General features: G+C 40.7%; 1 long non-coding RNA gene across 2 annotated transcripts; it reads right to left on the bottom strand.

The window, feature by feature from the left end:
* Nucleotides 1-14,332: 14,332 nt before the first annotated feature.
* On the bottom strand, nucleotides 14,333-54,040 carry LOC122710133. Of its 2 annotated transcripts, none has more exons than XR_006345826.1 (4): nucleotides 53,978-54,040; nucleotides 34,232-34,319; nucleotides 31,289-31,371; nucleotides 14,333-14,772 (listed from the first exon to the last, which is right to left on the bottom strand). It is a non-coding gene; the product is annotated as an uncharacterized LOC122710133 (long non-coding RNA). The 2 variants fall into 2 exon arrangements; XR_006345825.1 differs by lacking the exon at nucleotides 53,978-54,040 and adding an exon at nucleotides 46,683-46,788.
* Between the last annotated feature and the right edge of the window lie 16,661 nt (nucleotides 54,041-70,701).

Raw genomic sequence — 70,701 nt, 5'->3', positions numbered from 1 at the left:
ACACTATCTAGCACATTGATTAAATGAATGTGTGATGATGGTGGCGACTATTTTAAAGAATCTGAAGGAGGAAGCTTCCATTAACTGGTTCTTTGCTTTGAGTGGTAGAACTTTCTATTGGTCATGCATTCATTAGACAAACATTTGCTGAAAACCTTCTATGAGACCAAGCATAACTTTTGGCTCAGTTTAATGAAGAGCTACCAACCTGACCAAAAACTACCAGTACTCTAGCACTGAGAACTCCAAATATAGTGCACAAAGGGGGAAGCTAAGACTTGGTGGAGGGTCCTGGAGGAGGGCCTCTTGAGAGCAGAGTTTTGGCATTTGGGGTAGGTTGTAAACATGGTGCAAATGACCGGGAACAGTGCTGCATTCAGATAAGGATAGATAGCAATAGCAAATAGATGCAAATATAGTGGCCAAAACAAGATAGAAGCTTATTTCTCTCTTACTCAAGGACTGGGTAGGCAATCCAGAACTGCAGGGGTGAACTGATGGCTTTAGGGAGCCAGGCTCCTTCCCTCTTGTTATTCTGCCTTCTCCTAGGGTGTTAATCTGGTCCATTTGGCTCCCTGACATGATGATGGCTTCACATTCCAGCTAGCAGGAAGAAGAAAAGAGAAGACAAAGCCACTGCCTTTAAGAACATGACCTGGAAATTACACATATCCCGAGCATAACTTAGTCATGTGATCACAAATAGCAAGGGAGACTGGGAAATGTAGTCCTAATGCTACGTTGCCATGTGACCAGCTAAAATATGGGGGTTCTATTACTACAAGAAGGAGAGGATAGCAATACAGTAAACCACAAAGTGGATGAACATTTTTGCCAAATAAAGGAGAGTAGGTCGTGAGAAGGCAGAAGCAATGGCTGCTGGCAGAGGGGGTGGGGTGGGAGGAGGGGGGCAGTGGGTAACTGAACCACAGACCATTGAGGACCCTGTGGACTGTGTGGTTGTAAAGAAGGCAGCGTGGGAGAAGGTGGAGTGTTAGTGATGGGCACACTGACCATGTGGAATTCCAGAAGAAAGGACGACTTGAGACTTGCCCATCATCACTTAAATGCCTTTTCTGGGACAGCCTGATTATGTTTGGGATTTTTCTCTGCTACTTGAGTTATTTGCTTGTTCATTATGGAGTTACTTCATGACTTTTCACTCAAGTTTTTACTTTCTTATATGAGCTCTATCCACTAATCACTACTGCCTATGGTAATGGTTGTATATAACGGCATCAACAAGGAAAGAGGTAGGATTAGACTAAGGACTTTCTGAAGTGGTTCAGATGCTATCTTACCTGGAATGAGAAGGATGGAGGTGATCCCTTTCATGATCGTCTCCAAATTTATGATCCTGAGATGTTTAGTTGAGCTGCTGAAAACTCAGTCTAAGAAGTCAGACAGATTTGAACTTGTATTCAACAATGTAGGAAAGGCATATCAGTGTACATGATTTTAATTTTAAAGTCCTCGTCTCTGCCCTCATTTTTGACAGCACGGTAGCACCAAGCTAAAAGTGATCCTTATAAACATACACTTCTTGTGGCTTGGATTTTTGTGCCAAAGATACCTATGACAGTGCTGCCATTCTTTCAAGCTAAATGCATGTGAACACATGTTCTTACATTTTCGTCTGTTTCTCTGTGGAGAAGGCATGTACTGAACCAAATAGCACATTCAGAACAGCATCTCATGACTTTAAAAGCCTCTGTCAAGAGCCACCAAACAGGCATCTATGGTGGGTAATCTGTGCTCTCAGCTTAGAAACGTGGTTCCTCAACTCAGACATGGATGGTGTGCCCAGGCTACCCAGAGGGTTGCTAGAGCCTCTGAGACTTGGAGAAAGAGAAACATGCTAAATGCGTCTCAGCAAACTTCACTTGTATCTGCCAAGAAGCAATATAGCTCATTGAATTCTAAGAGAATGTGGGCCTATCATATTGATCCACAGGCACTGACTTTTCAAAAAATCTCCAGGAGTGATGGATGTGAAGTCACCTGGGTTCTGGTCTTGTCACTCCAAAAACTCTGGTAGTTCATTATAGCTCCAAGTGCCAGACCCTTGTCTGTTGGTGAGAATAAAGGGCTGGATATGATAGACCTGTAAACACATAAATATGACATGCTGTGTGAATTGTAGATTGAAGTCTGTAGGGCTATAGTCAAATTAGGGCACCAAAGGTAGGATTTGGTGCCCAAGAGCAAAGCTGTCTACATTCTGACATTTCAGGATACAAAAGAAAAAAGGCAGGCTCCTCTCACTCAAAAGTGAATCTGCTGATCAAAGCATGTACATGGCACTTGAAATTGATATTGACAATGGAAACATAACAAATAACAGGGATTGAGATGATAGAGGGACAAGAAAGAAGTGGAAAGACTTGGAGGTAGGTGGGCTGATGACTTCATCTTACAAAGCAGGGAGACAAGAGATTTTCATCTTTAATTGATGGAAAAAAGAAATAATTGTATTTAAAAATACAAATAATAAAAAAACCCTGAAATAACAATGTACCTTTATTAACTGGAGGAAGGAAGAAGTGGAAGAGGGGCTCAAGTGAGCTGAAGTCAATAGATGGAGTTTAAATGGATAAATAGAGAAAGAAAAATAGAAACATTATTCATAATTGTAGAAGTTACCACTTAAAAGTGTACCTCTGGGGAGCTCAGGTGGGGCTGAGGAAGCGTTAGGATGTATCACTTGCTTTTCTTTTCTTTTTTTTTTTTCACTTGCTTTTCTTTATAAGCCTTTCTGTCCTGTTTGATTTTTAAGTCTTGTCATGTTTATTAGAATTAGTTTTAGTTTCAGGTGACAGAGTGTAAAAGACAAAAAGACTCTGCTCCATGGAGTCTTCAGGACCACAGACTTCATCCAACTCATGTCTCCATAATGCCATCCCCAGATGCAGTCCTTAGATTCATGATCCATGCAGTGAAATGTAAGTAATGATGAATGAGAGGGCACACTGGGCGTAGAGACTGCCCCTTAAAGGTCCTGGAAACTGTCACATGACACTTTGTATTATATTTTATTGGTCAGAACTTAGCCATGTGGTTACTCCTAGCTGCAAAGGAGATTAGGAAACATAATCTTTGTGTTAAATTTTCATAAACATATTTTAAATTTCTATTAAATGAGAAAAGGGAGTATGTTAATATACTGTGGGACATTTTGCTGACACATCTACACTTACCTTGATATAAATAACAACAAAAATCACAAGCATTTAACCAAAAAAGCTATGTTTTCATTTTAAAATTCTGGAAATAAAAATAGAATGGATTGATGAAAGGAGAGAGGAATGGGTAGATAGATTGATGTGTGATAAAGCAGATACAGCAGAATGATCATTCTAAAATCTAGGTAGTAGGTGTGTTCACCATATACATTTCAATTTCTCTATATATTTGAAATCTTTTGAAACAAAATGTTGGGAAAAGTAGGGTTAGGGAATACAAAAAAACAATTTTTTTTAAACTATTTTTGAAATTCACGGTACAGCTGACCTGAGAATTTCACTTCTCCCATCCCTCCACCGGAGAAGGCAATGGCAACCCACTCCAGTACGCTTACCTGGAAAATCCCATGGATGGAGGAGCCTGTTAGGCTACAGTCTATGGGGTCGCAAAGAGTTGGACACGACTGAGCAACTTCATTTTCACTTTTCACTTTCATGCATTGGAGAAGGAAATGGCAACCCACTCTAGTATTCTTGCCTGGAGAATCCCAGAGATGGGAGCCTGGTGGGCTGCCATCTATGGGGTCGCACAGAGTCGGACACGACTGACCTGACTTAGCAGCAGCAGCAGCATCCCTCCACTCAATTCCAGATGCTTTATACAGAAACCCTCTAATTCTTCATATTGTAACTTATTGCCCCTTACCTCCAACCCCTTTCTTCCCCCATCTGTCATTTCTTTACTTTCTGTTTTTCTCTAGGTCTGTGCCTTTGTCTTAATATATGGCTTCTGGTGTCTCGGGCTTGAATTGCTGGCTTGGGCCTCTTGCCATAGGCTCTGGTCTGATCTGATTATAAACAAGAGATAGTCCTGATCCCTCATGGACCAACTCACTAGACTGACTACTGGGGTGGGCTCCCCAACCCCTTCCTTACCGTGGGGAATTGAACCCAATATTTTGTTTAATGACTTGAAAAAAATCCCCCCCACCTTTCCTTCTTTTTTTATTTTGTGCCAATTTCCATATAGCTGTTATATTATAGCTTAGAGAATGATGAAAGAAGACAGTTTAATTTCTAAGATATATACTTTCTAGAACAATCAGCATAAGTGAGAACATGAGACTAAATGTAGGTCACAGTTGAGGTTGTGGTCACTCATTCATTCATTCAATAAACATTAAAGGCCTACTGTGAGCCAGACACCATATGGCTCTGGTCAGTGATTCATCCTAAACACCAGTCATTTGGGAAACAGCTTAGCTTCCAAACGAAAGCAGTAATAGGGCCTTGCTGTTACACCATCCTTGAGGTTGCACCACAGCTGACCTTTGAGAAGAGGCTGCCCGATCAGGAGTCATTTTGGTAATTCAGTAACGAGGCACCTTGGACAGGGGCCAGGAGAGCCTGTGCTGGAAGCCCTCTCCCCTGTGTGATTTATACTGAAAGCGGCTTACCATTACCACCTGCCCCGACCCACCGCACAAGCCCCACACGATTTGACCTTGCAGGTGTGTTTCATGCTTGGCAAAATCTGAAGCAAGTAAACTGCACAGACTTTTCCCAGTGTGTCTTTCTTCTCAGCTGGACGCATAAATAGCTCATTTATTTATTCCATGTCAACAATCGTCTTTTGCTTCTTCCTACTCTCTGTTACATGATGCGGATAACATGTCACTGCCCAGATGGGCCTTTCATTCTGTTGAGACTCACTTGCCCTGCTAACGTTTCCTTTATATTTGGCCTTTGAATGCATCAGTTATGAATATATTTAGTGTGAGTCCTTTGTGCAATGTTTTCTGTCTACTTCTTCATTTCTGTAGAATTTGGCAAGGAGTGAAGAAGATAGATAATAAGGAATGAAAGGGTCAAACAAAGCCAATTGTTCAGCTGCAAAACAAAACGTCCTGCAATCTCCTTAGCTAATTCAACCCATTGGGAACAAAATATTTTAACTTGTTCATGTTGTTTTGACTTTCCGGATTATAGTGGGTAAACGTGGTGAGTGCCCTCTGGCAAGCTTACTCCATATTTCTGCCCTCTGTTCAGCCTAAGCGGCAAGGTCCTCTTTCTGCCTAACAAATGTTATAATCAGGAAAACTTAATGTGAGTCAGGATGGATTCATTCACCTGCTGTCTCTTTGTAGTTAAAAAAAAAAAAGGACAGAATTCATCATCATCATCATCATCATCATAATTGTGGGCTTCCTTTGTGGCTAAGACAGTAGAGAATCTGCCTCCAACGCAGGAGACCCAGGTTCGATCCCTGGGTCAGGAAGATCCCCTGGAGAAGGGAATGGCTACCCACTCCAATATTCTTGCCTGGAGAACTCCATGGACAGAGGAGTCTGTGAGACTACAGTCCACAGGGTCTCAAAGAGTCAGACCCGACTGAGCGACTAACACACACAATAATAATTCCAGTTAATTTTCCCCCGGTTTCTTGAGAACTCATCTGTTTGGGAGCGCCAAGGGGATAACCCCTCCTTCCTCCACCCAGAGTAAGAGAGCTGGGTTGTGGCCCTTCTGTTAATGCCTTTGGTACCAACCAGTGAGATATATGAGAAGGAGCCCCTTTAAATGCATGCAGGTGGCTTCTTGCCTCGGGTAACAAGTCTCATTGTCCCTTTGTGTCCTCACATTCAGTAAGTCTCTCACAAAGCAATAAGTGACACTGTAGAAAAGGCAGGAGGACAAATAGGGATCCCTAAACAAAGAAGGTAGTTCGGGAGGAGGAAAAAATGAAGAAAGAAAGAAAATCCCTTAAAACATCTTAAAAGCAGCCAAGTCTAAGCATGATCATATGAAAGAGACATTCTTTCTCTTTCATTTCACAAGGTCGAGTTGAATTTACTTTTGGGCTTTTTTTAAAGAAAAAAAAGATTCTGTGGCACAGATGAAGTTCTTCCAGAAGCCAAGACAATGGGCACTTCCAATGACCCACTGAAAGGAATAATCCAATTCAAACAGACATTTCAGACTATATTTGAGTAATACAGGCTATATAATAAAAGCAAGAAGAGTAGTAGTCAAACAATGCTTTGGGTGGAAAAGCACCTTTCTTTCACGGTGATTTATGTGCTGTTAATTCAGGGGCAAGCACCTTGTTCAGCTGACCAAATAAGCAGCAATGACCGCCCTTCTGTGCGGGTGGGGAAACCAAGGACCCAAGTGATGCCCTCAAGCACTTTGTCCTGAATGTACAGGGGTGTTAAAGGCCAGGCTGATCTTGCTCAGGCTTCACACAAGCTGAGGGGGCCACAGCATCACTGTCCAGCTGCTGGCCAGTGCCCCATGCAGGCCACCACCCCTGGCAGGAGCAGGTTAGGGTTAGAGTCTGTTGCCCCTAATCATCCTCCATTTCTCAACTCCATATGCATGCATGCATGCTCAGTCGCTTCAGTCATATGCAACTCTTTGTGACCCTGTGGAGTGTAGCCCGCTGGGCTCCTCTGTCCGTAGGATTCTCCAGGCAAGAATACTTGAGTGGGTTGCCATGCTCTCCTCCAAGGGAGCTTCCTGACCCTGGAATTGAACCCACGTCTCCTGTGTTTGCTGCATTGCAAGTGGATTCTTTACCCACTGAGTCACCTGGGAAGCCCTTCTCAACTCCACAGTTGCCGCCAAATCTAGCTTTGTGACTTCACCTTGTTAACTAATCTCCTGAAACCCTGGTTTTTAAATTATTAAACTGGAGCAATAAGGTACACTTCTCAAGATGATTATAAGAACTTGAAAAAAAAATATGTAAAGCACATAGCACTGTGTCTCCCATATAGGAGATGCAAGGAAAATGTTGACTTTATATATTTTTAAAATTTTATTGCTAGGTAGAATTCGTGCTCTGCTGCTTTGCAAACATCACACAAACTTCCCTTTGAGAGAAGTTTTAATGATTACCTTTAATGTAAGTTTAAGCTGATTTTACCTAATAAGGGAAAAATGTGATTATACCTTACTCCCTTAACACACGTGCATGTGGACTAAGTCACTTCAGTCGTGTCCGACTCTTTGCGAGCCTATGGACTGCAGACTGCCAGGCTCCTCTGTCCATGGGATTCTCCAGGCAAGAATACTGGAGTGGGTTGCCGTGCCCTCCTCCAGGGGATCTTCCTGACCCAGGGATTGAACCCGCATCTCCTGCAACTCTTGCATTAGAGGCATATTCTTTACCGCTGAGCCACTAAGGAAGCCCCCACACACATACATACACAGACATCAAATCTCTCCAAGGAGAGCTTGGATACACTTTTTGCAATTTGTACTAAGTCCAACCATTAATAAAGAAGAAGAAGATGCTCTATATAGCAACTCACAAATTTTAGCAGTAATGTGGTTACAACTTCATGAAGGAAGCTGGCAAGCCCCGGTTCACTTCTGAATAGAAAAGGTTTCAGCCTGAATCTCTCCCAACAACTGGCAGATCATCTTTTGAGGAAGCCAGTAGACTTTAAGATTAGTATAGGCTCTGGAGTCAGGCAGACTTGGGCATTAGCTCCCCCAATTTGGTGTTCTCACCTGTAAAATCAGGGCTGATAGTAATACCTGGCTCACGGCTCAATGTAAGAATGGAACTAATGCAGGAGAAATGCTTAACACTGTTTCTGGGCACTACTTGGTAAATGGAAGCTATAATAGTTCACAAACATTGTGCAAAAGGTGAGAAAATTTTGCAAATTCAGTACAGCTGAAATTTTCCTCTAGGACTGATATTATAGAGCTTTTAGCCACTACTCTTGAATGTACACCATGATCAGGCTTCTTGAGGAAAGGAAACTTAAACACCTAATTAGAGAGAAAAGAGAGGCACATGGAACATACATGGTAATCACCGGTGGATGGAACTGTTAGAACATTTTAAACCAGCTGCTGGAATTTAGGTTTCAAGGCTTCATCTTACTTTTTTTCTTTTTAACTTTGAAGAGTTTTGTGGGGACTGAAAACATTTCAGGATAAATGTCTACATGCAAGGCTTTTGGCAGAGACAGAAAAATTGTCATTCTGAATCCAGGTTTGACTTGGACAGGGAGTGACTTAAGAAAACATCAGGAAGACAGAAATTTATGAAAATTGTATTTACTCAAGGCTGAGGACAAGGTTTCTGTCTAGTCTAAAAGTGATGTCATGAAAATTAAGAAAGGAAATGCTGAGGGGATACATTGGACAGTGTTTCCCAAAGTGTGTTCCATAGAACCCAAGTCTCTTGAGATGATTGGTGACAAAGAAGTTCTGTGGTCAGATACGTTTGGAAAACTGCATATTCACTCTGTCTCAGGAGATAAACTTTGCATATTTACATATAAATGCTTTCAGAAGTCCTAGAGTAAGGAAATCTCTCATGGTGGACTCCGTAAGTAGCCTCCAAATAGCTATTCCTCCTTTTTTTCTTTTTTTGTCATCAGAACTATGATTTTGTTCAAAAGATAATGGCCCAACCCCAGGGAATGAATCACCATATTTATATGACAATTATAGGACCTGTGATCTATTTGCCAGGTATGCACATGTGACTCAGTTCTTCTGATCAATGAAACTTCCTTTGGTGACTCTGGAAATAAAAAAGAAATACAGGGAGAATGTGCTTTCTTTTTGACATTTCCTTGCTTTCTGCTTGTCCGTGAGGTTGTGTGCCAGAATATGACTCCTGGAGCCATGACCGCCACCTTGTGACCATGAGGGGAGGGCCCTGAGGACAGAGACAGGAGATGCCAATCTAGTGCCTGTTACTGCAGAGCAACCAAGCTTAACCCAGAGCTGTCCACCAGCATACTTGCTAATGTCAACAACTGTCCTCCTGGTTTGAGCCTCTCCTGGTTGGGAATGGAATGCAGCTTACAGAAGACACCTTTTCCTTCTGTTTACTCCAGCGTTTCCCCGTGTGTGGCAGACCTCATTAGTAGCTTCTGAATAGCCCTTCCTCTTTTTTTCCGTGAAGGTGCCCTGTTTATCCCAAGAGGAAGCCTAACTGTGCAGCCATTTCACCACAGGGTCTGGTTTGTAGAACAGCTCTCTCCATGGCTCCCCAGCTGCTCATCCTCCATGGAGCACTCTCCGGGAAATGCAGGCAGGAAGGGAGCAGGAGAGAGAAGCAGACAGCGGGTTCCAGACCCCACTCCCCTATTAATTCAGCGCTTTGTGTATCATCTATACCGTCTGGTCTCCATCACCTCTCCCCTCCGTCTGCAGCTCTGAGCACTCAGCATGCCTGAGCTCAGGCCCCGGGCATCACACCACACACTGGAGGCCGGGCAGCTGCCACCCACCTACCTTGCCATTCATTCCCAAGGCTGTAAGTGTATGTGTTCCTTCCATAAGATGACAGCAGCACTGAAAATCCACTTAGGGATCAACTGATTCTTTTACTTTACTTTTTCAAGTGTTCCTTCCCTTGTCCTCCCCATTGCCCTTCGGTGGGAGCCAGGGGTCCTGGACCAGGGCCACTGGAACGGTGCTGGGCTCCCCACGCTGGAGCTGCGCGTAGGGCTGGGGAGGCGTAACGTGACCCGAGCCTTAGAGCTGCGGGGGCCTCCGGTTCAGCCTGCTCCCAGGTCGGTCGTTACCCGGCCTGTGTCAAAATCCCACAGCAGAACTCGATAGCACACCCGGTTTTAGGTTTCCCTGGCTGCCTCACGGCCAAGTGGGCTCAGCTGCCAGGCTGGGCTCCCGAGGGGCAGGCGAGGTGGGGCTGCCTCTCCTCCAGGGCGGCTCCGGGGAAAGCTGCCAGTCCCTGCTGGCTGAGGCTGCGGGCTTAGGAAGCCGGTGAGGTCTATCAGCTGTGCCTTCAGCCGGCTCCAGAGGTTGAAGTTCTGTTGCCCGTTTTCCTACAAACTCGGCCTCTTCACCCCACGGCAACCCCTGCTTCCGATCCAGAAAGCAGCAACAGTGAAATGATCAGGCGTTCTCTGCCCTGTCTTTAGGTGCAGAGCCAGGAGAAGAGGGAAGCAAAGCACCCTGAAAAGAGATTCGTTCCCCTCATTTTTTCTGTTATCCTAAAAACCCGAGGATTTTAGGGGTTTACTGGCCCTGCTTCTTAGAGATGTGGAAACTGAGAATCCAAAAGATGGAGAAGCCTGTCCGAGGACACAGGTGAGAAGTGACAGAGCCGAGGTTCTGACTCAGGCCTGCCGGTTTGTGGTCGCTGCTCTAAACTCCTCCGGCATTGCCTCTCTTCGAGGACAGGCCTCTTTGGTAGGGAAAATCCCCCAGAGCTTGTACTAGGTTCGTGTGCAGCTTTCAGAGTCATGGAAGGACCAAGAGGTTTATAAAGATGCTCATGTTTAATTTGCTCAGCTGCTTGAGACAGTTTGGTTTGCAGAAGTTCTGCAGCTTTCATCAGAAGAGGTAAGGGGAGGGAGTGGGGTGGAAGAGACCGATTGTCTTGGAATGCCCACAGTGTAGACAGTTAGGGCCCCTGGGCTGGTCCAATCAGCCACCCTTGGACTACCTGGACTACCTAGAGGCAGATTACAACTGCAAGGTGGCTTTTCATGCTGTGCCACACGCCTGGTGAGGTGCCCCCCGCCTGGTGGTGAACAAATGACATCATTGGCAGGGGCCATCCATTTGGCACTTTCTCGAGAATGCTGGGATAATTTTAAAAGATGGCCGGGAGGAGGCAAGGGTGAGAGAGGACTCCCCTTTCAGAATCCTGTGTGGACAGCCATCTCTGACATCTAAGATGGGAACTGGCTTCTGCAGAAATTGTATTTTTAATATTAAAGGAAGAATCGGCAAGCTTGTGTGGGCCTAAATGAATTTCCAATGGATCAGCAGAAAAGTCAACAAAAGGTTGTGTTTCTTGTTCTAATCCCTTCACTTATTCCCCCAAATGGTTGTCAGATGTTCAACCACACTGAAAGTCAAGGAAAGCCCACACCAGAGGCTAAACTTTTGGCTGCAGCGAGGTGTTTTAAAAACAGCAGTGTTACGTATGGTTCTGGAACCAGTTGAAAAGCCCTGAAGAAGAGCTTACCCTGTGTGCGTTCAGATGACTAGGGATAAGGCCAGGGGAAGGTGAAAGAAAAGGTCTGCTCATGGCTGGAATACAAAGAGTCAGTATGAAATCTCAGGTTCTCTAAGCAAAGCTTTTAGTCCAGAGACTTTTCTCTCTGTGTTGGAGAAGCACTGGTGTCCTTCAGAAGGAATTTTGGAGTCTTTCCTACAGAAGAAACCTTCTGATAAGAAGCGGATGTAAAACTCTTGATTGCTGATGCTCATCAAATTTCTGTTTGTAAATAGTCCCCCACTCATTTTCCATCCCAGATCAATTGGTAGTGGTTTTATGGAGCACTGTGTTGAGAAGGCGTCTGAGGCCTTGTCTGGGCTCAGAAGGAGAAAGTGGGATGGTCAGTCAGTGATACCTACCATGGGTCCCCATAGAGGAGAGAGGCAGCACATAGGCCAGACTTGGGACTTCTCATTTGAACAGTCTCTTCGGAGGTAAGTGGGTAATTCAGTCTTTCATATTTCCTCTTCCCACCTTGCTCTTCCACAGAAGGTACTGGGTGTGTGGGAATGGGGCTAGGAGTGGCTGGACCTTGTGGCTGAGGGGAGGGGTCTCAGGTCAGGAGCTGCCCTGCGATTCTGGTACTGCCGTCTGCATCAGGCTGTGTCGTCTGGCCCTAGAGCTCCTCAAGCTGTCGTCCTGGAGTGGGCTCACCTATAACTCGTTCTCCTGCCTGGGTTGAAATCCCATGGGCCCCCTTGACTGGGTCTCTTCTCGACTTTCACTGGTGATCCAGACTTTTCTGAACTTCAGCCTCGTCTTCCATCTGGCCCCTGGCTAGGATGCCTGGCTTGCAGTCTCTGAGGCAGTGTTACTGCATCAGTTAGGATTATAGAGCTTCAAGTAACAGCACAGAACTGTAATGCATACTGCTTGAAGCAATAAGAAAATGCATAATCTTACATCATGAGAGGAAAGGTAGGCTGGATTTCTGGTACATGGTACTCACAAAGTAACAGTTTTTTTCCCTTTCTCTGCTCTTCATCTAGAAGCTATTCCACACCCTCAGACCCTGTCACATGGCTGTCAGTGGCAGTTGGTATGGTTTACTTTTTCACTAATGGCCAGAGACAACCATAACCTCTTCCCATGCAAAGATGGTAAGTTCCAGTCTTTCATTCTGATGGGCTCTTCCTGTGGCTTTACTTCTGTAGGGCAATGCAAAGTGGGCTTCCCTACACTGTGGAAGAGACTGTATACTCTCAGCCCACCAGGTGTGGCCCTGCTGTTGGAGGTATAAATTCATTTATTATTTCTCTAATATTATCATTTCTCATCTGCAAACTGAGGGTGATATGGTATCTAACTCATGAGATTGCTATGAGGATATGATGAGATAATTTATATAAAGCTGCTTAGTATAGCTCCTGGCATATGGAAATGTTCAATAAATGTTAGCTTTTTCTTTCAGTTCTTTTGTTAATTTTTCCTTTTGGCAAAAATAAATATCAGCATTCTGAAATAAGTTTTAGAAAGATGATTTTCCAAATTAAAATCAGTTTGTCCTATTTTGAAATGATAATTTATCAGTAAATGTATTGATACTTCATGAGAATATTACATGATTCTAATCTTTGAAGAGCATGTACAACAGGTTCACAAGTTTGCTAGGTTCTTGGTTCGTCCTTGAGCCATTTTCTATGAAGAAAATCCATTGCAGCCACAGATGCCAAGGTTGATTTACAACTAAAGGTATGAGGGTGTTCACCGAAGGGAAAGATATTGTGTACCACACAGGAATCTGTTGCCATCCTGCTGGCTTTTTTGTTCATACTCTCTATTTCCTCCACAAAAACTTGTGTCTCCTATGTGTGGACCCACCTACCACTCAACCATAACTTACCATCTCTAACTCCATTCTGTTGGCTTCTTATAAGAAAAATGGGGTAACCAGCTATCCCCATGTTGCTGGGTCTTTCCTGGATTTAGTACTGAAAAATCCCATGTCCTAGACCTCCTCAATCTCAGATAAACCCAGTGGGTTTGTAGCACTATAGGTAAACCACCTCCATCTGCTAGCCTGAGAAGCAGCTTCTAGGAATCCTAGAAAATTAAAGTTTCTCCATCTCATCTTATAAAGAAGTTTGGAGGGTTTCTGAAAACTATGAAAAATTACTAAAGGATTGTGAAGGAGCTAAAACATATAATGAAAATTGCATTTTAGAGAGATCTCTGCAAGTCAAAACCACAATGAGATACCCTTTTACATCCACTAGGATGGATGGCCATAATTAAAAAGACAGAGAGTAACAAATGTTGACAAGGATGTGGAGAAATTGAAATTCTTATTTACCCCTGGGCTGCTATAGAAAATAGTCTGGAAGTTCCTCAAAAAGTCAAGCAGAGATCCATACAATCCAGCAATTCCACTCCTAAGTACTTACCCCAACAAATTGAAAACAGGTGTTCAAACAAAAACTTTTGCATCAACATTTTTAGCAGCACTATTCACAATAGCCAACAGGTAGAAACAACCCTAGTGTCCATTGACTGATGAATATTTATGGCAAAGTGTGGTATAACCATACAATAAAGTATTGTTGTTCAGTCACTCAGTCATGTCCGAGTCTTTAATGAAATATTATTCACAGATAAAAATAAATAAATCTATTTTATGGTGTACTGACCAGTCTACAATCTGGGTGAACCTTGAAAACATGCTAAGTGAAAGAAGCTAGTCACAAAGGACTGCATGTTATATGGTTCCATTTATATATAAGCAAACTTATGGGCTTTCCAGGTGGTTCAGTGGGTAAAGAATCCACCCGCAATGCAGGAGATGCAGGTGACACAGGTTCAGTCCCTGGGTCGGGAAGATCCCCTGGAGGACGGCATGGCTACCCACTCCAGTATTCTTGCCTGGACAGAGGCAAGGACATGGACAGAGGAGGCTGGTGGGCTACAGTCCATAGGGTCACAGTGTCTGACACGACTGAAGCGACTGAGAATGCATGCAAGCAAACAAATTTATAGACATAGAAAGTATGTCAGTGGTTACCTTGGGCTTGGGGAGATGCAAGCATTTGTGGGGGAGTGATGACTAAGGGGTGCAGGGTATCTTTTGGTATAATGAAAATGTTCTAAAATGTATTGTGATGATAGTTGCACTCAAAGCCATTGAATGGTTTACTTTATTTAAGAGAATTTTATGGTTTGTGAATTATATCTCAGTAAAGCTGTAAAGAGAAATATCTCTGACAATATGTACAGAATGAATTTCATGGAGATAAGGTTGGAAGCAAGAAATACAATTAGAGCCCTCTGATAAAAATCCAGATAAAATGTCATAAAGATAAATCACAGTAGTGGCCAGGCAGTGAGAGACAAGAGCTAGTTTTGTGGGCTAATAGAGTCCTGTTCCATAGGCCTTAAGATTGGTTGGCATCTAAAGCTGGGGAGATGAAGAGTATTTCATCATTGAGCCTTTCATGATGCCATTCGCCAAGGTGAGGCAATTCAGGAAGAGAAGTCTTAGAAGGTAAAAATGTTGAGTCCTATTTGGACTGGTCCACTGGAACATGGTTGATTTCAGGAGTCTGTGAGCCATCCAACTGACATACCATCTGTGCCACTGTTTATAGAAATCTAGAAAAGAGAAGGCATTGTAGGCTGAATAGACTTGGGATGGATGGTATTATCTAGAGTTCTACTGTCCACAATATAACTGCTAGTCATAGGAGACTATTAAGTTTAATAAGTTAAAATTAAAGTTTCAAATTCAGACAATCAGTTGCACTATCCACATTTCAAGCATAGCCAGAGACTATCATTTTGAACAGCACACATACAGAACACTTCCATCATTGCAGAAATTCCTTTGGGACAGTGCTGATCAAGGGAATATTGTCCACTGAAAAGAGAACTTTGTTAGTGAGAAGATCATCCGCGGTCTTGGGAAGAGTGGAGTAGTGGGGCCAGACTCCAAAACTGACGAGGAGTTAGGAACTAGCAGTCATTTAAGAAAATTTTACTATGTAAATAAATGTGAGAGTAACATTGTATCTGACACATACTAAGCATGTAATAAATAGCTGAATCTGAAGAGCCCTGACAAGGTGGCTTGTGTTTCAGTGATTCATGTGGGCTTGGAGGCCTTGTTGAATACCACCCGAGAGCTGTCATTTGGCAGGATGGCCATAAGCAGCCATGCAGGTCCATACCTTACTTGTTTCTCTAATGTAGCTTGGGCACTGGGAGAGTCTAATTCATTAAACGTTCATGTGTGGGTCTGGTTAACCAGAAGATTTTTTTCCCCCATCTTGAGCAGCAATAAAATTAGAGGAATTCAGTTGATTTTTTGACTTGAAATGGAAAGGAATACCTCACTGCTGGGAAGATGAAAAGTTATTATTTCTTCTTATTTTCCCCTTACATTAAGGTAATAATTTTAGTGTTTTATTTCACATTACAAAAGAAATACCTTTTTATGCAAAATAAATTAGGAAACTCATATAAGCAAAAAACAAAGAAATTAAAATTATCCATGATATATATTTGTGGATTTTAGCTCAAGAAAAGAAACCCTGACTTAATAAATATCATTATTTCCTGATATAACAAGAAGTCCAGGATAGGGTAGGTTTCAGGGCTGGTTTATTCAGTGACCCATTGATGTCATTAAAAATCCAGATTCCTTGGGAATTTCCCAGGCGGTCCAGTGGCTAACACTTCACTCTTCCAATGCAGGGGACCCAGATTTGCTCCCTGGGGGAGGAACTAGATCCCACATGCCACAGCTAAGGGTTCGCAAGCCGTAAGTAATACCTGGTGCAGCCAAATAAATAATAATAAGCTATTTTAAAGGGCATACCTTAAAAAAATCCAGATTCCTTCATTATGTTGTTTGCCTGAAACTAACAATATGTTAAATGTTAATTTTACCTCATTTTTTAAAAAAATGAATCAGATTCTTTTTCTCTCTATGATCTGCCATCTTCAGTGTGGATTTATCATCAATCTTATGGCAAGGTGATGGCAACAGTAGCTCAGGGTATCACATTCAGACATAACTACATGGAAAGAAAGGAAAGAGTCTTTCTCATCTCTTTTAAAAATGAGAAAACTTCTTGTAAAACTTCTTATTGGACTCCTCCACAAACCCTATTTGCCAGAACTGAGGGACAATCTCACTCCTTAATCACTACTTACAAGGGGCACAGCATTCCTTTCTGAGCCTTTGAAGCTGTGGGGGTGGTCAGTTGTCCCTGAGGCACATAAATAAATGGAACTTGGGGAGACATTTTTAAAAAGCAGCAAGCTATTCTGAAGGAAAATAGGGGAAATGGATAATAGGGAGGCAATCAACATTATCCATTGTTAGTAATCTGTAGATTTAACCTTCATTAACATTTTGCTAAATATTATGTGTATATGTGATAACACTTTATTCTGTGATAATGTGTTTTTCCCTCCTCAACAATACATCATGAATATCCTTCCATGACGTAAATAATTTTCTATAGCATCATTTTAATGGCCATGGATATTTCATTTTTTAAGGCTACGGCATAAAGTATTTACCAAAGATAAATTTAAAATAAATATTCCTGAGTCTGATGCAGAAGTTTAAATTCCTATCTGCTATAGGCTATAATGGTATTAAAAAGTTAAAGTCTTGCTTTTTTGAAGGTAAGCAATAAATCAGGAGCCCCACAGTGGCAGAGCTAGTGGTGAAGAACCAGCGGGTTAGATTCCTGGGTCAGGAAGGAGGAGGGCATGGCAACCCGCCCCAGTATTCTTGCCTGGAGAATCCCATGGACAGGGGAGCCTCATGGGCTACACAGTCCACAGGGTCACAAAGAGTCAGACAGGACTGAAGCAACTACACATGTGCACACAATAGATCAGGAAGGAAATTTATGTTGACATTGATTTTAATAAATTATGTTTTAAATTAAAACATGACTATTTCTTAGCTCCCTAACAAAAACTCCTAGAGTAACCTACCTCACACCTCAAATGAGTCCTTGATGTGTGGTTTACCAGATTTCTTTAATAATGTGGTAAAGATAACAATAAAATATTGCATTTCTGATAGGTTTAGGCCCTCACATGTAAGTAAGCTGGAAGACTAAGACACTTACTTTACATTTCTCATGGATATTAATAATATTTCAGTTGCAAGACAAAGTAGCTGATCTTTCTTAGAGAAATTACTTCTCCCATATGGATTACCTGAAAAACAGCATGAAAAGCCATGCTTTCACAGGTTAAATAAAATTAGGAGTAAAGCATTGCTTTTTCAGACTAATGATATATTTTCTTCTATTTTAAAAATATTTTAGAAAAGGAACGTAGAGCCCCAATTTTGTCCACTTGATGAGCCTACAAAGATCTCAGCAGGAAGATGCAAGGTAAATCAGGTAATCTGCTAGTTTTTTACATTTCACATTATGATGAATTTATACTGTTTCCTTTAAGGCTTGCATAATTTAGTGAGACATCCTAGTTCCTGCTTTTGAACTTAGTTAGGTGAGGATACCAGCATACCTCCTGGTGGTGCTTTTCTCTCTATCCCAGACTTTTATTTGAGCTAAATTTCCTACCCACAGACTGTTTCATATGGAAACATTCACTGCTAGTTTAGCTTATTGCTTGTTAAGTATATGATCATTCAGAAACTTAAAATCCAGCCAGTGTTTCTTTCATACTTTGTTCATGTTCGGTTAGCAATTCCAGCTCAGGAAGAGCAAGGCATATTTTGTACAGTAGAGAAGGAAAGGACCAACCATCCAATGTATCAGTTATAGCTTTAGTCTATAACATTATAAATACCAGAAAAAATAATGCAGTCAGCATTACTTAATTTCAGTACTTGTATAGTTTTTGTAGCTCATCAGAAAAATTAAGTGTTATGCAAATTTACTTCTTTCATCTTTATTCCCTTTCCCTAGCAAAAACACTGTAAATTGTTAAACGTCTTCTGGTAACTTGTCATATTTGGCACCAGTTTAATTGGTTTTGGCAACTATATTAGTGACTCATAGGAGAATACTTTTGGTCTCTTTACTAACAGATGCCTGTGCTAAAAGCAATGACAACAATGTCACGTGGCCCTAAAATTGCAGGAATTTGCCGCTGGTGGTCCAGTAAAAACAAAATTATATGAAAAGAGAGTCAGAAGATAAGACTTAAAATGTACATTGGTATAAATATCTAGTCAGAAAAAAATCATATCTTTTGTCATTTATTTAAATGACATGTTGAAATTGGGGATCTGCATGAGGCATCATAGGAACCACTAACATTTTGAACCCAGTGTGTTTGTAATCATATTTCACTTGAACCAGTGTTCTCATTTCTTGTTCAGGGAAGTGTCTCTATTACCAGAAAATTCAGGTGATGTCCTATTCATGTTTTACTTTTCTAAAAAATTCCTTTTTGAACACTGATGTATTATATTTGTGGGTCCTTAAAATTATTGTCATTTCCCCATGTATCATCTGATTTGATGGTCATTATAATTGTATGAGAGGTACTGTCTTTGAAACACAACAATATTTAGGCAACAAGTATGCCTTGTTTGAATGCCTGTTTGGCTGCCACAAACTCTGCCAAGTACTGGAGAAAGAACTCTGAACAAGTTCCTGGCCTCAATGAACTGACCAGTCCAAAGTCAGAAGAAGCAAAAAAAACACTTGTGCTTATTAAGAGCTAGATAAGTCCCATATGCTATGGTAGTGTTGTAGAGACAAGATTCCTTGACGTGCGGGACTCTCAGACTCCTCTCTATTCCAGACCCAAGGAGAACCGTGGTCTTTTTCAGCTTTGCCTCCTCCCCATACTATAGGGAGATTCTGTATTTGACAGCCCTGATTATGGATTTTGTGCTTCAGAATCCAAGAGGACAGATAGAGATAGGACTTCCCTGGCAGTCCAGTGGTTAAGATTGTCTGTGCTTCCACTGCAGAGGGCACAGGTTTGATCCCTTAAAAAAAAAAGAAGATGCCAATGTAGGTTGAGTGAGGGGTTCAGCTGAAAATCATTAAAGAGAGAGAGAGAGAGAGAATAGACAGAGAGAGATTGAAAAGGTGTGAGGGAAAAGGGGGCAATTATTTTTTATAAGATTAGTTCTTTGGCTTTACCATTATTAAAAAATCCTCATGGTGCGGAAAGAAGAAAAGACATTTAAGAAGGAAGTTGAGAGACTAAGTCATTACACATAAAATCAGATAAATGAGTTGCAGAGGGCCACTTAGCTCCAATCAAAAAACATCACCATGACCAATTTCCTTTGATCTAGGATCCAGGCCCATGCCTCCAATCCCAGAAACCAGAAAGGAGTCTTTTTCTCTTCATCCAACCTTTTGCTCATCTGTGACCCAGACAGGCAGTCACAGTAAACAATGATGCATTTCCCAGAGTTTGGAACAACACCAGATGTAGGCATCGGCATAACATCAATAAATCCTCCAAACTGATATACAGGTTCTGCACAACCCCTATCAGAATTCCAGTTGGCTTTTTTGTAGAAATTGACGAACTGATCTTAAAAAGCATCTGGAAATAAAAATTCCTGTGGGAATAAATTCTATTTATGTGAAATATTCAGAATAGGAAAATCTATACAGAAAGTCGTTTAGTGGTTAGCCAGGGCTAATGACAAGATTGGCAGGCGATAGTTGAAAGATAAGGAGTTGATGAAAATGTTCTGAAGTTCACTGTGGTGCACAGCTCTGGAAGTTTACTAAAATCCATTGGGAGAGATGTGTTCTACATAAATTATATTTCAATAAAGCTATTATAAGAAGCTACATACTTTTAATGTTTTCCTTAGATGACTACTCATTTCAGTAAAGTTTTTAATGACTTTGAAAAAAAAAAAGAGGCAATGACTAACATCCTCCAGAAAGATTGCATTCAATGTGCAACTCACATCCTCAACAGCAGTGTTTGAAGACACCCTCCCTCTTGACTGCTATTCAGCTGGCAAGCACCAGAGGAACACATAGTATTTTATGGCTGGCATCAGTTCTGAGAGATTAGTGTCTTGTACTATACTGCTTGTTAAAATATTTTGAATATGTTTCCTATCTGCTCCCTATACCGTGGTTTACCTTGGGAATCAAAATTTTCGTATTTTTGCAAAATTGATAAATTGAAAATAATTTGATTGAATTTCTTTAATGCTGAGTGGAGTTTGAGTATGATTTCATTTTTAAGCATTAATGTTTTCTTTTTATCAAGGTAGTCTGCACAGTGAATATTTAATGAAACCATAAGAATCTAAAGTGAAAAGCATCAATCCCTAGCACTATCTCAGTCCCGTTCCCCAAGGCAATCAAGTTACTCTTGTAACATTTTCTGATTTTAGTTGTGTGATTCTCAGTATCTTTAAATCTACCCAATACCTAGTAAATAATATACATAAATCCTTATTTCTTGATGTGTCCCTTAAAAAAAGCCATTTTTAAACTTTCTGTCACTCTATTTAGATCATCTTCTATCTTCCATATAGTCATGTCATTCTTTTTATCTTTATCAGTTGTTTCTGTAACTTTCAATAATATACTTACAATATAAGCCTAAGATTCTTACTGTCATTTTTCCCTTTCCACTTGCCATGTTCTATCATCTAGACTCAACAACTTCCACATTGTCAAGACCCATGTTATTTATCATTTATATTCTGCTCTGAAATGGTACATGCATCTGTGCTGTGTCAATACTTTATTTCTAAAAGCTAAAACTCAATAAAATCCTTATGTTATTATGACCATTTAAAAACCTCACTGTAGATCTAAGTAATGTTCTAAGTTTATATCTCCCTTTCTTGTTCCTTCTGGAGCTTCTAACTGCTTATTTATTCTGGCATTGTTGGTTTTATTGCAACTTTAAGTTTTTTCCCCATTCTCCAAAGAATACTAGGAAATGTATGAAGCTTCCTTTTCCAAGATACCTCCTTCTTGGACAGTTAGCCCCCTAACAGTGATTGTTTTCTAGGTTGCTGCATTAGCTGCATTCTGGAAATTCCCTTTGTCATTCTGGTGGTTTCAGTTCACTGTGTCTCAGATCCTGATATTGCTCATCTCTAAATATAACTGCCTAAGAAAGGCCTTAGGAGAGATAAACTTGGTCTGAAAATATTTTCATTACATTTAATTTATAATTAGACTGAGCATAGAATTTCCAGATAATAGTATTAGAATATTTTTGTTGTGAGCGGCAGAAAACTTGGTGTACAAAGAGAAGGGTAGGGAGTTTCTGGTGAAAATAACCAAAAAGTCTAGAGTTGAATTGTCTTCAGGTATGGTTCAATTCAGAGGCTCATAGAGTTGTATGGGCTTTGGCTTTGCTTTTTTTTATTTTAAGTGATTCTCCCCTTTCCCCACCTACTGCATTGTGATCAGGGAATATGATCTGCATTTTAATTTTTTAATTTTTTTTTTGATCTGCATTTTTAAAAATAACTTTTGACATTAATTGATATCTACATGGTCAATTGATATCAAAGAAGTGTTATTTTCCCAGATTCTATAAATACTCATTTATATTATATTTCAAAAGCACAGCTTTATTTCTTTTTCTTAGCATTTTTCTGATCTTTCTCCCTAATTTGCTGTATTCCCACAGGCACCTATTGGGCTCCAATAGTTGTGATGGAGACCATTTTAAACTCAAAGCATTACTTGGACTATGTGTGGTATAGAATCCCTATTAACCTACACCTAGGAGTCTGGTGCGTGGGTACGCAAAAATATTTGTTAAAAGGGTTAGTTTATAAAATGGAAGAGCATGTCTAAGGAAAGAAGCTCAACTCTGCTTCATAGGCATTTCCATCTACTTCTGCACTTTCCCATTTGTTTCATTTTTTAAAAAAGAATTCTCTTTAGCTATTTGAAATCAGTATCTAATTTTTAGTGGGAATATCTCAGGGACAGAAATACATCACTGACCATGTTTTTGCCTACTGTTTTTACCCACCCAAATTCTCACTCTTCATTTCCTAAGAGTGCAGAACACCTGTGGAAAAAAGATTCTTATTCACAACTAAATTAAAGGAACTCATGGAGGGTCAGTTTTCTCAAACTCCCAGAGTTCTAAAGACAGTCACCCAGAGCACCCCGTTTGTGCTCACCAACAGGAGTGCTCAGGAGTGAGCCTGAGGCCTCTTTCCTATAGACGCTTCCAGGTGCAGAGCGAGGAAGTGCAGAGGATGGCAGAGGTTCAGGGGCACCAGGTCTGTTCCCCTTAGAAACATCATCAAAGGGCCTGACCCCATGGAAATCTGTCTGCTTGACCTATGGAGCAAGTCTAGCCTTATCCAGAAAGATTTCTCTTTCCCCCAAAATGGACCTTCTGTATTCAGACTTTTTTTTTTTCTTTTTAAAGATGCAGCTCTTTCCAACTCCAGTGAGTTAGGCATAATTTGAATTTGTCATATGGCGCTGATATACAGGAGGTTTTATCTGGCTGTTAATACTGACAAAAGGAGTTGAGGTTTTTCCAGCAGAATGAACATTCTGTATTTAATGAAAGCAAGATTCTAAAAATTGGCTTCTACAACATTCAGGTCTTATAAAATTGTCCCTGGCTCAGGGACCATTTAGATGATATACAGGAGTGAGCTATTTTTTTCCCAAAGAATCTTCTCAGTGATTCCAGTTGAGGTCCAGGGCTAAGGACTTCACATAAATCTCATCTGAGACAGACCCCAGGTAGATCTTCCTTTCAGTCAACATTCCTGTGTTCTGTGTGGCTCATTTCATTTTTTGAGAGAGTAATAATCACAAAGTTGTGATCTGGTATCAATTTTTAAATGGTCATATTTCTTAATGAACTCACTTCACAGGAAGAGAGATGCTACTCACTTGATAGCTTTTTCTGTTTTATTCTGGAATGAGAAGAACATTATTTTGGATCTCATTCTAAGCATCTCTTCAAGAAAAACACCTCCACACTTGAATTTGAAATGAATCAAAGCATCTAGGCCAGTACACTGAGTGTCACTGATGTTTTCCTGTTTTATTCTTCCTAACTGAAGCAAAATTAGAAAGCTTTCCTTCCTCTAAATTGTAGGCAACATAAAAGATTAGAATAGACTGAAAAAGAAAACTTAGTTTCTAAAAATTCTACTTCCAGGAATTTAATTGGCTATTATACACACACACACACACACACACACACACATATATATATATATATATATGTATATTTTAAAAGTCTAGCTATGAAAAGATCTTCAGTCAGCATTTTCTTTAATTAAAAAACACCCTGGAAACTACTTAAATCCAAGTAATAAAGGACTATATACATGCTAAGTTGCTTAAGTTGTATCCGACTCTTTGCAATCCCATGGACTGTAGCCTGCCAGGCTCCTCTCTCTATAGATAGATTCTCCAGGCAAGAATCCTGGAGTGGGTTGCCATGCCCTCCTCCAGGGGATCTTCCCCACCCAGGGATCAAACCTGCTTCTCTTATGTCTCCTGCATTGGTAGGTGGATTCTTTACCACTAGCGCTACCTGGGAAGCCCAATAAAGGGCTACTGAAATATATTGTAGGATATATTGGATATATATAGCATCTGACAGAACCGGATTCTTTGCAGTTGTTAAAAGAAATGAAATTGACCTATTTGCGTTAACAGAGGACGTTCTTCAAGACATCTCATGTGAAAATAAGGCAGGTGAGGTACTATGAGTATTAATTATGTGATCCCCTCTGTGAAAAAAATTTATATATGTGCATGTGTGTGTGTGCATATTTTGTGCAATGCATGCTTTGATATATGAGCAAAATGTTTTCTAAAAGAACTGTAAGAAACTACCAATAACAGGGTAAGAATGATCAGATGAAAGAGGAGAATATTACTTTTCACATTACAACTTTCTGTAATGCTTGAATTATGTACTGAATTAATTTTTTAAAAACATGTTATCAGAGGTTATCTATGGGTAGGTTTATAGAACATTATTAGTATCTTCTTTATAGTTGTATACGTTAAAGAAAACAAACAAATATTATTTTAAAAACCTAATTATGGGGATATTATAGTCTTAACAACAACAAGTAAGATGGTTAAATTTCAAAGTTTAATTGTTTCTTTAATACAACTTATAAATTCAAGCCTTTCCAGTCTAACAGAAACGATGCTTGTGCAAGAAAATTTTTGCTCTGGTATGTGAAATAGGCTTGAGAAGAGAAAGTTGTTTTAAAGTGTAATAATCTTAAATCAGGGTTTTCAAAAAATACATTTTTTTTGCAAAAATATCAATGTATAATGATTTCAAGAAAAATACATAAAATGAATCAACTACAGACAAAATGCATTTCTGAGTGCTTTTCTTTAGTTGCACACATGTTGGTCAGAAAAAGAAAGTTAAATTCAAAGATTTTTCTCAAACATACCATAGTTTGGCACAGTCCTTAAGAAATACCATCAAATGAGGGCGCTGAAACAGATACTGCATGTTTTCCTTCCATGAAGCAGTTAAGTCATTGTGCATTTCTTTCCCTCTGCCTGATAGTCTCAACTCTGTGTTTAAAATTTCTTGAATCCAGCCCTGATCATTCACTTAAAACACAGTGACACTGTTCTCCGGTATCCGTACAGAGCAGCAGAGAGAACACAAAGCATTCACACTCCCCTCAGACTTGCTGATTAATTGATTGATTAAAAAGTGACATGGAAGTTGATTCTGGTATATATCACTCCCATAAAATTAATGATCACCTCAAGAGTGGTTTCAGTCCACATTCAATAGGACCTGGGAAGTGATTTTCATTCCATTTCATGTTTTTCTCTGATTAAAAATAGACTTATCTCTTCCTCTGAGTTGAGTTTCAAAGTCCAATTGCTGTGATTGCTCAGTAAGAAAGGTGTGAATCATATTTGCATCTGTGGTGTATGAAGAATTTTAGTTTCTGATGGTGAATGAAAAGAGAAAGCGAGATGCACTTTGCCTAGACACAGAGCTTCCAGGAAGCCTAGAGGTCTGTACCTTTGCTCAGAGTTCTACAGAGTCCCAAGAGATTTAAAAGCATTCTCTTCTCACTAAGCAATGCTTTGGAGGGTGCCAAGTCTCACCATATTTTTTCAGATTGCTTAATATGAGTAGTCAAATTTAGGACAAAAGTCTCTGCTATTTCCAGGGAGAATATTTTAACAATGTTTTGTAGGAGTTGACTTGCTACAAATGCATTTCATTAAATATGAAATGGGCTTCCCTTGTGGCTCAACTGGTAAAGAATCTGCTTGCAATGCGGGAGACCTGGGTTCAATCCCTGGGTTGGGAAGATCCCCTGGAGAAGGGAAAGGCTACCCACTCCAGTGTTCTGCCTAGAGAATTCCATGGACTGTACAGTCTGTGGGGTTGCAAAGAGATGAAATACCAAATACTTCCTGATGAAATACCTGCTTAGGTCATAGTTGGGAGTCTACAGGTTAGACCCTAAGTCCACTACTAGTCACATCACTGAATGTTTTCTTCATTGCATCAGTGGCAACTCATTAAACTTCATGAATTTTTCAGAAAAAAGTTTTTCTCATTCTGGTTCTTAGTGGTCTCCCTGGAACGTTGCTTCTGACCTTGATCCTCTCCTGAATGACAGTTCAATTTTAAATCTAGTTCAGACACATTTGAAGTACTGTTCTAGGCCTTAACCCTGTGTTGCCTATCTTGGTTGTAATAAACTTAATATAACTTCATTTTAAGCCAACCCCTGCCCTAGTCCTATTTACATCTGCCACAAGATGTTGTGAATCTGCATCCAAAGTGGGAGTTTGCTTGGCCCACTTGTGTCTCTTTAAAAGTCTTGAAAGAAGGTATGTTTATTATCTTTGACTTTGAAGACTCCAGGCTTGCTTACCTCCCACGACATTTTGCCCCTGTGTATCCTTGCATGTAAACAGTTTTGCAGCAGCAAAACTCCATCTCTCAAGGACTTTGGCAGCAGGGCAGTGAGTAATGGTTTTCAGAGAAAAATCTCTTTCTGAACTGATTTTGCTTCCAATCTCCTGGCCCCTGAACAACTGTTATTAACAACTGTCAGACGTCATTTCCTCTTCTGCAAATGATCTTGTTTTTAGATGAACATCTTCAAAAGAGCAAGTTGACAGATAATTTGCCCTTATTTTTCAATTATATCCATTCTTTGTTATCACCAAGTATAGTAAAGAATGCTCAAACTACTGCACAATTGCACTCATCTCACACACTAGTAAAGTAATGCTTAAAATTCTCCAAGCCAGGCTTCAGCAATTCGTGAACCATGGACTTCTAGATGTTCAAGCTGGTTTTAGAAAAGGCAGAGGAACCAGAGATCAAATTGCCAACATCCGCTGGATTATCAAAAAAGCAAGAGAGTTCCAGAAAAACATCTATTTCTGCGTTACTGACTATGCCAAAGCCTTTGACTGTGTGGATCACAATAAACTGTGGAAAATTCTGAAAGAGATGGGAATACCAGACCACCTGACCTGCCTCTTGAGAAACCTGTATTCAGGTCAAGAAGCAACAGTTAGAACTGGACATGGAACAACAGACTGGTTCCAAATAGGAAAAGGAGTACGTCAAGGCTGTATATTGTCACCCTGCTTATTTAACTTATTTGCAGAGCACATCATGAGAAACACTGGGCTGGAGGAAGTATAAGCTGGAATCAAGATTGCTGGGAGAAATATCAGTAACCTCAGATATGCAGATGACACCACCCTTATGGCAGAAAGTGAAGAATAACTAAAGAGCCTCTTGATGAAAGTAAAAGAGGAGAGTGAAAAAGTTGGCTTAAAACTCAACATTCAGAAAACTAAGATCATGGCATCCAGTCCCATCATTTCATGGCAGATAGATGGGGAAACAGTGGAAATAGTGGCTGTCTTTATTTTTCTGGGCTCCAGAGTCACTGCAGATGGTGATTGCATTCATGAAATTAGAAGACACTTACTCCTTGGAAGGAAAGTTATGACCAAACTAGATAACATATTAAAAAGCAGAGACATTACTTTGCCAACAAAGGTCCATCTAGTCAAGGCTATGGTTTTTTCAGTGGTCATGTATGGATGTGAGAGTTGGACTATAAAGAAAGCTGAGCGCCGAAGAACTGATGCTTTGAACTGTGGTGTTGGAGAAAACTCTTGAGAGTCCCTTGGACTGCAAGGAGATCCAACCAGTCCATCCTAAAGGAAATCAGTCCTGGGTGTTCATTGGAAGGACTAATGTTGAAGATGAAACTCCAATAATTTGGCCACCTGATGCAAAGAACTGACTCATTTGAAAAGACCCTGATGCTGGGAAAGATTGAGGGCAGGAGGAGAAGAGGACTACAGAGGATGAGACGGTTGGATGGCATCACTGACTCTATGGACATGGGTTTGGGTGAACTCCGGGAGTTGGTGATGGACAGGGAGGCTTGGCGTGCTGCGGTTCATGGGGTCGCAAAGAGTCAGACATGACTGAGCAACTGAACTGAACTGAACTGAACTGCACCATGCCGGGCTTCCCTGTCCATCACCACCTCCTGGAGCTTGCTCAAACTCATGTCCATCAAGTTGGTGATGCCATCCAATCATCTTACCCTCTGTTGTCTGTCCCCTTCTCCTCCTGCCCTCAATCTTTCCCAGCATCAGGGTCTTTTCAAATGAGTCAGTTCTTCACATCAGGTGGCCAAAGTATTGGAGTTTCAGCTTCAGCATCAGTCCTTCCAATGAATATTGAGGGTTGATTTCCTTTAGGATGGACTGGTTGGATCTCCTTGCAGTCCAATTGACTCTCAAGAGTCTTCTCAAACACCACAGTTCAAAAGCATCAATTCTTCAGTGCTCAGCTTTCTTTATAGTCTAACTCTCACATCCATACATCACTACTGGAAAAACCATAGCTTTGACTAGATGGACCTTTGTTGGCATAGGAATGTCTCTGCTTTTTAATATGCTGTCTAGTTTGGTCATAGCTTTTCCTTCAAGGAGCAAGCATCTTTTAATTTCATGGCTGCAGTCACCATCTGCACTGATTTTGGAGTCCAAGAAAATAAAGTCTGTCACTGTTTCCATTGTTTCGCTGTCTATTTGCCGTGAAGTGATGGGACCAGATGCAGTGATCTTTGTTTTTTGAATGTTGAGTTTTAAGCCAACTCTTTCACTCTCCTCTTTCACTTTCATCGAGAGGCTCTTTGGTTCTTCTTTGCTTTCTGCCATTAGGGTGGTATCATCTAAATATCTGAGGTTATTGATATTTCTCTCATTGATAGCGTCTTGTACTGATAATGTCTCCTGTGGAGGTACGGGTCGGCAGTAGTCTGCCGCAGGGACAGAGGCTCTGGGTGTGGGTATGGCATAATTCCTCTTGGAGGAGGTCGCCATTAACCCCACTACAGAGCTGCCAGAACTTACATAAGACTGGGAAATAGACTCTCAGAGGGCAACATGCCTTAACACTACTCATTTCTCCAGTGAAAATTTACTTCTAACACTCCCTCTGATAAATAATAAACCCTCTGAGGCAGATGGAGATATGATCTGAAGCCCTTGCCTTGGGCTCTTCTGAAGCCTAAATTCTTGATAAGAGTTCTTTATATGTTAATCAACAACTGTTGACAAATCACCCTAAGGCATAGATGAAAGTTAAATATAAACGTAGATATCATCTGGTTTGCCTGTATTCTAGGTACTCCCTCCCTTTAATCCCTAACAGCTGTATTAAAGCAACCTCCAGGAAAAATATAACCTAAGTCAAATAGCATTCTTGCTATCTATTTATATGCAGCCTGCATGCACATCCTCCAGCACTTCCCAACCCCTCTATCATCCTAATGAGACTGACACCATTGAATTTCTACTATAGAGAAATACAAAAGCACCGCTGCCGGAATCCAAATTCAAATGATTAATTTCACAGGGATCCAGAGACAAGATACTTGGATCCATATACAGCAGATGTGTTGATACATTGCTCAGATCCCCCTTCAGCAATAAAAGACTTGTTCCCTGAGCTGCTGGGAGTTCTGCTGGAAGCAGGCCTCACTTTCAGCAACACCTCCACTCCCACACCACTGCCCTGGGAATCGCCTAGGCTAAAGACAGCTCTTTCATCCAAGATTACTTCCCAAGGTTACAAGTTCCTGGGGCAATTTGTATCTGAAGACTGATCAATAATGGGTCATGAAGAGCTGGCCCCCTTGCCACAGATGCTGTTGATGATGGGTCCCAGATCCAGAACTCCCAACTTGTCCGCCTACCCCATCCTGCTTCCCCCTCTTTGCCCACAGTTATCCCAAGACCACTCCCCAATAAACCTCCTACACAATAATCTTCATTTCAGAGTCTTGCTCTTTTGAAACAATTTACTCTTAAATCATAGGTTTGCAAGGTGCCCGTGCATCTTTGCAGCATGTGTAGCATATATTTGTACCAAGAAAGGAGTTGTAAGCATCCTGAAGTGGAGGGACCTAAAGTATAATATTAAACAGGCCTAAAATCCTTGGGCTCCACACCATCTGCATGGTCTATTCTGGGGGGGGGGGGGGGGGGGGTTCATTCTGCCTCAGGACCCCAGTTTCTAGCTTTCAATCACTAATTCAGTTGTTCAAAAGATGATCTTTAAGCACTGTCTTAAATTTAGTTTTTATTTGTATGAAAGTTATGCGTATGCCTGACTGAAAGAATCAAAAGTTCTACAAAGCTTATTTGACAGAGGTGCTGGTAGAGCTCTGACATCAGTTCTCACCTTCTTTAATAATAGGACTTCTAAGTTTTAACTGAGCACATGACAACAGCTAGTCGCTACACGTCCAAGCCTTCCCTGCAGCTTGGTCAGGCTATGTGCCCACCGTCTGGTCAATAGCTGTGTGCCATTTCTGGGCATGTTCCTGCCAAGGTAATGTCATGAATTCCCTTAAACTATTCCCCCTTCCCACTGGCTGGGATGACAAAAACACAAATGGCTGCCTTTCTGCCAGAGATGAAAGCTAGACTTTGAGGGTTATAAAGCCAACCTTCCAAACTAGATTATTTCTCTCTGGACCATATCAAACAAGGCACATATACCTATCTTTAATTAAACCTCTGTATTTTGAGGTCTTCTTGTTAAAGCAACCTAGACTGCACATTCACCCATATAGATATTTTTTTAAAAGACAATCTTGCCCATCCTCTTTTCTTTTTTCCAGAAGCAACTACAACATGTTTAACATACTTCTATCTGATATTTCATCCCTGGGCATTATTAATTGAGTTTCCAGTCTGGAAGATGAATATTCCACTCTATGTCTCCTTCTCTCCCATGTTCACCATACCAAGTGCACACTTGATATCCATTCTTCCATCTTCCAAGGATATAATAGTTATGTTGTCATTTTGGATAGATAAGATATTTCAGCTCAGTTCAGTTCAGTCACTCAGTCATGTCCGACTCTTTGTGACCCCATGGACTGCAGCACTTCAGGCTTCCCTGTCCATCACCAACTCCCAGAGCTTGCTCAAACTCGTGTCCATTGAGTCAATGATGCCATCAAACCATCTCATCCTCTGTTGTCCCCTCCTCCTCCTGCCTTCAATCTTTCCCAGCATTAGGGTCTTTTCCAGTGAGTCAGTTCTTCGCATCAGGTAGTCAAAGTATTGGAGTTTCAGCTTCAGCATCAGTCCTTCCAATGAATATTCAGGACTGACTTCCTTTAGGATTGACTGGTTTGATCTCCTTGCAGTCCAAATGCAAATGGTATATAAAACTGACCTCTGCAATGCACTATGCATGCTTTATCCTTTCTTTGATAACATTTTGTTTTTCCCTGGAGATGATATTTAATTTTTTAAAATTTTCTTAGCTTCCTATTGACTTATCATTAATTTAAACCTAAACATTGTTGAATGATCTCCTCTAAATACATTCAAAAGTAATTGGGATGCAATCAGTTTCATTTATTTGAAGAAATATTCCCGGAGCTTTCTGACTGGCTCCATCTGGACTTATTGTTTACTAAGCCTGATTGTGTGTGTTTGACCTGCCATCTTTAATTGGACTTTGGGGCCAGTTTTGTAACTTTGGATTGCTAAGCAAGTCTTAATCCCCTGCAAGGGCTGCTAGCTATGTGACACAGCAAGTTTCCTTAAGAGAAGGCCCCATATGTAAGTGTTCTTGTTGGAAGCTCTCTCCGGAGAACACTTACCAATTTTCTGCACAATGAAGAGATTGCAAGTCTCTCAGCTGGATCAATGTCTTCCTTCTTGGAGTTCAGATCTGAAATTCTTCCTGCATTAGGCAGAAAAAAATGAATGCCAATTAACAGCTTCCTACAAAAAAAAACCAAAAACCCTTTAACTCAAGATACCACTCTTTAATCATTTTAAAACTATTCTGCACATGGATACTGGCCAACCTTAAATTTGACAGAATTCTCAAATATTTGGGGTATAGTATTAATACATAATCTTTTGGTCTTTGTCCAAGTTCAAGTTTAGGTGTAACTCTTACTGAGAATGCCTGGAATCTGAACAGCCAAGTTCAGAGCTTAAACAACTCCCCCTTTCTCAATGTCCGTTTATCTGCCAACAGAACCAGATACCCTCCATGCCATACCCACCCACCTTCTACAACTCTCAGGGAATTCTAGGAAGACAGCTCACCTTGGTATATTTTATTACAAGATTAAACCATGCAGGAGGCTGGGAGAAAACTTCAAGGGCAGACACTGGTCAACAATTGTCAGGCTTATTCTTATTTCAGTTATCTTTCCCAAACTCCAGTATGATTTTGGATGTTTCAATAACCAGTGTGATCTGATAAAAGCTTATCAACTGAGAGCAACCATAGAGAAGGGAATGAAGTGACTATTTCCCACTAGTGTCTGAAGTAAAGCTAAAGCACTCAAATGTATGTGCACTCCTACACAAAAACACACTAACAATAAAAATACAAATACACACAAAAGCAATACACAGACTCAATGCCTGGAAATTTTGATCTGGCTATGAATAAAAATTTTGGAAAAGTTTGGGAGGAAATTACTTTGAGTTGAATTTCAGGTGAATTTAAGAAGGCATTTTTAACTGGATATGTCTTTGAAATGCGAGTTTCTATATTTGCAATCATCATCACACATTTTGAACATCTTCTGTAAGACCAAAGCCAGGTGCTGGCTGTCACATACACGGATGACTAATGACAAAGCAATTTGAAATACATTGAATAGCCAACAGGAAGGGAAGGAGGGGAAGTAGAGAGGTGGGGACTTTATTCGCACCTCCAGGAAAAGACAGAGTGTATACCAATGAGAAGGAGGATGCAAGTCATCTATGTAAAGGGGAGAGCATGAATATGGAGTACAGAGCTAGAGATGGGCCTGCCATGTATCTGACATGTTCAGAGAACAACAAATTGCTTAGAACACAGGATTCAAGTGTGGAATAATAAAAGACCACTGCAAATGGGGTATATTCATTTTCAACTGTATTTGAGCTGAAATGCCAACTGAAGGCATTTGAACATCTTGAAGGCATTGGGAAACCACAGAAGTTTCTGTTGTTATTTAGGGGTGTGGGTTAGGGTAGGGGAGGGAAGAAAATGTGATATATACATGCGCTGCTTTGGGATAATTCATCTGACCATGAAGTGTGACTGATCAAAATGGAGAAAGAATAAGGCTTGGGAGCTCGGGGCTGCGGCAGACTCAGGGTGAGGAAGTGAGAGCCTGGCCTAAGGCTACCAGTTATTAAGCACCTTGCAATCTATGTCACAGGCTTTGTGAGCTCCATGCCTTATCTCAGGTAAATTTCACGACACCCTGTGGAGTAGGGAAGTAACTGAGATCAGGAAACTAACTGAGAGTTTCAAGGTCACACAACAAGCAAATGACTCAGGTGGGATTTGAATTAATTTTTTTTCTGATGTCCAAGTCCATGTTCTTTCTACTATGACACATCAGCCTCTTGTTTTTAATAATGGTTAATCATAGCAGTGACAAGAGGACATGGCAGGGGACCCTCCTTAGGACAGGGTCATCCTTGCAATCTCAGTATCTTTATGTTGTACCATGACTTTGTGAGTCACTCAATATCCTCTTCTTTCCACTTGAAATTCGCCAAGTGAAAAACCATTCCATGCTGCAGCGTCTCCCCAAGGGCCCAGTCCTGTGATCGCCCTGACATGGAAAGTGAGTAGCGAAACATGTTTCAGGTTTGTGGGAAATTGCCAGGGACAAGACAGAAATCATAAAGGCACAATTGAATTACTTTGTGCTGTGGCCCCTGGGATAACAGCTGTTTTCCAGGTCTACAGTCGTTCTCATTAGGAAATTAAAAACTCAAAACTCCGCATCCGCACCCTTGCACAGCTCCGACCACGTGGTGACAGGAAGCTCTGTGTTTGCACAGGTGGGCGATCCAGCAGCCTCACAAAGTGGGTGGCTGGAAGCCCTGCCCTGAACACAGGTGGGCTATTGGAGGAAAGGCAAACCCAGGAAGGGGCTCGAGTGTTCTGGTGCTGTCAGACCCCCTCCACGCAGTCCTCTCCACCTCGGCAAGTCATTTTAGGGCCATAAACAACTACTGCTTGAGAGCTCTGTCCACTCAACCTAATGCAGAAGGATCTGGTCTGGCATAAGGTCAAGTCTCCAAACATTACTTACAATTTGATACCTTTGTGCACCACTAAGAAAAACCCAAACTAGTTGTGCTTTTGACGATGCATAGAGGAATGTCATACATTTCAAAAAAGAAATGCGTTTAAGAGCAAAGGGAGGGAACAGCACAAGACTTAGGGCAATGAGCGGCTACTGAAGGTTTGGGGTTTGGGAAGGCAAGGGGCCAGGAAGGGCAGGACCACCTGGACAGCTAGGGTGCTGTCAGTGTTCTAGTTTCTGAGTCAGGTGGTGAGTTCATGGGAATTGGATAAAATTATTAAAACCAAAAAATCCACATGTAAACCATAGAGGATCATGTGTAGACTGATGATGAGAGTACATCAAGAACCTAAGAGTATAATTAATACATTTCTGTTCCCCTGAGGTACAAATTGGGTAAGAAAACAAAAGATGAGATGCTGCCAGAACTCTGCCAAAGACCCTATTCTAGAACACCTAGGCTTTGAACACTCTTACCTTTGAACATCTTACCTTGCTGAAGGCTTCAGTGGGCAGCCTGATGACCTGGCACCTGCCATCTGCTGCCTTCTCGGTACACAGGACCACTGATAACTCACATCTAGAGAGAGCATAGGTGTTGACTAAAAACTGGGAAGTGAGCAATGGTAGAAAACTTCATTGAAAATGAACAAGGAGAATGACAGTAATACCAAACTACATTGGAAATTTTCCACAATTGGAAATGTCAACAATCATCTCTTCAATTAAAAGACATTTAAGAGAAAGTCAGAAAACACGTAACTAGTCTTGTAGTCACAAGAACTTAATTCCTTCTCAGGAGCTAGAAAAAACTGAGTATGCCTCTTACATCTCCTCCCTTGCCCTCCTCTCTTCATTTTTTAGCCTCTAACCTGAGACATCCATTCCACCCAGAAAGAGCGCAAAATGTGAACGAGTTGGGCTAGCTGATCTCAAAGTCACCCCTGGGCTCTGAGGTCCATGCTGCTGTGTGGGTTGTGGCCAGGCCATGGGCCAGCAGTCAGGACCCAAGGCAGTTGCATCTCCCCCAGCTGAGATTGTCCAGTTCAGGGTGAATTGGGGGATTATCTTGATGCTTCCTCAGACTTATCTTGTTTCTCTCTCCGAAGTCAGAAAATTAATCTCAACTTTTCATACCATGAATGTTTAAAGCGTAGAACTAGAGTCACTGAAAATCAGAGAAAGAGAAAAGAAAGGGGAGAAAGGCAGGGAGATGAAGATAAATGGGAATATGTGGCAGTCTGAGAAAAGCCAGGGGACCACATTTAAAGCAAAGCAGCACATCTCTAAATGTGTTGTCTAAACTCTTCTCACAACCAAGTTCATAGGATTAAAATGTGCTAGTGAGGTAGGCAACTTTCATTGTATTACTGAGGAACATGTTAACTCAACAGAAATGAACTGAGAAATATCTGTGTGGCAGGAAGTGTGTTAGGTCCCAGAGATAAAGAAATTACCAACCCAGGTAATGTCCCATCCCTGGGAAGAACTTCTACAGGGACAAGAACCAATTGTACTTCAGTAAATCTACAGCATAACACTGGGCAGAGACGCAGACTCTGAAGGAATGCTTTGGTGTCTGGGGGAGAGGTGACATTGAAGACATGATGGTCAGAGAAGGCTTCTCTGCTGGGGAGACCCGAGAGAAGGAAGCAGCCAAGGAAACCTCTCACAAGTGAGCTTTCTCAGAAGAAGGAAGGAGCAGCCACTGGCCAATTCCTGAGGCAGGAGTGGCTGTGTGTCAGGCCTGTTTGAAGACAGGAAGAGGCTTGTATGGCTAGAGTCAGAGCATGCCACATGACAGCAGGGCCCAGTGCAAAATGAAAATGCAGGGCCTTTGGTTCAAAACTTATTAAAACCTTCAAAACAGCGTCAGGAGAACACTGAACCAAGTGCAAGTCCCTTCTAAGCTCAGGATCTGGACAAGAGCAGGCCTGGTTGGCTTTAAGGTAGGAAATGAGATCTGAGAAATGTTTATGACTGATCGTGCTTGTCCTTGTAAGACGTTTCAAGGAGCTTAGATTTTACTCCAACTGCAATAGGAAGGCATCATGGGTTCTAAGTAAGTAAGTACGTGGCCTGACATGGTGCTAAAAAGAGCTCTGACTCCTGTGGAGATGAGCCTGAGAAAACCAGGAATGACAATAGAGAGGCCAGTGAGGTTGCTAAAGAATTGCAACAATGACAGTGAAGAAATAACTCAGTGTGGTATTCTTTAATCATAGTTGGATACAATATTGTTCTCACCACCCTTCACATTTGAAATATTCTGTGTTTTTCAGCTCTGAGGATGAGTGAACCTGCTCTGGATGCTGGAGCAGATGTGGGTAATGACGTAGGGTAAAGAACCTGGGCAGAAGGAGAAGCCAGGCTGAAAGTGTATTTTAAAAGCAAGGAGATCAGACCAGTCAATCCTAAAGGAAATCAACCCTGAATATTCATTGGAAGGACCAATGCTGAAGTTGAAACTCCAATACTATGGCCATCTGAGGCAAAGAGCAGACAAAAAGCCAACTCATTGGCAAAGACCCTGATGCTGGGAAAGATTGAGGGCAAAAGAAGGGGAGACAGAGGATGAGATGGTTGGATGGCATCACTGACTCAATGGACATGAGTTTGAGCAAACTCTGGGAGACAGTGAAGGACAGGGAAGCCTGGCGTGCTGCCGTTCATGGGGTCAAAAAGAGTCAGACAACTTTGCAACTGACAGACAACAATAACCTTCTCACTTCAGCTCTACCTCAACTGACTCGACACCAGGCAGGGATAGGAAGTAGAAAGAATAGAACATACTTCAGAAAATTCTGTCCTGTGGGTCTCTGATCTGGAAGTCCATTTCATTTTATTTGGGGGAGAATGGATACATGTATATGATGGCCGAGTCCCTTCACTATTCACCTGAAGCTACCACAGTATTGCTAATTGGCTGCACCCCAATACAAAATAAAATGTTTAAAGTTAGAGAAAAAAAAAGGAAAAGGAAATTCCTGAGAGCTTAAAGAATGTCTTTCGATGGCTCCTACAGGAGTCACAAGAGGGGCAATTTGAAATTCTAACCAAACCCAGGACAGGGGTGGGCACTTCAGCATGGTTGAATAGTAGAGTAGGTGACCTCTGCAAGCTGCAATTTCTGTAAGCATGTCACCGTGTCCTTCCTCAGCCACTGAAGGGCAACCAGGAGATTCTACTTTCTGGACAATGGCTTCAAGAACAGATTTTAATGGAATTATGGGAGGGAGATTGAGGATGCTCCTGCCTGAGAAAGGAGGTAAATATGGTTAAGAAAAAAAGAGGCTTAAAACCAGCCAATTGTTCATGAACACCTATGCACTCTAATGTGGATTTGTAGGTTGTCGCAACCTTATGATTGATCATGATCTAAGTGTGAAAAGTAAAGAAAGAGAAAAGAGCCTAAGGTCACCCATTTAGAAATGAAGGAATCAGGACTCAAAGCCAAGAAATATTTTTTCCATCTTGCCAAAACCATAACAGTGGTGATTTTAAAAAATGACCACATATCCTTGGACCCTCCTCTCATTGACCCCTCCCGTTGAATCTGTGTGGGCTCATGAGTGCTTTAAACCATGAGTATGGCAGAAGCGATGCTGTGTAGCTTCCAAGAAGGTCAGAAAAGGCCAGACAGCTTCCATCTGGTTCTCTTGGAACCCTTGTTCTTGGAATGTTCCCTCTTGTATCCTATCAGCCACACTAGGAGAAGCCCAAGGCACACAGAGAGACCACATATAGGTGCCCTGGTTAAAAGCCCCACTGAGCCCAGCTTGGAGCAAGCCAGCCCAGGAGCCAGCCATGTGAGTGAAGACACCATGTTGGGAGGGAATCCTCCAGGCTCAGCTATCCAACATTTTCAGTTGAGGCCACAGACATCACAGAGTGGAGACAAGCCAGTTCTCCTGTGCCCTTTCCACATTCTTGACCCACAGTCTGATAGTTGCTGTTTTATGTCACTAAACTTGGGAGAGTTAGTTATGGAGCAATAGGCGATGAGACTAATAATTTTGCCTTGGACTGACTTGACTTGATGGTGTGAATGGGTCTGAGAGCAAATGTGTCATAGGAACAAACAATAGGTGCCATGGTTTTGAATTATCTTGGCTATAGAGACAAGTTGATACTTGATTACTAAAACCTTGGTCTGGTATGTATTCTCATAAATGTCATGTATTCTCTTAAATCCAGTAATTTAAATGACAGCTATCTGTCTAAAACAAGATGTTCTTGGGCCAACAATTGATATATCTTTCACATAAATTTTAAATGAAGCCTTTTTGGCTTATGTAAGATCATTAAAGTCTCCTTTTAAATCAATAAGTCCATGCTCTGTAGTCTGCAAAGTCATTACATGGCAAATGACATTTCTAAGTCAATGGCTGCTGGAAGCAATTTTAAATCAAAGCATTTGAATAGCTTCAATTTTTTTTCCAGAAGTAATATGTTTTAGGTTATATTTCATATACAAGAAGGTTTGGTCAAATTTATGTTTTTTCAGATACCCAAACCATATCCAGATTACATTCGAACCTTTCTTTGAGAGCTCTATGTAGTATTCAATTGCTTTTGACAAGCATGATACCCTGTAAAAGATACGGCTTTCCTCTGAAAACCCCCTTCAGCTAAAAATCATTGTACTCAAAATAAAGTAGCTGTATCATCTAAATTCAACTCTCTGTAGCATTTTGTAAACTTTCATGACCATAGAGAATGAGCTCTTAAACCTGATTTCAGGGCGTCTAAAACAAGATTTCCATGTGAAGACATGGGGGCCCTGCCCTCCGGCCAGGGTGCCAGGTGACTCATTCAGACCCTCCTTTCCAGGTTTTCAGTGCAATGATGTGGGACACAGCAGCTTCGATTTCTTGGGTGGGATGTTGGCAGAGTGGGGGAAATGATAATTCTTGAGGAACAACTTTTGAGGGGGGAAACTGAGGCTTTTTGAATAGAGCACGGGAAAGTATCTGGGCAGAACCAGAAGAAAGGAGACTATGTAGCTGATATATTTGTTTGGCAGAAGCTAAGAATGAGAACAGAAGAGGTAAGAGTGAGAGCAAGCAGCGGGTGTGAAGTAACACCAAGAACTCTGAACATCCTGGTCACCAACATGACCATCTTCATAAAGCCTGTCGGCGGAGGCTGCATGCTTCTCCCAGCAGCCATTCTGACTCAAGGGTCCTGTTCACGGCACAAACCTGTGTTCATGTGCTGTGCTGTACCCATGAATGCCAGACTCTTTTTGTGTGTCCACAGTCAGATTGTGGCAGAAACCCACATGAAAGACTTGGGTTACAACAGTGATAAATCTTCTGGAAGATTAAATGACTCTGATAGCTTCCATGCTGCCATCTGGACTGTGGTCATTTTGAAGGTTGACTCTTTACCTGTTTTAATTGATGTGGCCGGCACTGCTTGTGTTGTTAGATTAAAAATAAAACTAGGGAAACCCACCTTACCACCACAAAGGTTATGGCCTTAATACAGCTACAGGTCTGCTTGTGAGCTTGTCAGCAATGACTCATCAAGCCACTTGAGCCAAAGGCTCCAGTAAATCTAAACATTTGATAATTCTTGTTTTTGTTTAACTTAGTGAAGTAAGGCCAAATAGTCAAACCTACTGCTATGCAAAAGGCAGGCAATTTTTATAAAAACAGAAGGATTGCCTTCAAGATTCCAAGAATGTCTATGTAATCATGCTGTTTTCTAAGCCCATTGGAGGTTTATCTTCCAATGAGAAATACGTACACAGTTTCAAATTAAGTTCACTTGGTTGAAAATGCCTTGAAAATTGTTACTGCATTTTATATATTTCATATTCCCCACTTAGTAAACACTCATGTAAAGTCAGATTCTCCAGAAACTACTCTCTGAGATGAAGATTTATGTGTGAGGGATTTACTAAGAAAGTACTGACAGTGAGACCAGTCAGGAGTAAGGGAAGCAGGGCAGGAAGTGCAAACAGCTAGGGTAGGGGTGGGGACCTGGAGAAAGAGAACCAGGCTTGTTTGACAAAAGAGAAGCCATTTCTAGCCTAAGCCATTTTGTGATCTAAGTTCAGTTCAGTTCAGTCCCTCACTCGTGTCCTGTCCATCACCAGTTCCCGGAGTCGACACAAACCTACATCCATTAAGTCAGTGACGCCATCCAACCATCTCATCCTCTGTCATCCCCTTCTCCTCCCACCCTCAATCTTTCCCAGCATCAGGGTCTTTTCAAATGAGTCAGCTCTTCACATCAGGTGGCCAAAGTATTGGAGTTTCAGCTTTAGCATCAGTCCTTCCAATGAACATTCAGGACTGATTTCCTTTAGGATGAACTGGTTAGATCTTCTTGCAGTCCAAGGGACTCTCAAGAGTCTTCTCCAACACCATAGTTCAAAAGCATCAATTCTTTTGCACTCAGCTTTCTTTTTAGTCCAACTCTCACATTCATATATGACTACTGGAAAAAACATAGCCTTGACTAGATGGACCTTTGTTGACAAAGCAATGTCTCTGCTTTTTAATATGCTATCTAGGTTGGTCATAACTTTCCTTCCAAGGAGTAAGCATCTTTTAATTTCATGGCAGCAGTCACCATCTGCAGTGACTCTGGAGCCCAGAAAAATAAAGTCAGCCACTATTTCCACTGTTTCCCCACCTATTTGCCATGAAGTGATAGGACCGTATGCCATGATCTTAGTTTTCTGAATGTTGACCTTTAAGCTAACTTTTTCTTTCTCCTCTTTCATTTTCATCATGTGGCTCTTTAGTTCTTCTTCCTTTTCTGCCATAAGTGTAGTGTCATTTGCATATCTGAGGTTACTGATATTTCTCCCGGCAATCTTGATTCCAGCTTGTGATTCATCCAGTCCAAGATTTCTCATGATGTACTCTGCATATAAGTTAAATAAGCAGGGTGACAATATACAGCCTTGACGTACTCCTTTTCCTATTTGGAACCAGTCTGTTGTTCCATGTCCAGTTCTAACTGTTGCTTCTTGACCTGAATACAGGTTTCTCAAGAGGCAGATCAGGTGGTCTGTTATTCCCATCTCTTTCAGAATTTTCCACAGTTTATTGTGATCCACACAGTCAAAGGCTTTGGCATAGTCAATAAAACAGAAATAGATGCTTTTCTGGAACTCTCTTGCTTTTTCGATGATGCAGCGGATGTTGGCAATTTGATCTCTGGTTCCTCTGCCTTTTCTAAAACCAGCTTGAACATCTGGAAGTTCACGGTTTACGTATTGCTGAAGCCTGGCTTGGAGAATTTTGAACATTACTTTACTAGCGTGTAAGATGAGTGCAATTGTGTGGTAGTCTGGGCATTCTTTGGCATTGCCTTTCTTTGGGATTGGAATGAAAATTGACCTTTTCCAGTGCTGTGGCCACTGCTGAGTTTTCCAAATTTGCTGGCATATTGAGTGCAGCACTTTCACAGCATCATCTTTTAGGATTTGAAATAGCTCACCTGGAATTCCACCACCTCCACTAGCTTTGTTTGCAGTAATGCTTCCTAAGGCTCACTTGGCTTCACATTCCAGGATGTCTGACTCGAGGTGAGTGATTATACCATTGTGATTATCTGGATCGTGAAGATCTTTTTTGTACAGTTTTTCTGTGTATTCTTGCCACCTCATCTTAATATCTTCTGCTTCTGTTAAGTCCATACCATTTCTGTCCTTTATTGTGCCCATCTTTTCATGAAATGTTCCCTTGGTATCTCTAATTTTCTTGAAGAGATCTCTAGTCTTTCCCATTCTATTGTTTTCCTCTATTTCTTTGCACTGATCACTGAGGAAGGCTTTCTTATCTCTTCTTGCTATTCTTTGGAACTCTGCATTCAAATGGGTATATCTTTCCTTTTCTCCTTTGCTTTTCACTTCTCTCCTTCTCACAGCATTTGTAAGGCCTCCTCAGACAGCCATTTTGCTTTTTTGAATTTCTTTTTCTTGGGGATGGTCTTGATCCCTCTCTCCTGTACAATGTCATGAACCTCTGTCCATAGTTCATCAGGCACTCTGTCTATCAGATCTAGTCCCTTAAATCTATTTCTCACTTCCACTGTATAATCATAAGGGATTTGATTTAGGTCATACCTGAATGGCTTAGTTTTTTTCCCCCTTTGTTCAATTTAAGCTTGAATTTGGCAATAAGGAGTTCATTATCTGAGCCACAGTCAGCTCCCTGTCTTGTTTTCTCTGACTGTATAGAGCTTCTCCATCTTTGGCTGCAAAGAATATAATCAATCTGATTTTGGTGTTGACCATCTGGTGATGTCCATGTGTAGAGTCTTGTGTTGTTCTGTTGATCTAAGCCTGACCACAATACTAGTCCAAGCACAGGTTTCAGTAATAAATGATTTAAGGAAACAAAAGAATACAGAAACAAATAACTGTTATCAGGCAAGAGAAGTAAGAATAGCAAAGATAACTTATCAGTTGTAAAGACTCCTGGTTTTGTTTCAATGTTAAAGATTAACCTGAAGTATTTAGATCAGCTGGAACCTAAGGGAGGATGATGTTGACCTTTTCTAACCCCTGAGACTTCAGTCAACTAAAGCTTAAACTCTGTGGACCATCCAAGTTGCTTCATGAATATGTGCATAAGCCTTAACTTAAAATTTTCTCCATTTTGCTGTTCAAGGAGATACTGCTTTGGGAAAGATCCCTGGTGTTCTTACCTACTGCCAGTAAATAAGTCCTTCTCCCTATCTTTGGCTTGGTTGTGTCTTTTGGCTCCACACCCACTAAAAGGCAAATCCAGTTTTTTGGGTAACATGAGGGAGGAAGCCAAACAAAGATGCTATCTCAAACTTAGTCCTGGAGTGGTGGCAACAGCCTGATCTTGCAAGGGTGCTCAGGAGTGTATGTTACATCTCAGAGTTTGTCCCACCTGGCAGCAAAGGAGCTGAGCTTTCCTATTCTCTAAGCATATAGCCCCTGGGAAACAATAACAATAAAAATTCACTAGTGTAAATATCATTTAGTTGGGACTAAAGATTTCGAAGCAGCAGCAAAGATTTCGAAAAGGATTTCTGAGCTCATTCTTCACCAGATACTATATAAATTTTCAAACGTGGTAAAGTGTGAGTGAGTTTCTAAGCTCCAATTAGGAGTCAGTGATTCCAAATGCCCAGCCTTCCATTTTGCTCTTCTCTCGTCAGTCTTTTAGTTAAGGAGCTCTGTATAAGACCAGACTGAGAAGGTTGGACATGTCCTAATTATCTCAGAAAATGATGCTCCTTATATTTTCACTTATTTTTGTTACTTTCCGTCACAACAATTCTCTCCTCTATGGTAAGAGGAAATCAGAAAGAATAAGTGGGATCTCATCTATATTGAAGGTTTCCCTAATGGTTCAGTGGTAAAGACTCCACCTGCCAATGTAGGAGACAAGAGTTTGATCCCTGGAGAAGGAAAACAGCAACCCACTCCAATTTCCATTTATTCATCTATCTGTTCAACAAATATCTATTGTATGCCTTCTCTGGCTCAGGCACAGAAGCTTTGGAGATACAAAGCAACAAAAGGTATAGTCTGTAAATGAGTTGACAATCTTGAAACAAAGGCTGGGAAAGATGGAAGGAGACTTGAGACTGAAAAGGTAGGCAGGAGCTGTATTGAAGAGCTTCCTGAAAACTATGCTAAATATAATGAATTTTCATTGCTTATGTTTCCTGTTATATTTTGTCCTACCTCCTTTCAAAGACGATGGGCTGCTTTTCCGGATACCTCATGTCCTCTGCTAGTGATCAGAAGTTGTTTTGTGGAGTTTGCTCAGCGTTCAAATGATCTCTCGATGAATTTGTAGAGGAGAAAGTGGTCTCCCAGTCCTATTCCTCCACCATCTTAGCTCCTCCCTCTGCTTATGTTTTCTGGAGCAGTATGCTTTTAAAGATATTATCAACTTCCCAGTTTTTTCCTCATTCTAGAAACTCTGAGACCACAAGATGCAAACACATGCAGACACCTTCCCCTCCAGCTCCAAATCAAAATTTCCATGTAAACCACCCCTCAAGGATATGGATTTTACAGAGTGTAGATGCTTATGTTTTTTTAAATCTATATTGTCTGCCTTTTTTGGCTTTCTCCTTAGGTTTTGCTTCTGGGAACATGACTCTCACATAAAACAGATTATTTTTTTAAATTGAAACTTTGCAGGACCTTGTGGGCCTACTATGTCCCCTGTTCTTTGTTTATAGTGAACAGACTCCAGACTCTATGACCTTTCCAGAGTTAAAAAGGACAGATTTGAACAGTTGCTAACCAAGGAAGGGAGGGGATAGAGAGACAAGGGAGGAGAAGCCAAGAAATGATACTGTAACCTTGTGGAAAATTCTTAAAGAGATGGAAATACCAGACCATCTGACCTGCCTCTTAAGAAATCTGTATGCAGGTCAGGAAGCAACAGTTAGAACTGGACATGGAGCAACAGACTTGCTCCAAATTGGGAAAGGAGTTATGTCAAGGCTGTATATTGTCACCCTGCTTATTTAACTTCTATGCAGAGTACATCATGAGAAACGCTGGGCTGGAAGAAGCACAAGCTGGAATCAAGATTGCCAGGAGAAATATCAATAACCTCAGATATGCAGATGACACCATCTTTATGGCAGAAAGCGAAGAAGAACTAAAGAGCCTCTTGATGAAGGTGAAAGAGGAGAGTGAAAAAGTTGGTTTAAAACTCAGCATTCAGAAAACAAATATCATGGCATCAATCCCATCACTTCATGGCAAATATGGGGAAACAGTGGAAACAGTGACAGACTTTATTTTTGGGGGGCTCCAAAATCACTGCAGATGGTGACTGCAGCCATGAAACTAAAAGACTCTTTGGAAGAAAAGCTATGACCAACCTAGACAGCATATTATAAAGCAGTTGATATTTGCCAACAAAGTTCCATCTAGTCAAAGCTATGGATTTTTCAGGAGTCATGTATGGATGTGAGAGTTGGACTATAAAGACAGCTGAGTGCCGAAGAGTTGATGCTTTTGAACTGTGGTGTTGGAGAAGACTCCTTTACAGAGTGTAGAGTCCCTTGGACAGCAAGGAGATCCAACCAGTCCATCCTAAAGGAAATCATTGGAAGGACTGATGCTGAAGCTGAAACTCCAATACTTTGGCCTCCTGATTGGAAGAACTGAAAAGACCCTGATCTGGGAAAGATCATTTGAAAAGACCCTGATGCTGGGAAAGATTGAAAGCAGGAGGAGAAGGGGACGACAGAGGACGAGACGGTTGGATGGCATCACCGACTCAATGGACATGAGTTTGAGTAAACTCCGGGAGCTGGGCATAAACAGGGAGGCCTGGCACGCTACAGTCCATGGGGTCGCAAAGAGTCGGACAGGACTGAGTGACTGAACTGAACTGAACCTTGGGGCAGGGTTCTGGCTCTGCCTCAAGGGATGCACAATACTATCTTTGAACTCTTTACAGAATTAAAACCCCCAACAAATGGAGTTGGCATTTTTTATTTCAGAAAAGATCACCTGAGGCCAGATTATAGGATTGCAGGCCCTGACACACCCTGATCTTATCAGCAACCCCGCCTTTGCACTGTTGTTATAAAAGTGCTCACCAAATCCTCCCTAGTTGCCACACAGTTTTTGAGGGCAGGAGCCCACTGTTTCTCCCTTTGCCTGGCAAAGTAATAAAACTATTCTTTGCTATTTCACTCAAAAACTTTGTCTCTGGGATTTGGTTTGGTACTAGTGCCCAGAAGCCAGGTTTTCAAAATCAGCAATATTTTAGGAATCTTCCCTCTTTCCTAGCTTCAATTATTGCATGTTAATTTTTATTATTGGCACAGGAATTCTTAAACTTCTTAATTGAATACTCCCAGGGTGTTTATTTTTGATATTGCAAAATAAGTATTTTGTAATTCCAAAAGTGCAATCCCCCAAAAGAGAGATACAAGCTCTAACAATGATATATTAACTCAGAGCCTTTACTTGGGTTCAGCATTGTAGGGCTTATTTTATTTTATTGAAATATTATTGACTTATAATTTCATGTTTTATATATATATATCTTCTTTTTCAGATTATTTTCTCTTATAGGTTATTACAAAATATTAAGTGTAGTTCCCTGTGCAATTCAGCAGATCTTTGTTGGTTATCTATTTTATATATGCTGCTGCTGCTGCTAAGTCGCTTCAGTCGTGTCCGACCCTATGCGACCCCATAGGCGACAGTCCACCAGGCTCCCCTGTCCCTGGGATTCTCCAGGCAAGAATACTGGAGTGGGTTGCCATTTCCTTCTCCAAAAAGTGGGCTGTCGTTTCCTTCTCCTATTTTATATATAGGAGAGTATATATGATGATCCTGAAATGTAGGTTCTTTCAGGCTGCTTATCCTTTTACATTTCTAACTGACTGATTTCATAAATACTAATTCCTTTTTAAAGTGATTCTTTGCTGCATATATATATATATATTCTTTAACAGATTCTTTTCCATTATATGTAATTATTATAAGATATTGAATATATTCCCTATGTTATTCAGTAGGTCTTTGTGGTTTTTTCTATCTTATATATGTGTATATGTTAATCCCATACTCCCAGTTTATCCCTTAATTCCTTTTTTTTTTTTGATGGCTTTTAATTTTCTGGTTCAGACTAACATCCATCAGATCTCTTGGGGAGGCCAGAACTATGGAAAAAACCAGTGGCATAGCTCACCATGTGCCTTTTACCTTCAAAGTTACCCTACTAGGCTCACACTACCCCACCTGCCATGGTTGCCTCATCTCAGTCACTGCAAACACTCACCTGAGCTCCTCATAGGAGCTCTTCAGACTCCTCACTCATCTTCCTGCTTCTACTTATGCCAGATGATTATATTAGAAAAAAAATTTAGATTAAATTACTCTTTTGTTCCATACCTTCTACTGACTTTCTTCTGCACATAAAATTCAAGTTAAAAAAAACAAAACCCAAATCCTTACCAGTAGTTTCCATAGTTGCTTGTTCTCTGGCTCCACTTGCCCCTCTGGGCTAACCTCCTGTCATCATTGGTCAATCAAGGGCAGAATGATGGGTGAGGTCAGCTCTGGGTGCAGGCAAGAAGGGGATGCACTGGCCACAGAAAAATACAAAACCATGGTAAAATCCACTAAGTCACCTTTTTATTACCAGCCTGAATCAGCAATTCCAAACTAAGTCAGTGATAAAATACTTCCTTGAAAAAAAGCATTTGTTGGTCTAAATTCTGAACAGCTGCCAAAAATCTGTAGAGTTTTAATAATATATAGGTAAGTTAAATGAGCACCTTTTTATTCTTTACCTTTTAATAAACATTGTATTTAACATGGAAGTTAATTCAGAGTTCTCCCAGGCACTGCAGGCAAAATTTCTTTTTTATTTATCTATTTATTTTTAAAAATTTTTAAAAAAATTTTCTTTTTTAATTGCTAGTTATTTTACAACATAAGAGTCAATACAAATGATTGTTATGGATTGCTACACAATTATTATGGAAAATAATTTTGTCATGTAGGGGAGCAAGTGTTAAAAATGCCTTCTGACCTTGGTTCAGTTCATTGGATACCTCAATCCTAATTGTGACTCTGAGCCTTTACAGTGATTCTCAAACAAGTTTTGCCCCACAGGAAACATTCAACAAAATTTGGAGACGTTATGATTGTCACAAGTAGGGGCAGAGTGAGGGAGCTGCTAATGATATCTAGTGGGTAGCACCCAGGAATGCTAAGTAGCATCCAAAAATGCACAGCACCTTTGCCCAAAAGAAAGAATTAACTGATCCAAAATGTCAATCCACCTGTTCTCTGCTCCTAGAATGCTCTTCCATCAGTGCTTTTCATAGCTAGTTCCTTGACATTCAGTTCTCAGAATAAAAGTTACTTCATTGTATAGGCTTTTTCTGATTGTATCAGTGTACCCCACCAGTCATTTGCCATTATATCATCTTATTTTATTTTCTTCATTACACTTTTCACCACCTGAGATGAACTTTTTCACTTAAGTGTTCACTGGTTCCTCTTATATGAATGGAAGCACAATGAAAGCAGGGATCTTGTTCACCTTTATGTCCCCAGTGCTAAGAGAAATGACTAACACGTAACAGGAGCTCATAACTATGTGTACAGTGAATGAATGGATAAGGATAAGGCACCGGGTATTTACCAAATTCCTACACTAGCGTGAAATAGTTCATTACTGGTTTCCCCTATTCATTAGGGGCTTGTTACTTTGCTTTATCTATTGGCCATTCACATACCTGGAGATCAGAATCATACTTTTTTCCTTAATTTTGGCCACTTGGCTTTTGGGATCCCCGACCAGGGACTGAACCGGACCATGGCAGTGAAAGCACTGAATCCTAACTGGGAAGGATTCACCAGGGAACTCCCAAGAACTGCACTTCTGATTGTCCCAGTTGAGGATGGAAAACATTCCTTTTTACATATAGATCACTACTTTTTTTTAATATCAATATTCCAATTAGTTCTTTCTTAGCCGCATTTAACTTTCCCCCCACTCCTTTTGTGCATATAGTTTCAAACCTGAGCAAGAGCAATGCATTTTAAACATCCTTAATCTCTCAGGCATAATCTCATGATTATGCCTATGATTATGTTTGCTTTTTAAATGATGCTTATATATTATTAAAGCAGGTTACATTGTTTCTCACTGTGATAAACTTATTTCAGTGGTAGGAGAGGAGGAACTACACACAATCATTTCCTTTTAAACATTTTAAGAATGTCAGTATACTTCCAGCAGGTGGATGCAAGATGCCTTACTAGCCCTGGACTATATAAGTACAGAGAAGTTAGACAAGCCCCTGGGGGGATCTTCCAGGAATTGAAGGTTTGTTACAGGGAAAATAAGAGGTACATCAGTCAGCTACAATAGTCAGCTATATACGTGCTCCATTCTTCAGGTGTGGAATAGATGAAATGCTCCTGAAGTCTGACCGTTAGATTGGTAAATCAGAGAAGACTCCAGGGAGGAGATGGCATTGAGTTGGGCCTTAAAGTCTGGAATGGATTTGGATGTGGGTGGATGGAGGGAGGGGGGAAGGAGCAATGTAACCTGAGGGAATTTCATGAGCAGAGGCATGAAAAGATGCTGCACATGGTATAAAACAAAGTAGTGAGTATTTTGGTTTGACCAGAGTAAAGAGAAGGAAAAGGAATAGCAGAAAACAAAGTTAAGATTGTGATGGGATCAGGTTCTGGATACTCCTGAACTCACTTCTAAGGTGTTGGGCCTCATTGGGTTGTAGGTGGGAAACCATTGGGGGCTTTGAAACATGAACATGAGATGAGTAGCTTCAGGAAGTGCAGTCTTGAGACATTGCTTAAGAAGAATCAGAGCAGGCAGGCTGAAAGCCATAACAATAGTCTGAGGGAGAGGCCGTAAGGACCAGAGCCAGAGATGCCTGGTATGTCAGGGTTGAGAGGAAAGTGCGAAGAGATCACACCATCATTTGTCAGTTCCCAAATGTTGATAGTTTTCTATAATTGCCCTTCAACATTCACTTGAAAATTCCCTAGAAGAGGGATGTGGATGAAGCAATGTGGCTGTAGGTGAAGCTATGTGGATGAAGACTAAAGGAGGTGTGATGTTGCCAGAGCCAGAGTTCTTTAGGTAAAGCCTATGCCATTTTAGAAGGCAAATTACTGGCCATCTCTTTCCTTGTGAAATAACACTCGGGTGGGCCTCCCCCACACACCCCACCTCCTGGCCACATGTCACACTCTCCTTGAGGAGCTCTGGGAAGTACACTTGTAGATCCTGTGCATTTCCAAGTGTATTTCAGTGTCCCTATCATTGGCACTTTGCCCAACTGCTCAGGAGCCCCACCCTTTGATCTGGATCGGGAATGGGTAGATGAAATCCTGCAGAATAGTCTGCTTCCACGCCTAACATGTACCTGCCCTTCTTGGACATTATTTAAAGTCAGTTAGTTAAGGTCAAATCATGCAGAAACTGCAGTACAACAGAATCAGAAAAGAACATGGATTTGACATGGTAAGGTTTATACCAATATTTCTTCTACTTGATGCTGGCGATATGGCTCTTGAGCAACTTACTTTTCAGTAAAAGAATTAATATCTGATAGGAAAAATGTGTTTGGTTTAGTGGGCTGCAGAGATCTCTCTCTGAATCACCCTAGTAGATCCATTCCTTAGTGGCAATAACCAAAATCTTGCTCACATCAGTTATAACCACCCTGCCTACGGGTAAAGTACGGTGATTATACCAGTCACTTTGCAGAATGCTCCATTCGAAGGCCACTGGCATCAGCATTGCCTACTCTCTTGCTCAGCCTCACTGTGGCTATGTCTTTTGCTGCTACCAATGCCCAGAGCAGCATCTGTGCCACTGAAGCCACTACGGACAGCAGTAAGGACACAGACACCTTTCGCACTGGGTGGCTGGTTCATGTCTCCTGTCAACACCCTGCTGCGGCCAACGTCTAGAAATTCATTTCCTACTGCAGCTAAAACTGATGCTACCATCTTCTGTGTCTGCATAAGCCAGCAACTGGCTTCTCTGCCATGCCACCAGTGCCATCTCTTGATGCTGCCATGCCACTGGTGGGGCAAAAGCTGCTGAGGCCCGCAGAGGCTTTAGTTGAACAGCTTTTTGTTTTCATATCCTTTTTTGCTATCACATATCCTTTGCTAACTCAAGCCTGAGCCCGTGGGAACTGATTGGAGGAAAATCCAGGAAACAGACACTATAGTGTACTTGCGATTGTCGCTGTTGCTAACCCCAGCTTTGTTCAGCTCCACCTGCTCCCTAGTCTCAGTTCCTTGCTGGAGGGAGAGCCTCAAGAATCCTCACCTCTTCTCTGATACCAGCAACCAGCTACATGGCAAAATTTAAATTTCCACAAGAGGTGGAAAGATGGAATACCTGGGAATAAATTTGACCAAGGAAGTAAAAGACCTGTACACTGAAAACTATAAGATATTGATGAAAGAAATTGAAGACAAGACAAACAAATGGAAAGATATTTGGTAATCACAGATTGGAAGAATCAATATTGTTAAAAATATTCAGATCACCCACAGCAATCTACAGATTCAATACAATTCCTATCAAAATTCCAGCGGAATTTTTCACAGAAATACAATGATCAATCTTAAAATTTGTGTGGAACCACAAAAGAACTCAAACAGCCAATGGAATATTGACAAAAAACAGAAAACAAAGCTGAAGGCACCATTCCTCCTAATTCCAAACTATGCTACATAGCTGTAGGGATCAAAACAGTATGGTATTGGTGTAGAAATAGACACTTAAAGCAGCGATGCAGTATAGAAAACCCAGAAATAAACCCATGCACATACAGCCAATCAATTCATGGAAAAGTAGGCAAGAATATACAATGGGGAAAGGATAGTCTTTTCAATAAATGGTGCTGGGAGAACTGGACAGCCAAATGTAAAAATATGAAACTGGGCCACTATCTTATACCATATACAAAAATTAACTCAAAGTGGATTAAAGGCTTGAAAGTAAGATCTGAAACCACAAAATTCCTAGAACCCATAAGCAGTAAGTTCCTTTGCAGTGATTTGTTAGCAATAACTTTTTGGATTTGACACCAAAAGCAACAAAAGGCAAAAATAAACAAATAAGGGTTATATCAAAGTAAAAAGCTTCTGCACAGCAAAGGAAACCATCAACAAAATGAGAAGGCAACCTACCAGAAAAGATTTGCAGGTTATATATCTAATAAGGAGTTAATATCTAAAACATAAAGAACTCAGTAGCAAAAAAAGAACCAATCTGATTTAAAAATGGGCAGAGAGTCTGAGTAAACATTTTTCCAAAGAAGATATACAGATGGCCAATAGGTACATGAAAAGATGCATAATTTCACTAATCGAAACTACAGTGAAATATATCATCTCACTTTTGTTAGAATGGCTAATATAAAAAAGACAAGAAATAACAGGTGTTGGTGAGGATGTGGAGAAAAGGTAACCCTTGTGCACTGTTGGTGGAATGTAAATTGGTGTAGTATCTATGGAAAACAATATGGAAATCCTTCAGAAAATTAAAAATAGAACTGTCACATGATTTAGAAATTACACTGGTGAGTATCCAAAGAAAACAAAAACTCTTAACCTGAAAAGATATATACAACCCTGTGCTCATTGCCACATTATGTACAATAACCAAGATGTAAAAACAACCCAAGTGTCCATTGATAGATGAATGGATAAAAAAAGTGTGATACATACATGCACACACACACAATGGAATATTATTCAGCCATACAAAAAGAAGGAAATCTTGCCAACATGGATGGACCTTGAAAGCAGGATGCTAAGAGAAATAAGTTAGACAGAGAAGGACAAATGCCTTATGACCTCACTTCTATGTGGAATGTGAAAAAACAAATAAAAACAAACAAAAAAAATAGAACAGCTTTCAAAGATACAGAGAACATATTGATGATTGCCAGAGGCAGGGGTTTGGGAAGCAGTCAAAACTGAAACAAATTTCTAGTTTTAAAATAAATAAATCATAGGGATGCAATGTATAGCATGGTGACTATAGTCAATAATACTGTATCGCATACTTGAAGGTTGATAAGAGAGTAGATCTTAGACGTTCTCATCACATGAAAAAAGTTGTTAACTATGTATGGTGACAGATGTTAAGTAGACTTATTTGATGATCATGTCACAATATATACAGATATTGAATCATTATGTTATATGCCTGAAACTAATATAATGTCATGTGTCAATTGTACCTCAATAAAAAATTGATTTAATTTTAAAGAGAGGTAGAGAGAAGGAAAGGAGCCAGCAGATAAATTCCTTACCATAAATAAAACCTTTCTCTTCCCTTCTCTACCTCCATCAACAGACTTTAAAAGGCACAGTGGTTCTGATCTGGAAGAAATCTATACATCTTACTGTGCAGATATAGTCATTTCAGTAAGGTTTCACTTTTTATTTAGTTCTATTTTTCCTCATCTTTTTTTTCTTCCTCCTGCTGCCTGGAACTGTACCTTCTAATAAAGCTCTATTTGGGGATAACCTGAATAAAACCCTTTCTCTCTGACCTGGATCCAATGTCCTTTTTTTCCTCTCTGAGGCTAAGTGCTTTCTTAAAAGTTCATTGAGTCTTCAGAGGAATAGACACCTCCACACTCTATCAGGCCACTAGGTTTGGCTGAGTTCTCATATGAACCCAGCTTAGGCTGTGGGTGGGAATCATATAAATTGGAGTCTACTCAGGAAAACAATGGCTTCCCTGGTGGCTCAGGAGTAAAGAATCCACCTGCAATGCAGGAGATGCAGGTTCGATCCCTGAGTCGGGACGATCCCTTGGAGGAGGGCATGGCAACCCACTCCAGCATTCTTGCCCGGAGGATCTCATGGACAGAGAAGCCTGGCAGGCTACAGTCCATAGAGTTTCAAAGAGTCTGACATACCTGAAGCAACTTAGCACACATGCACGCAGGAAAACAAAAACTACGTCAAGGCGTTCAATCAGAGTCTTATAGAAAACAAGGAGCTCAACAGAGAGAATAAAATGCTGGTTACAAAGGTGTTTGGAGAATTGAAAGGATACAGAAGACACTGAGGAAAAGTCAGATATTAGCAACACTAGGAAGCTGTTATTGCCTCCAAGGAAGGAAGGACATAGGAAGGAGGTGGTGTTACCAGACTTTCAACAGAGGGGGAACCACTGCTAGGAGCAGAGCCCAGTACAGGGAACTGGGTGGGGGCACAGTGGAAATGCAGCCCAAGCAGAGAGGAAGGAGGAGCAGTATTCTGTAATTTTCCTTCTTCCTGCCCTCCCATCTCCAACCAGTGTCTCTCACTGCCCAAATTCAAAAGGAAACTCTTTGGTAAGGGAGCTTTTGGGAAAGGAAGCTTATGGGGATCAGCTTTCAGTGAAAGAAAATAAAGTTGGGAAAGAGTGAGGAATGGAACTGAAAGAAATTAGGCAAATGAGCAGCACAGGAGCCAGTGTTCCATAAATGAGGGAGTCCCTTTATGACTAGGACTCTCAGAAATACTATTTAATCTAAAGTACCTTGTTCTTCATGAGATTTCAATGAGTATTGCTGAATGTTATAGGTGCTTAAGGATGTTTTTCAATTGAATTTTATGATTGGGGTGATGGAGAGAGGCATCTGTTTCCCTAGGTATATTTAGTATTACCCATTCTGTGTGTCAGTTTGTGGTAGTCGCTTGGTCGTGTCTGACTCTTTGTGACCCCATGGACTATAGCCTACCAGGCTCCTCTGTCCATAGAATTCTCCAGGCAAGGATACTGGAGTGGGTTGCCATTTCCTTCTCCAGGGGATCTTCCCGACCCAGGGATTGAACCTGGGTCTCCTGCACAGGCAGGCAGATTCTTTACCAGCTGAGCCACCAGGGAAGTCTTAGTGTATCATATGGCATATTTAACACACGGTATATTAAAATGGAAGGTGGGACAGCAATATTGACATAGATATGACACTGAAAAAATAATTTTCTATTTCCCATGTCAAGTATAAACTTTTGTGACTGAGAAGAAATGCTTGTTAATTATATCTATTTATGATTAAACATGCAATTTATTAATATTAAAAATATTAAATGGACCAATCCTTGTAAGGAATTATTATAATACTAATTATAAATATTATTAAGAAGGGTTAATCTATGTAAAAAATTAATATAAAACAAAAAGTCAAATATAAGCTTGACTTTTAATCAGACACAAATTCAGATTTTACTTTTCACATCTAAAGCTTGTTCTTATTTAATTCTGATTCAAGACCAAATATCACTCTTGTATGTTTGTGCTTAATCACTCAGTCATGTCCGACTCTTTGCCACCCCATGGACTGTAGCCCCACCAGGCTCCTTTGTCCATGGGGATTCTCCAGGCAAGAATACTGGAGTGGGTTGCCATGCCCACCTCCAGGGGATCTTCCCAACCCAGGAATCAAACCAGGGTCTCCTGCATTGCAGGCAGATTCTTCTTCCATAAAATTAACTGTCTGTTGTGCCAACTAATGTTTTATTAGGTTGCCTACACATCCAAACACCTTGAATATTTTTACTAATTATAAGATAAAACATAGTTTATAACAGAATTATGTAGATTTTTTTTATTGAATAGGTTTAACTGGATAACTACAAAATATTCAGTCAACTCTATGCTAGGTTGACACAAGAGATGCCTTGGCTTAGACAGAAGAATTCCTACTAGCAGCCAATATAAAAAAGGAAAATACATGTTTTGTGCTCTTCATTGTCTAGCAAAGGAAAAGAAGCAGTTTCCTAGAGCTGTATCTCTAAATCAAATTTGTCACAAAGATACAGACACAAAGGATATTTGAGCAACATCATAGACATCTTTAATAGAATTAAAGAGTCAGAAATAAATGTATGTGGGTAATTCTCTACCTCCCTGCTGTCAGCAATACCAGTTGAGGCCAAGGAACAACACAGAACATTTCTATGAGGTTATGTGGTCTTGAAATAGAAATTTTTAAAATTCTCACTTGGTATACTTTGCCAACAAAGGTCTGTCTAGTCAAGGCTATGGTTTTTCCAGTGGTCACGTATGGATGTGAGAGTTGGACTGTGAAGAAAGCTGAGCACCAACGAATTGATACTTTTGAACTGTGGTGTTGGAGAAGACTTTTAAGAGTCCCTTGGACTGCAAGGAGATCCAACCAGTCCATCCTAAAGGAGATCAGTCCTGGGTGTTCATTGGAAGGACTGATGCTGAAGCTGAAACTCCAATACTTTGGCCACCTGATGTGAAGAGTTGACTCATTTGAAAAGACCCTGATGCTGGGAGGGATTGGGGGCAGGAGGAGGAAGGGATGACAGAGGATGAGATGGCTAGATGGCATCACCGAGTCAATGGAAATGAGTTTGAGTAAACTCCGGGAGTTGGTAATGGACAGGGAGGCCTGGCGTGCTGTGATTCATGGGGTTGCAAAGAGTCAGACACGACTGAGCAACTGAACTTAACTGAACTGATACAGATAGGGCTTTGAAGGGGCTTCCCTGATAGCTCAGGTGGTAAAGAATCCGCCTGCATTGCAAGAAACCTCTGTTCAATTTCTGGGTCGGGAAGTTACCCTGGAGAAGCGATAGGTTACCCACTCCAGTATTCTTGGGCTTCCCTGTGGCTCAGACGTAAAGAATCTGTCTGCAATGTGGGAGACCTGGGTTCAATCTCTGAGTTGGGAAGACTCCCTGAAGGAGGGCAGGGCAACTCACTCCAGTATTTTTATCTGGAGAATTCACCTGAAAGAGGAACCTGGCAGGCTGCAGTCCAGCCCTATGGAGGCTGGCAGGCTAAGGTCTAGCTTCAGACCCCAGAGAAGCCTGGCAGGCTGTAATTCATCAGGAGAATTTTTAAAATTCTCACTTGGTACACAGATAGAATTTTGAAGACATGGAGAAGTGAGAAGTTAGCATGTCTCATAGAAATTGTTTCTACAAACAGAAATGGTCTCAGATAGGTCTAGGCAGGGGCTGCTGAGCTGCCAGTTCTTGATCCTTCTCAATGCCAAGTTGTATGAGAGTGAGGAGTTAGTGTGGTTGCCTGGGTAGAGATTCCTACACCTTTGATGCTGTTCAGTCACTATGTCCCGTCTGACTCTTTGAGATCTCATGGACTGCAGCACCCCAGGCTTCCCTGTCCATCACTATCTCCTGGAGTTTCCTCAAACTCATGTCCATTGAATCTGTGATGCCATCCAATCATCTCATCCTCTGTCATCCCCTTCTCCTCCTGCTCTCAATTTACCGAGCATCAGAGTATTTTCTGATGAGTCGGCTCTTCGCATCAGATGGCCAAAATATTGGAGCTTGAGCTTCAGCATCAGTCCTTCCAATGAACGTTCAGGGTTGATTTTCTTTAGGATTGACTGGTTGGATCTCCTTGCAGTCCAAGGGACTCTCAAGAGTCTTCTCCAACACATCAAAAGCATCAATTCTTCAGTGCTCAGCCTTTTTATGGTCTAACTCTCATATGCACACACGTCTACTGGAAAAACCATAGCTTTGACTAGATGGACCTTTGTTGGCAAAGTGATCTTTGCTTTTTAATACACTGTCTAGGATGTCATAGCTTTTCTTCCAAGGAGCAAGTATCTTTTAATTTCATGGATGCAGTCACTGTCCACAGTAATTTTGGAGCCCAAGAAAGTAAAATTTGTCACTGTTTCCACTTTTCTCCCCCATTTATTTGCCATGAAGTGATGAGACCGAATGCCATGGTCTTAGTTTTTTGAATGTTGAGTTTTAAGCCAGCTTCTTCACTGTCCTCTTTCACCTTCATCAAGAGGCTCTTGAGTTCCTCTTCACTTTCTGCCATTACAGTGGTATCATCTGCATATCTGAGGGTGTTGATTTTTCTCCCAGCAATTTTGATTCTGGCTTATGATTCATCCAGCCCCACATTTCTCATAATGTACTCTGCATAGAAGCTAAATAAGCAGGGTGACAACAAACAGTCTTGCTGCACTCCTGTCCCAATTTTGAACCAGTCATTTGTTTCATGTAAGATTCTAACTGTTGCTTCTTGACCTGCATATGGTTTCTCAGAACTTAGGTGAGGTGATCTGGTATTCCCATCTCCTCATGACTTCCCTGGTAGCTCAGCTGGTAAAGAATCTGCCTGAAATGCAGGAGACCCCAGTTCAATTCTTAGGTCAGGAAGATCTGCTGGAGAAGGAATAGGCTACCCACTCCTGTATTCTCAGGCTTCTCTGGTAGTTCAGACAGTAAAGAATCTGCCTGCAATATGGGAGACCTGGGTTTGACCCCTGGGTTGGGATCCTCTGGAGAAGGGACTGGCTACCCACTCCAGTATTCTTGCCTGGAGAATTCCGTGGACAGAAGATCCTAGCAGGTTACAGTCCACGGGATGGGGAAGGGTAGAACACAACTGAGTGACTTTCACTCAGTAAGAATTTTCCAGTTTGTTGTGATCCACACAGTCAAAGGCTTTAGCATAGTCAATGAAGGAGAAGTAGATGTTTTTCTGGAATTCTCTTGCTTTTTCTATGAGTCAACTGATATTGGCAAATTCTGATCTCTGATTCCTCTGCCTTTTCTAAATCCAACTTGTACATCTGGAAGTTCTTGGTTCATGTATTGTTGAAGACTAGCTTGAAAAATTTTGACCACTACTTTTCTAGCATGTGAAATGAGTGCAATTGTATAGTAGTTTGAACATTCTTTGGCATCTGGGGCTTCTCTGGTGGCTCAGATAGTAAAGAATCTGCCTATAATGTGGGAGACTCAGGTTCATTTCCTAGGTTGGGAAGGTCCCCTGGAGAAGGGAATGGCAACCTACTTCACCATTCCTGCCAGGAAAATGCCATGGTCAGAGGAGACGGGTGAACTATAGTCCATAGGGTCACAAAGAGCTGGACACAACTGAGCGATTAACACTTTCACTTTCCTATACTTTACAGGTTGTATGCGTGGACTGTCACACTGATTAATTGTTAGAAAATTGAAACAACTTGACTTACCTTTTTTTCCACCTAGAGGGCCATTCAGCTTCCTGCCATTAAGGGACTTGCAAACATTCATTTATTTATTCCTTTACCCACTCAAACAATTGAAATTGTTGATCAAATACTACATGGTAGACATTGAGAAAAGAATGAACTCGAGCAGACCGAGTGAAGGGAAATCTGGCAGAACTGGAGGTCAAAGGGTTAGCCAGGAGTCAGATGATGCCAGTCCTGTGAGTGATAGCAAGAATTTAATTGGGATTTTTATCTTCTAAGAATGATGCAATATGCTGTTATTTTCCTTCTTCCTGCCCTTCTATCTCTAACCAGTGTCTCTCATTGCCCAAATCTGAAAGGAAACTCTTTGATAGGAAGCTTTTGGGAAAGGAAGCCTATGGGGATCAGCTTTTGGTGAAAAAAAAAAAAAAGTTGTGAAAGAGTGAGGGAAGGAACTGAAAGAAATTAGGCAAATGAGCAGCATAGGATCCAATGTTCCACAAATGAGGGCATCCCTTTATGACCAGGACCCTCAGAAATATTATTTAATCTAAAGTACCTTGTTCTTCATGAGGTTTCAATCAGTTCAGTTCAGTCACTCAGCCGTGTCCGACTCTTCATGGACTGCAGCACGCAAGGCCTCCCTGTCCATCACCATCTCCATTGAGTCGGTGATGCTGTCTAACCATCTCTTCCTCTGTTGTCCCCTTCTCCTCCTGCCTTCCATCTTTCCCAGCATCAGGGTCTTTTCAAATGAGTCAACTCTTCGCATCAGGTGGCCAAAGTATTGGAGTTTCAGCTTCAGCATCAGTCCTTCCAATGAATATTCAGGACTGATTTCCTTTAGGATGGACTGGTTGGATCTCCAAGAGACTCTCAAGAGTCTTCTTCAACACCACAGTTCAAAAGCATCAAATATTTGGCACTCAGCTTTCTTTATAGTCCAACTCTCACATCCATACATGACTACTGGAAAAATCATAGCCTTGACTAGACGGACCTTTGCTGGCAAAGTAAGGTCTCTGCTTTTTAATATGCTGTCTAGGTTGGTCTTAACTTCTCCCAAGGAGTAAGCGTCTTTTAATTTCATGGCTGCAGTCACCATCTGCAGTGATTTTGGAGCCCCCAAAAATAAAGTCTGCCACTGTTTCCACTGTTTCTCCATCTATTTACTATGAAGTGATGGGACCAGATGCCATGATCTTTGTTTTCTGAATGTTGAGTTTTAAGCCAACTTCTTCACTCTCCTCTTTCACTTTCATCAAGAGGCTCTTTAGTTCTTCACTTTCTGCCATAAGGTTGGTGTCATCCACATATCTGAGGTTATTGATACTTCTCCCAGCAATCCTGATTCCAGCTTGTGCTTCCTCCAGCCCAGCATTTCTCATGATGTACTCTACACATAAATTAAATAAGGAGGGTGAGGTTTCAATGAGTAGTGCTTAATGTTATAGGCAACGTTATCCCAACCTAGGGATCGAACTCAGGCTCCCGCATTGCAGGCAGATTCCTTACCAGATGAGCCACCTGGAAAGCCCAAGAATACTGGAGTGGGTAGCCCATCCCCTTTCCAGCAGATCCTCCTGACCCAGGAATCAAACCGGGTCTTCTGTATTGCAGGCGGATTCTTTACCAGCTGAGCTACGAGGGAAGCCCCGTATTTAGAGACAGTGTCTTTAAAAAGAGATTGTTGTTGTTCAGTAGTGAAGTCATGTCTGACACTTTGCGACCCTATGGACTATAGCATAGCAGGCTTCCCCATCCTTCACTATCTCCTGGAGTTTGCTCAAATTCATGTCCCTTAAAAAAGGTAAAGCAAGATAAAACAAGGTCATTAGGGTGGGCTGTAATCCAATACAACTGATGTCTTTAACAGGAGAAGAAGGCCATCTACATACAAGCCAAGGGGAGGGCCTTAGGAAAAACAAATCGCTCTGGTCCCTTGATCTCTGACTTGTAGCCTCCAGAACTGAGGATACTAATTTCTGTTCAAGCCATCCAGTCTATTGTACTTTGTTATGCTAGCTCTAGCAAACTAATGCATTCACCTTGGGCATTTAAAAAAAAATCTATATTTTTTGCTATCTGATATCTGATAATAGCCTGTTGGAATTGAATTCTTCCCCCTCAAAAACAAACAAATAAAAATTGGCTTGCTCACTGGAATTCTTTATATTTCTGTCTGAATGTTAATGGCTCTACTATTATAAACAATAATTTCTCCCTGCTTCTAATATTGAGCAATTTCCCCAATAACACTTATCCACCAAATTCATTGTTTCTTATCTTAACTACTAGATAGTATTATTAAAAACTATGACATTGGCATGTTGTATCATTATATAGATTTAAGCTTAATAGAATGGGGAACTAGGGCAGTATCCTACTTTATATCACTTAGAATTAAAATCTGACTTTTATTATTCTGTTTTGCCGGCTTCTATTTGTGGTTTTACACAGGCTTTGACAGAATATTTGTATTCTGGAATCTTCTGAGATCATATGGCTTAGTCTGTGGGATCAGATTAATAAATACTAAAAAAACATTTCAACTGTCTTCTCAGTAAGAAAAAGCTGAGTATAAAAAAGGCCTATAGGAAACTTGTCACTAAATGAAGTCCACTAGTCCTCTCAAGCCTCATACAAAGTATTGGATGCAGACACATACATCTTTGTGTGTGGAGATGCTGACTTGTGTGGGATTGAGGAAGACAGAGAAAATATGATTGAGTCCATCTTGAAGGAGTGATACCTGCTCCTTCATTATAATAAGTAGTTATTAAAGATCAAGATCAACAGGAACTTAAACAGTTCTGGAAGTATAAAGATCTTCACTGTCATTTTTCAAATTATTACTAATAGTATTTGTACCGAGGTTGTGTTGAGAGGAGTTACCCAACTCTAACCATGAAAACTGAGTCTCACATGGGATCCCTAACATGCAACACTATGTCCCCAAGTCTTCATTCATTGGTGGCCTATCTGGCTGTCTCCTGCTGAGATTTAATTTACTTACTTTTTTTTAAAGACTAGTTTATTTTCAAAATTAAGTGGACTTCTGTTTGTTTTTGAGAGTTTTAAGATGCGGACTTTCTCACTTAGCCAGACTTTGCTCCAGCCATATCTGTTAAATCAAGGATGAGTTGGCCAGGCATAGGGTAGTCCAGTTTGTTTTAAACTGGCTATTACACTGTCCCTTAACATGGCTATCAAGGAAGCTGCTCCCACAAATAGCCAAACTGAGGTTCATGAATTCTTTGCTCCACCAAGTAAGTTTTAATGAACTTGATGACACCCTCACAAAGTTTCATTAAACTTTGTATTTACTCTACATATATGATATATGATTAGCTAGGCTTAGGAGTCAAAGCTCAAGGAGCTTTTAAGAAGTAATTGATGGTTTTGTAGCCCAGTTTATTGACTAATTATAAGTAATCCCTAAATCTGATCCATTGATGAGAGGTGATGGCAAGTCTCCTTGCCCTTCTCTGTCACTGAACAATATAACTGTGATTACATGTGAATTTGAACAAGTGTTTTCTTCTCTGACCCCTCCTTTTCTGATTCCTAACTTAGTTTTTCCATTTAATTTATTTACTGGTAGAACGTTAGCAGAATCATCATCCAAATTAGTCAGGTTTAGAAGATGGTTTACTCAGAATGCCTCCAATCTGGAATGTTTCAGCATGATGTTTCCACAGTTTCAGTATCTGCCCTCCAAGAAGACACAACAATGAATAATAGCCATTAACTTCAAAATTAACTTCAAATTCATTGAAAGATATGTTACAGACAATTTTATAAAAAATCTGCTAGTTAACTTGCAACTGCTATCCAGGCAGGAGGGAAGATTAAAATGTATTCTTTGAAGTCTGCTATCATTTCAATTTTTTTTCTTTTAGGCTTACTGGAGGAGTGAGGTAAGACAAATGCATGTCTCCAGTGGTGATAAGCAAAGAGCAAACATTTTTTTTTTTTGGTTTGTTTGGGAAGAACCCACAGTTTTATTTACCAAGAAAATCCAAGGCCTGAGGAATCACAATTGAGACATGCATTTTTCTTACCTCACTTCAGAAAAGTGCTTGGCTGGGAAACTCCAGTCAGTTTGCTAGTTTTACTCAAAATTGTAAAGTTTGTAGATTTTGTCTTTTATGTTCCCTCACTTCCCTGCCCCCTCAAAATGCAAAAGAATACAATGTCTACAGGTGACTACAAATGCAAGTGCAGAGTCAGGTACTATCAACTGCTCTGACCAAGAACCCATAACCTAAGATGGAAAGGCCCATTGGTCAGAAGCTATTCGTGGACCAACACCTGGGAATTTTCTAATTAGCATATTGAATGTTGAAAACAGGTTTTTATTGTTGAAAATAGGGCCTGTTGACTATATGGTAAATGCTATACATGAACCTTAAATATTGAAGTTAAAGGTATTTAAGATGCATGAATACAAGAAGTTTTTAATTTTTTTAAACTCCTCCCCACCAACCTTGAATGTAAGAGATAGGAGAATCTAATGAGTAACCTGTGTCCTTTGCCATAATATCTAAACTTGATCCCTAAGCAGTCTTGTGTCCAGTCAATAATTAAGGTATTGATGAACAAACTAATAAGGATAATAAAATCTTGCTCCTGGGACATTGTTCCATTTTCTTTCTAGCGAGTCTTCCTTGCAACGTAGTGGTTAGAGCACTAAGAGAGTAAGAAGCTGGGACTTTTTGGAGCCTGTGAAACAGATGATAAGAAGTGTTTGGTGTCTGCCTGAGAATTTGTGTTTGATAAATGTCTGTAAGGTAGCAGAATTTGGTGAGACTTGCTTCTATAATAACCTGCTAGTGATTAAGCCACTAATCCTTATCCACATGTTCCTCAGCTGCTGTTACCTAAGACCAAAGGGAACTGAACAGTGGTGTGTGGCCAAATTGGCTTTCAGTCCTTTAGAGTACAAACCTTCACCAGGTTCATGGTCTGTTTCTTCTTTTCCAAGTGCCCTTCCTTTTATCCTCTCTCCACATATCTTTTTTAAACATACAGGCCTGCCAAGGATCCTATGCCTTCATGATGTCTTCTCCTCTCCTCCACTTTCTTGCCTCACTCACACACCCAAGCGCAAAATGTTAACTTACTGTTAAGGGTCAGTTGGGCTTATGGTCTCCATGGGATTCTATATTAAGCCCTCCAAATGAAGTTAGAACTATAGAATTTCAGGCATCAGAAAGAATAAGAAAGGTATTTTAGGATTGGTTGCCTCCAAATGACTTTAATACTAAAGGCCACTCCCTGGCAGTGTTACCCAATTAACAGGAAGGCAAACAGAGACAGGGACACTCAGGGCAAATCTGGGAACAGAGTGCCATTTGTTTTGTGATTTCTCCATCCTGCACTGCCTGGTCCTCACCCAGCATTCCAGGCTCTGAACTCTTTCTGACCTTCTACTCTAAAACCTCCTTTTACTGTCCATTTTCTAAGCATTCAGTAATCTGACAAATCATCATTGCAAGGATATCAGTGAAATTTGTGGATTCATGTATTATGAATCATCACCAGGACTTTTCACGTTCCAAACCCACAGAGGGAACCAGTAGAGGAAATATTTGTAACCAGGATAGTCCAGAGAAGGTAATTTAAGTAGAGGTTTTTGCCTATGCCCCAAATTGTATACTATTGCTCCTGTCAACTTCAACTTCATAGACTGCTTGTTTCCAGCAGTGACATTTTATTTATGAAAAACAATTAACTAGACTTCCTACTAACAGAATTTTTTTAAATTCCTCTTGTTTTCTAGATTGATGGGTTATATTGTTCATTATTATTTTATTATGATAATAATACAGTGAATGAATGTCTTGCCTTTTATCAAGAATGATAAGTACTTTTTATAAAAGAATATAATTAATATATAAAGTGTATATAGTATATATTTATTTACATTAGAATATTTCCATCAAGTCAATGTAAGATGAGATGGTAGATGTAATTTTATTTTACTGGCAAAGAAATTGTAGCAGATGCTGTTGTGCCCCATCCATAGAGGGTCTTATCACTAAGGTGCTGGCCTGCCACTTTCCTGCTACCCAGAGCTGTATCTCTTTGCTAAAATTAGGCAAGGCTACTCTTCCCCACTCACTGGAGACAGAAGTACAAAGGGGAATCACCACCCCCACCCCACATCTTTTACAATGACTGATTGCAATTGGTGTATAAATACCCCAGCTCCCTCTACCCTCAGCAGTGTTACACATATGCAGTGTGTTACATCTTTGCAGTATGCATTGTTACATTTCCCACAGCTTTTCCACAGAATTAAGTTCCAATTTAATTTAGGAGCAACAGACTTAATAATGTGTCTTTACCCCATTTTACCACTTCACTCTGCTACTGTATTTCTTCTACCAATGTTGTGCTAGTAAACTGGTGCTCAAAGCACAAAGAAAAAACAAAAAAACAAAACAAAAGCAGCCTTGACATGTAACACCTACTGATTTCCTGGTGTGAGTACTGCCAAAAGGCCTGATTTCTCTCTATTCATTGCTTCAGTTTCACTAGCCCTGTCTGTATTCATGTTTGCTCATGGAATTAGCAAGATTAATTTTGCCTCTTAAGATTAAGAACCATAACATAGTTATTGTATTCTTCAGTAGAACAGAAATAAGTTAATCAGTCTTGAGCTTTTCCTTTTTTTAAAAAAAACAAACCAAGTTGCTGAAACATGTTTAGAACCTCATAACTTTTGAGCACATTGCCTTAAAGTCACCTCTATTTTTTTTAAAAAAGTAGATCCACTTAAAAGCAGATACTGAGTTTACTTATGTAAGTTGAGTGAATAAATTGTAAAGTAGGCCATCAGACTGTTTAGGTCTGGGAAGAGACATGGATCATTTAGTTTACTCAAAAAGCCATTTATCAAAGGTCTGCTTTGTATTGGGAACTGGATGTGCTAAGAGTAATCTAGTGGAATATGGAGAAGTTAACATCTTATCACTGTTGTTTTTCAACCTTGGTCAATGTTTTGCTTGTATCTCTCTCATAATATCTTTATTACCATGTCTTACATTTATTGATTTGTGTATTTATCTTACCCCCTTCATTAGATTTTAAACACTTTCAAGACAGACACTTGGTCTCATTTATATACCATTTATGTGCCTCATAGATACTTGAGAAAAAGTGTTAAACTAAATTGACAAGACCAATACAGTATACTAATGCATATATATGGAATTTAGAAAGATGGTAACGATAACCCTATACGCAAAACAGAAAAAGAGACACAGATGTACAGAACAGAATTTTGGACTCTGTGGGAGAAGGCGAGGGTGGGATGTTTCGAGAGAACAGCATCGAAACATGTATATATCTAGGGTGAAACAGATCACCAGCCCAGGCTGGATGCATGAGACAAGTGCTCGGGCCTGGTGCACTGGGAAGACCCAGAGGAATCGGGTGGAGAGGAAGGTGGGAGGGGGGATCGGGATGGAGAATACATGTAAATCCATGGCTGATTCATGTCAATGTATGACAAAAACCACTACAATATTGTAAAGTAATTAGCCTCCAACTAATAAAAATAAATGAAAAAAATAAATAAATTGATGTGAACACTTTTTAAAACTGAATTGAGAGGTGAACACCTTTTTTCCCAGTCCTGTGCTTAAGCTAGCAACAGAATTTAGGATTCCTGGGTTTATATTCTCAGCTGCTTTGCCCTCTATTTATGACTTGTAACATAATTTATGACATAAATGCCTTTTGTGTCTAAAGAGTTTATTATTAATGGGACCCCTTGAATGCTTAATATGGCAACATTTATAAATGCCTATTTGGATAATATTTTTAAGTGTTAGATTTTATCCTGACTCACCATATTGGTTCTTTCACTGACTTCTATAAATGTGGCCCAAAGTTGTGGGTGGCAAAAATGCAGCCTGTGGACCACATGTGTTCTCTAGGGTATATTCAAACATGAAGAGTGCTTGAATTCCAGATGAAACCCAGGCTTCCAATACAAATTGCCTAAGAGAAGCCATGTCTAAGAGATTCTGAGCCAGTGATGGGGCTGGTCCCAGAAAAATACATCACCCACCCTTACCCTCCTCATAGTCTTTAAAGCCTGCAACTCAGTTCTCAAGCTTCAGCCTGCTTTTAATTGAATATTTGGAAATCCACAAGAAATCTTCTGCACACACTTTGCTGTTTGCCACTCCAAACTTGGTTCTGTCAGCTTTTGCCCTTGTGCCTTCTTCACTTTATTCTAGTCCTGTCCTCTTTTCCTCCATTTCCTTACCTAACACTTCTCCTTACCCCATTCCCCAAAAAGAAAAACTCGACATCCTGGCTAGGCCACATTGACTTTGCTTTTGCTGAGGTCTTATACCAAAGAAATAGAATTCTGTGGTATGAATGAATCTCAAGTGTGAGAGTGAGATTGTACTATAAACAAGAGCAAGATTAAACCCAGTCGACCCTGTGGATGCTGGCTGTGCGGCTTGGGCTGTACTCCTACACCTGAGCTGTGCATTATCACTCCATCCTAGACCACTGTTCCACTGAGATTGGATATGACTCAAGAATCCTTCTTAACACTGAGTTTCCTGGATCTACCAGCTTCAACTTTTTTATTGAGATGTAATTGTTTTATAATGTTGTGTTAGTTTGTGCTGTACAACGGTGTGAATCAGCTATATGGATACATATGTCCCCTCCCTCTTGAGTCTCCCTCCCACCTTCCCCATCCCACCCTTCTAGGGCATCACAGAGCACCAAGCTAAGCTCCCTGCTATCCAGCAGCTTCCCACTATTTTACACATAGTGAAGTCGCTCAGTCATGTCCAGCTCTTTGCAACCCCATGGACTGTAGCCTACCAGGCTCCTCCATCCATGGAATTTTCCAAGAGTACTGGATTTTACACATGGTGGTGTATGTATGTCAATGCTATTTTCTCAATTTGTCCCACCTCTCCTCCCCTCCTCATGTCCACAAGTCCATTCTCTACCTCTGTGTCTCTAGTCCTGCCCTGTAAATTGGTTCATTAGTACCATTTTTCTAGATTCCTTATATATACATTACTATTTGTAATTTGTTTTTCTCGTTCTGACTTCTTTCACTCTTTATGACAGATTCTAGGTTCATCCACATCACTACAAATGACCCAATTTCATTCCTTTTTATGGTTAGTGCTGCAGTGAACTTTGGAGTACATATGTCTTTTTGAATTGTGGTTTTCTCAGGGTATATGCCCAGTAGTGGGATTGCTAGGTCATATGGTAGTTTTATTTTTAGATTTTTAAGGAACCTCCCAATGTTCTCCACAGTGGTTGGATTTTTAAAAAAAAGTTGAGTAAGAATTATGCAACTTTAAAAAAAAATCCTCTTTTGAACTTCTCTTTTGGATGGGAAAAACTAGTCTTTAAAGGAGAGATTTCTTTAAGTGTGGTTTCTAGGCCAGCAGCATGAGCATCACTGGGGAACTTGTTAGAAATGCAAATTCTCTGGTTTCAATCCAGGTCTATAGAGTCAGAGATTCTGGGGATAGGACCCAGGAATCTGTGGGGTATTTGTGTGTGTATGACAAAATATACCTGAGATAAGTACACGTTTTAAACCATTTGTATGGTGTTCAATTAAGTAGTGTTAAGCATGTTAACATGGTTTTGCAACCATCACCAATATCTATTTCCAGAACTTCTTCAATCATTAAAAAAAAAACAAAAAACCTCTAGACTCATTAAATAGCAACTCACCATTTCCTCCATCCTACTCCCCAGTCTTGCTATACCACTTTCTCTCTCTATGAATTTGCCTACCTCAATAGTACTTGTCTTTTCTGTGTTTGGCTTATTTCACTTTGTTGTTCAGTTGCTAAGTCCTTACTGACCCTTTGTGACCACCATGGACTGCAGCTCACTAGCTTCCCTGTCTTTCAGTAACTCCTGGAGTTTGCTCAAACTCAAGTGCATTGAGTTAGTGACGTCATCCAACCAACTCATCCTCTGTTGCCCACTTCTCCTCCTGCTCTCAGTCTTTCCCAGCATCAGTGTCTTTTCCAGTGAGTCAGCTCTTTGCATCAGGTGGCTGAAGTATTGGAGTTTCAGCTTTAACATCAGTCCTTCCAATAAATATTCAGAGTTGATTTGCTTTAGGGTTGACTGGTTTGACCTCCTTACTGTCCAAGGACCCTCAAGAGTCTTCTCTAGCACCACAATTCAAAAGCATCAGTTCTTCAGTGGTCAGCCTTCTTTATGGTCCAACCCTCACACCTGTACATGACTACTGGAAAAACAGACCTTAGTTGGCAAAGTGATGTCTCAGCTTTTTAACATGCTCTCTAGGCTTGTCATAGCTCTTCTTCCAAGGAGAAAGTGTTTTTTAATTTCATGGCTGCAGTAACTGTCTGCAGTGATTTTGGAGGCCAAGAAAATAAAATCTGTCACTGTTTCCACTTTTTCTCCATCTATTTGCCTTGAAGTGATGGGACCAGATGCCAGGATACTAGTTTTTTGAATATTGAGTTTTAAGCCAGCTTTTTCATTCCTCTTTCACCCTCATCAAAAGGTTCTTCAGTTTCTCTTCATTTTCTACCATTACAGTGGTATCATCTGCATATCTGAGGTTGTTGATATTTCTCCCAGAAATCTTGATTCTAGCTGGTAATTCATCCAGCCCAGTATTTCTAATGATGCACTCTGCATAGAAGTTAAATAAGCAGGATGACAACATACAGCCTTATTGTACTCCTTTCCCAATTTTGAACCAGTTCATTTTTCCATGTCCGGTTCTAACTGTTGCTTCTTGATCTGCATACAGGTTTCTCAGGAGGTAAGTAACGTGGTCTGGTATTCCCATCTCTTTAAGAATTTTCCATAGTTTGTTGTGATCCACACAGTCAAAGGCTTTAGTGTAGTCAATGAAGCACAAGTTGATGTTTTTCTGGAATCCTCTTGCCTTTTCTATGATCCAATGAATGTTGGCAATTTGATATCTGGTTCTTCTGCCTTTCCTAAATCCAGCTTGTACATGTGGAAGTTCTTGGTTCAAGTATTGTTGAAGCCTAGCTTGGAGGATTTTGAGGATGACCTTGCTAGCATGTGAAATGAGTGCAATTGTGTGGTAGTTTGAAACTTCTTTGGCATTGCTCTTCTTTGGGATTGGAATGAAAATTGACCTTTTCCAGTTCTGTGGCCACGGATAGTGAAGTGAAAGTTGCTCAGTTGTATCCAACTCTTTGTGGCCCCATGGACTATACAGTCCATGGAGATTCTTCAGGCAAGAATACTAGAGTGGGTTGCCATGCTCTCCTCCAGGGGATCTTCCCAACCCAGGGATCAAACCCAGGTCTCCCGCATTGCATGTGGATTCTTTACCAGTTGAGCCACAAGGGAAGACCATGGGCATGGATAAGTTTTCCAGATTTGCTGACATATTGAGTGTGTCAGTTTAACAGCAACATCCTTTAGGATCTGAAATAGCTCAGCTGAAATTCCATCACCTCAACTAGCTTTGTTCGTAGTGATGCTTCCTAAGGCCCACTTAACTTTGCACTCCAGGATGTCTGGCTCTAGGTGAGTGATCACACTATCATGGTTATCCAGGTCATTAAGACCTTTTGTGTATAGTTCTGTGTATTCTTGCCACCTCTTCTTAATATCTTCTGTTTCTGTTAGGTGCTTAATGTTTCTGTCCTTTATTGTGCCCATCTTCGCATGAAATGTTCCCTTGGTATCTCTAATTTTCTTGATGAGATCTCTAGTCTTTCCCATTCCATTGTTTTCCTCTGTTTCTTTGCATTGTTCACTTAGGAAGGCTTTCTTATCTCTCCTTGCTATTGTTTGAAACTCTGCATTCAGATGGGTATACCTTTCCTTTTCTCCTTTGCCTTTTGCATCTCTTCATTTCTCAGCTATTTGTAAGACCTCCTCAGAGAACCATTTTGCCTTTTTGTGTTTCTTTTTCTTGGGGATGTTTTTGATCTCTGCCTTCTGTACAATGTCACAAACCTCCGTCCATAGTTCTTCAGGCCCTCTATCAGATCTAATCCCTTTAATTTACTTGTCACTTCCACTTTATAATCATAAAGAATTTGATTTGGGTTATACCAGAATGGCCTAAGGGTTTGCCTTGGAAATGAAACAAGATCATTCAGTTGTTTTTGAGATTGCACCCAAATACTTCATTTTACACTCTTTTGCTGACTATTAAAGCTACCATTTCTTCTAAGGAGTTCTTGCCCACAGTAGTAGATATAATGGTCATCTGAATTAAATTCACCCATTCCCGTTCATTTCAGTTCATTGATTCCTAAAATGTTGATGTTCACTCTTGTCATCTCCTGCTTGACCATGTCCGATTTACCTTGATTCATGGACCTAGCATTCCAGGTTCCTATGCAATATTGTTCTTTATAGCATCAGACTTTACTTTCACCACCAGACACATACACAACTAGCAGATGTTTCTTCTTTGGCCCTGTCTCTTCATTCTTTCT

This window comes from Cervus elaphus, chromosome 16, assembly GCF_910594005.1.
Source record: "Cervus elaphus chromosome 16, mCerEla1.1, whole genome shotgun sequence".
Taxonomy (NCBI): Eukaryota; Metazoa; Chordata; class Mammalia; order Artiodactyla; family Cervidae; genus Cervus; species Cervus elaphus.
The sequence above is the reverse complement of the archived record's forward strand: the minus strand, read 5'-3'. Positions and strand labels throughout refer to the sequence as shown.